A 62,088-nucleotide genomic window follows, 5' to 3' on the forward strand; every position below is an offset into this window, starting at 1 on the left:
CTCCACCCTTCCAACCTTCCAGCACCTGGAAGTATCAGCAAAACAGCCAGCCTTTGCCCCCTGCATCCTACCACCTGCTTAAAACACCTAGTTTTAAGCTGTTCATACTATCAAGGGGCATGAGGGAGCCCTGAAAGAACCTGACTTAAGGCAATGGCACTAAATTCCAGCAAGACTTTCCTCATCCAAGAGGCTTGGGAAACATTCCAGGCAGCAGGTTGCTCACCTTTACTTTAGAACGGGATTAATTCAATCCTTGATTTGCCAAGTACTTTTTTCCCCAGTGGGAACTTGGCGGAGATCCTCCTGTGAGTTTACCCTGGTGTAACTACGCAGTAAGAGCTATGAAAGCAGGAGTTTCTTCAAGGAAGTGGCGCTTCTATAGAACTCATTGACCAGAACTGTGCACTTGACAAATAGTGGCTGCTTGCGTTATGAAAGAGAGTTTGTTTAAGAAAACAAGTGAATATGTGTCCAGCTGCCTTTCTCTTCCACTTTGCTGGCTGAGGGACAGAATTCAGCAGAGGCCAAAGACTGCTTCGCTAACTGAAGTGGTGACAGACTTGTTCCAAGCTGAGACCATGCTCACACAGGGCAGCGGTGCTCGTTCAGGGCAGACATTTCAGAACTAGCCATGTTTCCTAGAGCCATGCCCAGGGGATGTGTAAAAAAAAAAACAAACAAAAAAATCTACAAAAATAATTTTTTCTATTAAGTTTCTCTGCCTGGTAAAAATTATTTTTAAAAAGTTACAGATTTGCTTTTAAACAATGCTCTCATTTGCCACCAGATTTGAATAGGCACCATTTGGATGCTTTGAACTGTTTTTTCAGAGAAGACAGACAAGCTGGCCTCCTTGCACTTGCAAGTACACGGCTTTTCAAAAGCTTCCAAGAGCAAAACGAAGTATGCTGTTCCTGCTCCCTCAAGCACCAAAACCACACAGGTGCAACTGGTTCCAGCTGCACAGTAACTGGCTCTAGAAGTTAGCAAGTTACATCATCTTCATTTCAACAGCCATCCATACCTGTCCTCCTAGCCACCTCCTGCCACCTGAAACACTCAGCATCGGGTCTCAGTTCAGCTGAGGAAGTTACACGGCACTTGTAGTGAGGAAGCAGTGGAAGTAGTGATCATCCTCAAGGAACAGCAACAGGACAGAGGGGTCTAGGTCAAAAATTCTGCATTTCTCATGATGGGCACCAGCTACACTCACTACACTGCAATATACAAAGAAAAAAGTCTATGCAAGGTGCTCACTGCACCACAGGTACGCAAAGGGTTTGAAATTCCAATCTACTGTGGACTTACACCACTAATTTCCTCCGATGGTCCCTATAACACAGGTGATTTATGAAACCTCCACAGCAACTGGGCAGTACAAATAAAGACAACAGAATAAACTTCGTTGGTTTTATTCCGCAAAGCAATATGCACATCTTACAAACACAAAATTAATCTAGGAGAGAAATGTCATTTCCAAATCAGCTATTAATCATCATGCAACAAGACAAGTGAAATGTCAGAACAAAATAAAAAAGCCATCTTCACCCTACAATCACCTGCAGAGGGTCGAAAACCAAGGCTCAGATTTTCTATGTAATGCCAAAGAAAAACGCAACAGAAAATGGCAGCTTTCTAAGAACAAGAAAACACGTACAAATAGAATCAAAACTGATTCAAGTCATAGTTAAAAAGAAAAAGAAAACAAAAAAGGAAAGATCAATATGATCTGAACTTTAATATTAAGTTTTTACTCTTCTGTTTGGCTGCATTTAACTTTTGTACATTGCGCCTAGGAACAATCCAGTACTCCTCAGTATTACAGCACTGCAACCCGATGGACCCCCTTACCTCTCTGCTGCAATACAGGGGTGCAAAGGGGTAAACTAAGGCCAAAAAATGCAACTCTTAACATTTTCCCTTTTGCCTTTGTGGGTCGTAGTCTTCTTATTTCTGGGTACTTCAATACAGCGGGTGGTAAGTTGCAAAGCAGGCTCCTTTTATTATCAAATAGCAAAACCAGATAAAAATATTTCTTTCCCCCCCCAACAGACCAAATCCCAGTTCAGATTGATATTTAATTTGCTTAAACCAGAAGGGACTCGGCTTTACTTTTTTTAAAGAAGTTGTGTTATGTTGGGTGGTTTCTAGCTATTTCCAGACCATGCAACACCACCCCAACCCATTTCCTATTCCTGCCTTTGGTCCCCAGATCAAGCCACCCTCACAGGCAACCCTAAAGTCAGTATTAATGCAGAGGGCTGGGTATGCATGAATTAGGAACAGCTCAGACAGTTTTCATGAGAAGCCATCTACCTGTTTTGACTTTACTGATTCTTCTCAGTGGAGCAGTATTAGCCCATAGCAGCATCAGGAGAAAACTGGAAGCTTCGTTTTATCCCTAGAATTCAAACTAGGCCATCTCTTAAAGCTTTGCCTTAACATCCCTGGAGAAAAACGCATGTTAGTTAACACCATTTAAATAACTGAAATTCTATAAAGGAAACATGTTCCGAAGAAAAATGTGACTATTTTGCTTGAAACACTCCGAAGACTCATGAGCTTACTGAAGTCTAATGCATTACAAACCGGTAGGGTACCATTCAATAGTGTCTATAGGTAATAAAGTAAGAATCTTATGCCAGCATAACTGAGACAAAATTGGGAGATTTTGACTTGTATTTCTTCTTTTGTGTAGGGTAAAGCAAAAGGAAGAGCAGGAAAAAAACCATTGTGTGGATGTATGCAGACCTACAGTTATACTACCTGGCAAGAAAGCTGAAAGACAAGATGAAAGGTCAATTAAGGCAACCAGTGAGATTTTTAAAAGCAGTGGTGGCAACGTCTGCAGGAAAACCCTGACTCCTGAAAATGAAGGAGGCTAACTCAGTAAGAAGCCAGAAAGAAACAGCAAAAGCCAGAATGGGAAAGGGAGAAACGCACAGAACAAACCCTCCGATTTAAGAATGGACAACAAGAACAGTATGTTTTACTGGGTAGTTTCTTTGACCTTAATCACAACAGCCCTAGTTTTATCCTTGTCATTTTCCCCTGAGTAGACCGCATTAAATGGAAATGGGACAAAGCTAATAAAAGTGTCATTTTCAGCTGCCCTTCAGAGATGGATGCAGAGTCCCAAAGTGAAGCTCTATAACAGACTATGGGATTTCTTTTCCTTTCATTATTTGCACTTGCCCAAGGCTGTGCGGAGCCCCAATAGACTGTTAATACAATACATCTTTTTATTAAGTTTCACTTTCTAGAAAAAAAAAAAAAAGTTTACAGAAAGCTGCTCTGCAGCAGAGACGCACAATCCTGGTTTGAGGGCTGTGGATGGGAGGCCAAGTGGAAAGCTTTCCAGATAGTCTCTATGCTGACTGGTTCTCTGGCATTCAGCAAGCCAAATGAAAATTAAAAAAAAAAACAACCAAACCACACCAGGAAAAAAACCCCAACAAACCAAACAGTCCTCTTCAGCAAGAAATATTTTTAAATGGGACTTCACTTCTTAACTTTTTTTACTATGAATAAAAGCACAAGTTTATCCTAAATACAGCAATATTAAAATGTGAATATGTATTTCTTTAAAAAAAAAAATCTAAAATGTTGATATCTTTTCTGGCAAGCAAGGAGCAAATGGAAGAAAGTATTAGGCCACACAAATACACATTTAATTCATGTAGTAGATTGGTGGCTTTGGAAATGCAGTATTATATCAAAGGTGCATACTGTTTCAAACACACTGTACATATCATTGGGCAAAAAACAAAGATCTGTTGGTTTGTTTGAGACACTTGCAAAGGCATCTTAACCTGCCCAGATGCAGCTAGACAAAAATATCTTGCTCTGACTATATGTAGCCATATCACTAAACATATCTACACAAACATTCGGCTATGTCCACAGGTAAAGACTGAAAATTTCTGGCCGCACTACAATGCGGAACAAGTGCGTCATCTGACCTATTCTGAATATACCTTTATAAATATGTACAAATCAATTACAGGCACTTGAAATGTCTTTGGTTGGAATAAACCAACATTGCAAGATAATGTATTCACAGAGTGTTAAGACCCATTCTGGGTTCAGCAGGCAATGATTACGGTTCTCAGTCATTCTCGGTAAAAGGAGACAATGGATTATGCTTCTGACAAAGCAACCTAAACAAAAGAAAAAGAAAACATTTAATTAGAAGTCAAATTCTTAATCCCGTAACAGTGATATTACTTATCTCCATGCAGCTGGCATATCTGTCCTTGCCTTTTCAAAGAACCTGGAAGAGTCTAACTTGGAAAGGAAATCAAAGTAAGTCTGAAGGTCTTTTTTGTACTTAGCATAATCAATTAAAAAAAGCCAAAAACAACCTGCCCCAAAACCAGCTTATACTACAAAATATCATTAAGATCAAAAGCTGCCATTAGCTTTCTCCTTCACAATTAAATATATTGATATTTAATCCTTCAAAAAGTGCAGGTCTCCAATGCAGTATGAATAGTGACCATTTCAATACCTTGTCATTGGTTTTAATTTAATTCTGATTAACCACCATTAGAATTACGTATCATGTTTTATTCAAACAGTTTTCAGTTTGTTCTGATAAAAGATAAATAAAACCACTCAATGCCATCTATTCAATCCTTCATACAAAACGGTGTAAGCAACATCAGAATTATAGCAGAGGAGCTGCACTACAGCATGTACTGAACTGCAATAATCCATTTCTGTAGGAGATAAATAAACTCCGAGGACCTACAAAGCACATATATATATTTTGTAGCATTCGTCTGTACTCTCCACAATTAAACACCCATGTCTGTCTAAGAAGGAATTAAATCTATATCTCCAGAGATAACAAAAACCAGTCTGTACTATGTAAGAAAGGAGGTTTACTGTGTTTTCTTATCAGAGTCAATATTTTGTTATTACACACTTACCTTTTCAGAGCAGAATTCTGTATTGCTTTGCCTCAGTTTGCTTGGTCTGCCTTTAATAACTGCATAGCAGAACATTGTAATCACCATCACAAAAAGGAAGTAACTGGTATGCATGAGGTGCAGGTTTATTAGAGAGCGATCGTCCTGCACAGAGAATTAAAACCATTTACTGACAATGCACCAATAGCTGGCACTTTATATTAAAGCAATAATTATCATATCAACATGGAAATTACTTCATGAATCAACTTTCTCCCCTTTACGCAGCTGGTGTAGTGAAGAAAGTGACTCCTAATTGTGGCACAAAGAGCCAAAATGTTCCTTGTGTTAAAAATCTGTACTAGAAATCTCTTCCTATATATGGGCAGTGTCTTTTGTCAAACGATTTCAAAATATAAATTGTAGTTCTGAAAAGCTGCGAGGCACACGGGACACGTGCCCGTGTGACCACATGAAGCCCATCACACTCACCAGGGGTAAAGCACACCCAACTCAGCCCTTGCACTACATAGCCAACCAGCACCAAACATGACTATTTTATGAACAGAACCATATTCAATCAAAACAGAGCTAAGCATTTATTCAACATAACATATAAAACCACCACGGCACTTACATCTGGAACTATAACAGTTAGTTTGGGATTTAAAGCATGATACACTTTTCCGATTGCTCCTTTGTAACACCAGAAGGGGTTATAATCCTGTGCATATTTTGTATTAGAGTCCCTTGCTGTGGTGAAGATCTTGTACCAAAGTGTAGCATTGCTGTATGTTTCAGGAACACAATGTGGTGGCTGACTGCAGAAAAACAGAAATAATTAGCACCCCAATTACCATTCTCCATGTTCAGTACGGCTAACTTCAGTCTTCTCAATGGCAGCGTAAAACATGGTTTTAGTTTGGACCTTCCAAAACCACAACAAAACCCAAAGCTTAACCAAAAGTGTCTAAACCCCCCCTGTGATTCCTATACTAAGATCAGAATTTAACTGCACATTGTTCCAGTAAGTCGACATCCCACAGCTTCATTAGAAAACCAGCGGTTTTCCTAAATCATGTGAATCCACCTGGTGGCTCTCCAAGTTGTATTGAATAGTGTCAGGGAGCCTAGAGAAAACCAAGGGAAACTGTTTTGATGCGAGGTCTGGACCTGCCGGGGTATGGTAGCAAAGCAGCACTCGGCTTACGCTGATCTCGGCAGGGAAGAGGGTAAGAATCTTAGTGTCAAGCCTTAACTCTCACACAAGGTAGTGAAACTAAATTATAGGGTATCTTGCTCAAATATTCCTGGATTCTTTTGTTCCCAGTGAAGTTTAAATCACAGGCAGCACAGGGGCTATAGTTCAAAATACACACTGAAAAAAATCTAGTGTTGCTAAACAACAGCAAAAGTCCCAAGACAAGTTTTTTACTGTGGGGAAAGGAAGGTTGGTACATCATTTCCACAGCCAACAGTGATGTTCATCAGGAAGTAACAACCTCAGAGACCCGGGTGAGGAATTAATCAGTAACCAGTCTATAATGGAGCGTTTGAAATGCACTTACACTGTGACAGGGAATACATTGCTGGCTGCTGTCACCGTCATGCAGGTTGTGAACACAACCTGTTCGCAGTGGCCGTGAAGAACACAGTCATCTGAATTCCAGGCAGCCGGCAGGGTGAACGTAATATTTATTTCCTCATGGGATTCTCTGCCTTTGAGAAAGAGAGAAGGAAAGCTTGTTTTCGTTCACAAAAGTATCTGAGCAACGATTGCTAGGCTAAGGCCAACACGCAAATGACTAAGGCAGCAACCACCACCATCACCTTTGAAGTCATCCAGGATCTTCACTATCAAAGAGAGCAAAAAGAAAGTTAAAAAACAAAACAAACCGAACTACAAAACCCCCAGCTGCTGGTCTTTCTACTCTGTCCTGCCCCCAGAAGAAATGGGGTCATTACACTCCTTTCAGAAATGAAAAACTCACTACTTGTACGTGAATTCACGCATGTTCAGAGAACTTTATTAGAAAGTAAAATCACAGATCTTTGGCCTTTCTCCTCCCAAAGACTTTGTTCCCCATTTCCTTTTTCTGGTGCTTACTTTTCAAATTGGAGATATCCTTGTAGACAAAAAGGTGCCAGCAGACATTGAACTGCAGATCAAGTAATGTACATTAACTCCATGTGGACATATTCACACTGGAAATAAATCCAGGCTACTGGAAATGGAACTTGCATTTGATAGCTCTTAAAGCAGTAACAAAACAACAGCAACATAAAATACAGTAATACAGATTTAGAGCTGTGTTAAATGTCTCTTCACAGGTCTCTGAGGTTCAAGGCACCTTCAGGCATTAGAATAAAATGCAACCCTGGCTAAAAGCTAAAATTCAATGACGTTCTATTATCAGTTTCTACAATCTCCTATCAAAACTTACTGGCAGGGCAGCCACACAGCAGATCAGTCTCTTCACACCACAGAAACTGTAACCACTTTTTTGTTGCTGTTTTCGATATTAAAGCTTTTTCACATGCATTTTATATAAGCTATTTTTTTTAGACAACGTGCTACTTGATCTCTAATGTATATGTATTAATGCCTTTAAAAGGCGAGTTGAGGAATTGAAGATTTATCAAGATAGAAGTGAAGATAGTCAACGCAGAAGCTTTTGCTGCTTGGAACTTTGTTGGCTTAAAAATGACCTTCCAGTCATTAGGTTAATCATTTAAAACTGCAAAGCCTAATTGTGGCAGACCTGCAGGTTCTTTTCCATTCTGCATGCAGGGAAAAGCTTTTTCTGCCAAACAAGTGAAGGGCTCTATATAGGAGTACACTCACAACAAATCTGGAAACACATCTATGTTCTAAACAAAAGATATATCCCACCAATAATAAGCTGGAGAATTTTTATTTGATTATAGAATTACCATTCTAATTTATAAAGGTCAAGCTTTGCATACCTGACAGTCCAATTTGGTGTCCAAAGATTGTGGAACTTAGATGTGTGACGTTGCGAGAATATCCGCCAAACGGTCTAAGCGGGTCCAGCGTCAACGTGACCGTAACAGAGATGTTTATCGGACCAGAGTCCTCAAGAGTCTGTGGAGACTGCGTAGAAGATCTCGCCTGCCCACTCGTCACGGTACTTTCCGGAGTTGTGGTATCATTGATGAGATGCTTTAAGGTTTCGTTCTCAGATATACAGAAGTCCAAATCATTAAACCTCAGGAGGAAAGTATTCCAGTCCTTAAAACAAACACGAAGATTTCAACCAGATTAGCAAGTTTCCCGTTGGCTGCCCCGTCTCCCGGCAGGGCGGCACAGCCCTTGATGTGTACCATCCTGCCCCCAGTTCCGAGCCATTTAACATTTAAGACATCGCTCACAAAGCAAGCCCAAATACCACCATGGCTATCTCAACAATGGGGCAAGCTGTTTAAAGAAGTTAGATGTGTTCAATCCCAGCCCCCGCCTGACTGCCGCCCAGCGCAGCAGCAGAACATCCTCCTTTAAACTGCAAAAAAATCCTAGTAACTTGCTCTGTTCTCACCACGCTCGCGGGATGAGCAGTTTCTAGCAAGGTCTCCCTCATTACAGGACAGTACTACTAGAGAAGAAGTTTCACAAACAAGCTAGCTGACACAACAGATCAAGAAAAAGAAACGCCTCTAGGCATAGCAGGGAAGATCAATGTCAGATGATTTAGCCTCATCCTCGAAATAAAACAAGGCTATTCAAACATTCAGCCCAATAGCCTCCTTCCTTGTGAAATTAGAGGCAAGTATAAATGAAGACAACTCCCATAAGACACCACACACTCCCACGAGAGGGTTATCAGGGGGCGGGGGGAACAAACAACTCATGAGCTTTGGGCATGTTTTTCAAATTAGTATTCCCACTGTTCAGCTCAGGAACTTTTTGTACCTACCTCTGTCATTTCTGGTGACTTGATCTCCTTGATTTTGAAGAAATAACCCAGTGTCAGAAAAGCTATTGCCATAGCGCTTACACTGATCATAAAGACCACAAGTGGTGGTCGACTGCTGATGTAAACCTTCAGGTTCTCCAACAGGTTTATGTTGAACATTATTCTGATTGTTCGCCTGAAAACAAAGAACATTACAACAGAGTGACTGGGCTGTGTGTATTACAGGGTGGGGGCTGGTAGTTCACCTAAGAGAAACACTTGACAAAGAAAAATGGAATCCTATAGTAAAAGGAGATTCAATTTTATGACTTTGTACTTTCCATTGCCATCAGACTCAGTATGCCTTCGAAAGCACAAATCAAAACATGCTCGACATCACCTTCTCAGCACCTGAAACTGCCACCTGGGAACAGATTTTAAGAAACGAGGACAACTTCTAGCACAGCCAAGTATCACTGATAAGCAATAAAACCAGTTCTTTTCATTCCCCACACACCTAGGCAGGATATATGCTGCTACACTTTAATTCCAGTAATATTTTAGTTCATCAAATTACAGTGCAGACGGAGCTGTAAGGCAGCTCATGGATCAAACTTTGCACATCTTTGCACATACTTTAAAAACTGTGGCTGAAGCCTTAAAGTTCCCCTTTACCCCTTTCCTAGCCCCAAATGCCTCTACCTTCAAAACGGGACCTGAGAAGCTGTCTACGTCAATTAGGCTTCTGCATCAAGAATCCTGTGGTCAGAAACACCTCACAACTGCATTAGGGTGGAGGCTGGAAGCCTCCTTCCTTTATTTGCTTCTTGCAGGATCTAGAGAACTTTTGCTAGACTCTGTAAACAAAGAGAGGGCCTTACCCATGCTGAAGAAATGTACTCTATCTGTAATTTTTGTCCAAAATATAATCTCTTGTCCGATTCCCCTTTTGAATCTTCTTTTCTTGTGCAGAGCAGAAAGACCCAAACTAAGTTGACTGTATCAGCTTCCCCATCTCTACTCACAACGAAAAGTCAACAGCCCAGTGTTAAAGGGCAGCTCTGCAGCACCTGCTTCAGCAGCTCTGCAAAGAAGAGCTTCGAGCAAACCTCTTATCTTTGTCTTACCTCAAATCCTGGCTGAAAAGGCTTTTAACCCCAACTGAACAAGAAAGGCAGTAACTGTTCCCAACAATGTGTTGCTTATCCCCAAAATTCATAGGAAAAGGCAAATGTTCAGAACTAGCATCTACAGAATTCAGCACTGCAATGGTTAACGCGTGAGCATTCATACAGATCTGATAACATTTAATTAAGGCAGGGACTCTGCTCCCTGCAGGTCTGGGTGATTCTCTTTGACTCTTATTAGAAGCCTGCGTCATTTACAAGCCAGATGTAGACAGCAGCGAGTGTAAAGTCTGAGGATGAGAGGGGGACAGGTCTCCAGAGAGAGGGCAAGGGAGAGTGATCTTTGATTTGATCTTTTGCTGTAAAAGAAAGCAGGAGAAAGGGAGAGAACAAGCTTTCAGACAGTCTTTTTCAGATCCCACAACGTACAACGATCACAGCTTCCTTGTGTATACTCGAGACTTTACTGGCAGAAATGCTTCTATTATACTTAACGGAAGGAATATTGACAAAACCTGCAAAAGTGCCCCAGAGAGGGGAAAATTCAACTCACGGAGAAGAGACCCGAGGTCCTGCGGCAACAGCACAGCACCAAGTTGTGCATGTTGACTATCCCCGTCTCCTCCACACACACCTACTTGCTCTCCTCAGGGAAATGTGCTGAAACAGTGCTCACTACAGAGCACAAGATCACATCCCGGGTTTACTATTTTGCACCATCAACCCGTTTTTATCCACTCTGCAAAAAACAGGAAAGCCTGCAACTTTTTTGATCTGCAAGAACAACTGGGTGCTGCAAACATCTCTTTACAGAAATACTGAATGTGTCCGAGAGCGAAAAGAGCAGTGCAGAGAAAGGGTGGAGAGAAGAAGAGAGGAAAGAAAAAAAAAAAAGAAGAGAGGAAAAAAAAAGTCATGATAAATGTGCACCTTACCAGAACTTGTACCTGTGTCCAAGACCAGCTGTGCTACGGCCAAACAGGCCAGCGAAGCTGTCAGAAGAAGGCAGGAGTGAGAGAGAAAGGGAGAGCTGGTGTTGGAAAGGATCATGCTGGGTACGAGCCGCACTTCTGTACGTTCTGCCTCCTATCTTGCCACTGGCAGCAAATTTCTTAAATGAGCCCTATTAAAAATCCCAAACGCTCCATCTAGAAACATTGGAGACACATGTTGAGATGGAAAAAGATCAAAAGATAAACCAAAAGCAGAGTTGTATTCAGTGTTCCCTTCTGAATTTCCTTTTGAAAATAACACCGCAGATGCAGGGCTTTATTACAGCATTTAATCAAAGCTGAATGTCACCCACAGCATCCACAGCACTGTGATTCCTTTTTAAAGGGGCTTCCAACAGCTCCATTAGCATGCTTGTTTACCACAGGGTCTAAAATCAGCCATAAAACTGGATGTGCTGAAAAGCAGACATATAAAAATATTTGGGCTAATATTTTTATGTAAGAGATCACCAGCTTTTAAGCGCCGGTCGCTTAATATGCTCCCATAACTCAGCGGCTTTGAAAGCAATTAGAAAATGCTTTAAGCTGCCGTTTCCGAAGCCTAATATACATTTTGAGCATTTGTGAGAGAAAAGGGAACAACTGTGGATTTCAATATGAGAGCTGACATGAAAACAGCAATTGGACACAGCGCAAGCCAGAACGAAGACTGTTTCCACACCGCTGCCTAAAGAACTACTGATTTTGTAACGAAATGAAGTGCTTAAATAACACTAATTATCAAAGAACTCGTGAAACGGATCAGGGCACGTAACCATATTCCCGCTAGATTTTAGGGGCTCAGTAACTGTCCACACCTTTAAGACGCCTCCTTTCTGTTGGGACCGGTCAGAAACACAACACAAATCCCTTCTTCAGCCAGCTCCGCTTGTAACTAACAGCCTCCTCAGCGTAAGTGAACAACTGAAAGAAAAGAATTTAAACTTTTCTTTCTTTTTCGCCAAGTCAAAAAAAGAAACCAAATGCTATTCCCTCCTGGCAGGTCAGGCAAGCGAGATCAGATTTCACTTTTTAGCTAAATAAATAATTTAGAAAGCGGCTCTAATAACTGCTGCCTGCCTCCCTCTGCTCCGGCTAAGCCTTTTAATACTTGTGCAATAAAAATCTCCACAGTCAGCCTAGCAAGTAGCTCAAGCGCAACGGGAAGAATGAAAACTGCCAGCCTGGAACATTGGCCACCAGCTCCAAAGTAATTGCTCGGTATTGAGGTGTACACATCAAACCCAAATGCCACGCTCAGGCAGAGGTACAGCTGACAGTACTCATCGGGAAACACTCCACAAGCACTGGAGACATAGCGTGCTCTTAAATCAGGCCCTACAAACCCTGGAAATTCTGTTATATAGTTCAAAAGATAAAAATGGTAAAGGATGGAAATACACAACAATTAATAATAGTCCCAGGCAGACACAGAATTAGGCAGCTGTCTAAAAAAGCAAGGAAATAGTCACTTACTCTACAGTTTTGGGAGTCTTCCTCCAGTACAGTTCAAGAGCATACACAGCAACCTCCAAGAAGTAATATTTTAAATGCCTCCTTATTTGTATATGAAAGAATATAGAAGAGGTACCTTCTGAAATAGACGTATGAGTTTTTCAAGAATAAATTATAAATAAAGAAAATCTTGAAGTCTATTGTAAAGACCAGTAAGTCAATTAAATGAGTCACAGAAGAAGTATTAAATTCCCATTTTGGGGCTGAATCAAAGGAATTGAACTCCTAACAATTAAAAAACCAAACCAAACCAAACAACAACAAAAAAAAGCATGCCGTTTTAAAGCAGGTATTCAAAGTCAAATTCAGCTGCCAAAAGGAAAAAAAAACACCTCAAAACATGAATTTTACAAATATCAGAGTAAGCTTCTGACAACTTTTACATATCTTGCCATAATGTCAGCTACCATCTTTCCACTAGAAAGCTTAAAATCATGTAATTTTCCTTACAAGTGTTTCCCCTTCTTGCTGTGCATGTAAGATAGTCAGTTTAGAGGAGAAAAATATTGGGAGGGGTTTAAATAATAAAAAACCACCACTGAACTATCTTAAGGAGGACAACTGAGTGGAGGAGAAGGGCAGCAGGCCAGCACTAACCCATCCCAATTGCACTCCATGAAGACCTCGCATGTTTTCTAAGCCTGAACATCTTATTGCACATAACAGCGCTTTTAATCTTCACTGTTCAGTTTATTTATAAATCAATTATGTTTTCAAAGATGCCCCACTACTAGTATACAATGGGGGTTAGGAAATGGGTCACATCAGGGTTAACTACTTTAATGAAAATAATGTTGTGTGCCAGAAAACCACTCATAAACACAAACCAACCGAGCTGTGATCTTCCTAGCAAACCATCCATAAATAACACGCGAACAAAGAAACTGTGTGGATCCCAAACGAAAGTGCCTGTCATTTAAGAACAGTAAACAGTAGCAGGTACCAAAAATAACTTCAGTTTGGTTTTCTTCTCTTCAAACCGAACTTGATGTCTAACCCCTAAATCACTAAAACAGTAAAGCAAAATATATTGGAGTTGTGTTAGCTGTGAAGCTGGGGTCAGCATCGGGACCAGCGCTGCTTAACGTCTTTGTTGGCAACATCAACAGTGGGATTGTGCACACCCTCAGCAAGTTTGCCAACGAGACCAGGCTGGTGTGGTCAGCACGCTGGAGGGAAGGGATGCCACCCAGAGGGACTGGGACAGGCTGGAGAGGTGGGTCCCTGTGAACCTCATGAAGTTCAGCAAGGCCAAGGGCAAGGTCTTGCACCTGGGTTGGGGCAGCCCCAAGCACAAATACAGGCTGGGTGGAGAATGGACCGAGAGCAGCCCGCAGGAGGAAGACTTGGGGGTGTTGGTTGATGAGAAGCTCAACATGGCCCAGCAATGTGCACCTGCAGCCCAGCAAGCCGGCTGTGTGCTGTGTGCCCTGGGCTGCGTCACCAGCAGCGTGACCAGAGGGGCGAGGGAGGGGATTGTCCCCCTCTGCTCTGCTCTGGTGAGACCCTCCCTGCTGCCCTGCGTTCAGCTCTGGGGCCCCCAACACAAAAAGGACATGGACCTCTTGGAGTGGGTCCAGAGGAGGCCACAAAGATGCTCGGAGGGCTGGAGCACCTCTCCTGGGAAGACAGGCTGAGACAGGTCAGCCCGGAGAAGGCTCCAGGGAGACCTTAGAGCAGCCTCCCAGTACCTAAAGGGGCCAACAAGAAAGCTGGGGAGGGGCTTTTTATGAGGGGCTTTAGCGACAGGACAAGGAGCGATGGCTTTAAACTGACAGAGGGCAGATTTAAATTCGATATTAGAAAGAAATTCTTTACTGTGACGGTGGTGAGGCACTGGCACAGGTTGCTCAGAGCAGCTGTGGATACCCCATCCCTGGAATTGTTCAAGGCCAGGCTGGACCTGTTCTAAATGGTCTGTCAAAGCTTTATAAATACTAATTAATAAGAACGCCTGGATCTCTAACCTAACATCACCAGCCTATCTAACAGTACTAGCAAAAGTAACCTCAGCTGAACTTACAACTGAAAATAAAACCCCTGCTGGCTCTCAAAGCAGCAGCAATTATTATCCCCTCCTTTTTTTAAGGGAAAGGAAACAGAATACAAATTAAAATTAAACAGAAGCTTCTAAACTTACCAGAAGTCTGCCTTTTTATGCCCTGAAACAAACTACTAATTTCTACTACATAAACTATCTAGAACTTTTACAGTCAGTTTCTTCCAGGAATTGGGGAAGGCTAATCTAGATTTTTTACATAGTATTTTTATCATAAAACATGCAGTTGGGAGGAAAAAGAGCGGTTTCCCACTAATCTGATAGGAAGACTTACTTTACCATACCAGTATCTGTGGGGAAAAAAAAAGAGGTGCCAGTATCTGCAGCTGTTTCAGTTAATCTTTCTAGGAAGTGTATCAAGACCCTGTGGGATGAAATTGTACAGCCTAAAACCTAAAACAGCAGCAGAAGGGCACGCAGGGCTAACTCCTGGAGGAATGAAGGGAGGGCAATCCTCCAGAGTAGAGCACTTTTTCTGTCCAGCTGATCCTCTTCCCCCTTCTCCTGTCCTTCAGTGTTAAAAAAATAAAGCAAAGTAAACAGACTCATAGTAAATGCCATCAGTCTCCTTCACAAAGTAGAGGAAGAAAAGCAATCAGGACATGCAGAGGAAGAAAGCCGATGAAAACATCACCCGAGATCTTTCAGTCCACTGCAACCAAATATAAGCAGAAGCTCAGCAACCCGCTGTGCACAAACACCCCGATTCCCCCAAGACTGCTCCAGGAGAAGGCACCCAAGTGAGAGAGAACAGTGAATTGGCTCAAACCAGTCAGTGGCTCATCACAGTCTTCTCAGCTATTTTATCCTATAAATATGTTTACTGATTAAATAGAAACCACATTCTCCTAGTGCCTGGAAGCAAAAAGCATGACAGGAAAAAATGGCCTGGCTCTTTGCACATACAAAGAGCACAGTCAGAAGACGCTGGGCAGCACAGGAGGAGAGTGACATCACCACCTGTTGAAAAGGAGATTCCTCGTGTTAATTCTGATAACAGAGTCAGTCCGGAGGCAGATTATTAACAAAAGCCTGAGAGCCCGCAGACTTGGAACAACAGAACGAAGCAAAACACTTCATAATTGCAAGAAATGTTTCTTTTCACCTCTCAAAACACTTTTCAAAGCGTAATTAAGCATTTCAACATCCCCAAGAGCTACATAAACAGCAAACATTTCAGTTCTACCCATAAAACAAAGCTAAGGGAAGTAATTTGTTCAGAGTTACAGAAAATTTTAAGGATCAAATTGATACTGAATTTCAAACACCAAAGTTCCTGACTACGATTCTCATATAAAAAAGAAAACTTACAATAAAAAGAAAACGAGTTTAAAAATAAAAGCTAAAATAGGTGGATCAAACATTATTCAATCTGTGTATGCAACATCTCCAGATACTTAACTGCCCCTTCCAACAAACACATGTTGTAGTTCAAAATGCCGGTGCTGGATTTAACACAAACACCAGCACAGCGTGTCAGCTGATGCTCCTGGGACAGCCAAGTTGATTTTAATTTACCACTTAAAAAGAAAAATGTATGCAGAACCAGACAAATGCAAACAAGTTCCAAATACCTTTTTCAAATGCTGAGTTAAAAAAAAAAAAAAAAAAAAAAAGAGAGAACCACCAGAAAAGGGTAGAAAAGTTCTAAGCCAGGAAATACAAATGATGGGAGGAAAGCTTTTTTTCCCTGGTTCAATGAACCCCAAATTCTGACTTTTGTTGAAAGTGAAAAAACACGATTTAAAAATATAACCAGCTGTAAAATAAAAGTAAACTTAACCGCTGGTTGAAAATAGACATTTTGCTGCCAAACTTTAAAAAGGCAACACTGTTTGCCAAGGGAGCCCTGCCATGGGAAAGAGCGCACTTTCATATACAAGAGTTCTGGCTTGGGCATTTTTAGAACCTTCCAACTTTTGCAAGTCAAAGTCATACATATCATACATAATCATACAGACTAAAATAAAACATATGATATTAGACTTGAGGACTTTGAGTTTGTATTAAAAAATGCTGTTCTGGTTACTGCTGCTTAGCATGAGAACCTGGGAGAGGAAGGCAAAAGCAGAACGATTCCGTTTTATAGGATCTGTTGAAAGTTCCATGAGAAATCAAATCCTGCATATATCGTGCTGAAAATTGCCAAACAAATGCAGTTCACGGAAGGGCTTTACTCAGTAAGTATGAAAAGTGAAACAGTTTAATAACCAGAAACTGGTTTAGTGACCAGTTTAAGGGGGTTAATCGTTGACTTCATTAACGCTACCCATGCAGGAGTGCAGTACAGAATTCAGCAGCCTAAGTACAGAAAAATGCCAGAAAAAGGCTCTTCAGACTGTTTGTAATGAGAACTGTAAGGAGACAGAGACACAGACAGATACACAGCTTGAATTACAAGCAGAAAATGACTGACAAGTTGAGGAAATGGCAGCTTTAGTGGAAATGGCAAAATAAAGAGTTCTGGAAGTAGAAAGAAGGTAACACTGGCTGTGTAAGAGAAGTAGGAAAAGAGCCAGCAGCCACTATTGAAGAAGAAAATACAAACAGCAGCAAAAATGACCGAAATAAGAGATTTAGGCAACAGCTGAAATATCAAGGATATGGCAGTAATACTGCCCGTGTCTGTGTACTTCACCCTTACTGGTCAAAAAATGCCAGGACTTTAATTTGTTTAGCCCAAACTGACACAGGTAAGTACAATCCCCGTTTTACAGACAGGTAATTAAAAAAATCCAACATGCCAGGCCACACACAAGTTTTCTTCCAAAACAAACGCCAGGAGTTCTGAGTACCAGCTTAATTCACAGGTCGGAATGGTCTTCTTAAAAAAATGAAGCTCCCAACACCAGCATGCTTTCGGCAAGGGGAGACCTGGGAAAAGCAACAAAATTCTGCCCCCGAGGAGTTTTGTTCATATTTGGTTTAGGGCTTATTTGATACAACAGTTCCATTCCTACAAAAAAAAAATGTTATGCTATTTAATTAAATTAAAAAAAAAAAAAAAAGGGGGTGATCCCAGCTAACAGACCTGCAGGAAGAGTGTCCGGGAGGGTTTCAGGAGGGAGTCGCACCCCTGTGGTACGCCGCCCAGCCAGGGGTGATGGACGTACCAGCCTCCCGTCTCTTGCCGGATGCATCCAGCTCACACAAAGGCCGCCGAGGTCTGTTTGTTCATGCCCTCGGATGCTCTGCCCCCCTGACAGAGCACAGTGTTTATTTTGTATTATTAGGCGGCATTTCAAGTTCTTGTCTTTCACATCGGAAAGAAGAATCACATTCCACCGGCCTTGAGCCACTCCTCGAATCACGGGAGGTAACAAAGCTACTAAGGTCTTAATCCTCTCTGATGGGACTAACTCTGGGGTCAGAGAGCGTTCCGGCTTGCAGGCATAATTCAATATTAATTATCTCTGCTCAGCCTGCCTACAAAAGTTATCCCCTGCCCTGCGGACACCTGCCGACCAGGAACTGGATTGTAGCCATTCCCGGAGACCAGAGGGAGGGAAGGGAGATGGAAGTGGCAGTAGACCAACCTAGAACCATTTTGTACATCCAACCTCGAAGCAAAAGGCTCGGAATGTATTTCCTGTAACTCAACCATTTACAAAAACACATTAATGAAGTATCATGAAAGATGGACCCTGCCACAACAGGCTTTCATCCTGTGACATACTTCCAATTGCAAAACTTCTCAGAAGTTTATAAGGATATGGAGAGTAATCATTAATTAGTCGTTACCTAGACTCAAGGTTTGTTTTAACAGGGCAAATTTACCTATATAATTACACCGACAGAGCTAATCATGCCAATAAATTTCCCCAGAGACGACAACCTCTTCGAAAGCAAACAAAGAGAAAGGGGGGGGGGGGGGGAGCTGTGCTGTAATCTGCTTTTTCCCTTGTCAGGCTGAAATGTTTCCCAGTGTCCGGATCTGCGATTACGATACATGGTTCGGATTGCACGGTCGGTATCTAGCAGCCATGTTCTAGGCATGATGCACCAGAAATTTTATCCTTAAAAATATGGTGACACCTTTAGAGTGAAATCCAGAAAGTAGAGGTGAATAAAACGTGGGTAATGGAGCAAGCAGTAAAACACCACCCGAGGGATCGCTATTCTGGAGCTGTTTTGAAAGGGATATATTTTTAGTACTACCAGAATTACTTGTTCTTACTGTTTTTCCCCGATACGACGCCACCACCCCAAGCCCACCCCCTTATTAAACCAAAACGTAAAGTCGGGAAGAGAAGTAAAACTGAGGTTAAAACGGATCGGCGCGGCCCAGGCTCCCCCTGACCGCCCGGCCCGGCAGGTGCGGCCCCCAGCCACCCGCACAGCGCCCCGCCGTGCCCCCCCCCCCCCCCCCCCCGCCGACACGGAGCGGCCCAGCGCCGGGCCCCGCGCCGAGGCCCGCAGGACTTCCCGGGCCCAGCAGCACGTAGGCGACCCCCGAGCCGCCGCGCCCGGGCCCACCGCGGGGGGATGGACCGGCCCCCCCTCAGCCCGCGCCGCCCCGTCCCCTCCTTACCGGCGCCCCGAGGGGAAGAGGCCCCCGGGCCGGGCGGGTCCAGGCCCGGCGGCAGCGGCGGGCTCAGAGGCGGCGGGGCTGCCGTGCGGGCGGGCTCTGCACCATCCTCCTGCCCTGGCGGGGGCTATGGGGAGGGAGCCGGACCGGGGCGGGGGAGGGGGGAGGCCACTGCCGGCGCCGCCGCCCGGACACCCGCCTCCTCCGCCGCCACCGCCTCCCGCCGCTTCCGGGGACGCAGCCGTGACCCCTGACCCCGGCCGGCCGCGCGGACGGTGGCGCGGGGGGGACAAGCTGCGGCGGCGCCGGCAGCGCGCGGGAGGAGCCCGGTGGCGGGCGGGGCCACGCAGCTCCCCGGCACCCCCGGCCCGGGGCGGCACCGCCGACCGCGCTCCGCCCGCTGCCGCACCGGGCTCAGCGCTCGGCCCCGCTAGCTCCCCTCTGCCCTGCCCGGGGCGGGGAGGGGGGTACGGCCCCGGCCGGGCCCCCGCTCCGCGCCCCCCGCCCGCACTCCCCCGCCGCTCCCGGTGTTTAGAGGCGCCCAGCACCTGCCGAGGCTCAGGATGCAACCCTGCCCCCGCGGGGTCATGGCGCAGCCCGGCGGAACGGCTGGGCTGGAGCGGTGGTGGCGAGGAGCCAGCCCCGCACCGGGACCGCACCGCACCGAGCCCAGCCACGCCGGTGCACGGGGAGGGGGGGAGGCAGCGCCCGGCTCTGCGGGACGGGGCAGCGCCGTGCTGCGGGGCAGGGGAGCAGCCCCCCTGGCTGCTCTGGCCAGTTACCCCCCCCGCAGCGCCGGTGCTCAGGGCAAGGGCCGCTGCGGCCCCCCCGGCTGGCAGCCAGGGCCCCCCCGGCTCCCGCAGCAGCGGCTGGACAAGCTGGGGGGTGTGGGGGGTGTCTGCCAAGTTGGGGTGGGGGGGGTCCTGACAAGCTGCGTTACCTTGGAAAGGTGAAACTACAGCATTTTCCCGAAGATCAGAAAGGTGAGAAGTGACCCTGCCTCCGAGGCAGTCCAAGGACTGTAGGGAATTACTCTTCCTTAACAACTCTTCTGGGCTGAGGCTTTTGGGAGGCAGGAGGTAGCGCTGCCAACGCACATTTGGCAAGCCTCCGAGTCGATTTTTTTTTTTTTTTTTTTTTTAAATCGTATACACTAGCCCTGCACACATCTCTGACAAAGGGAGGGTGGCTGTAGATAAAGGCAAACGGCACGTTAATCTCCTCCGGGATACCCACATGAACTATCAAACCCTTTCGCGCTGCAGCACGTGAGCTTCCAACGTTCAACTCTTTATCCGATGGAACACTGCTGCTCTCCCCCCAAACCCCTTCACCCCCCCCCCCTTTTTTTTTTTTTTTAAACTCCTGTTAAAGAGCACCGGCTATATGCATCAGCACCTATCAGCATCAGATCTACCTTCAGCACGAGACACCCAGCCACAACAGAATACGCGCTAGAGAATTTGTAAACGTTGGTAACTGGGCAGAAGGATCAATATAATTTTCTATTTCAGTTATGTGAAACCCAAGACATACAGTTTAATTAACCAACACCTCCTGTCAAATATCTTCTTTACTACAGCAAAATAAATAGTGAATACACATGCAAAGAAGTAGTTTATAATGTAAGCTCCAACTCCTAGTAATGAGCCGCAGTCTTCATTTTCATTAATACTGAGCTAGTAGTGGGCTGCTGAAAAAAACAAGTAATTTTGATACTTGCACAGCTGCCTGTATTCCAATTTACTTTTAAGACAGTATTGCAATTAAATTCTTTGGTTCACAATAACTTGTTCATAGGTACTATTTCATACTGCTCCTGTGGGAGCAGTACCAACCCTCTGGTACTGCTTGCTCGAGGGTTTGTCGAGCCCAGAACTGATGCAGCATCGTCCCGGCGCGCTCAGCAAGCAGCACCTCACAGCACCCTGTGTGTGATGGCCTGGCCACTCTGAATTTTTTAAAAATTTAAATAATTAATAACTTTCCAGAGTATCTGGAAAGATATTCTGCAGTTATTACTAGGGCAACTGAACTACCTCACTTTTAAGCAAGAGAGAAGTATTTACCTGTTTTACCTACAGACAGGTCATTCACTTAATAAAATACTGACCAGGTCTTAATGAGCATAGTTACTCAAACACTGGAACGCGAGCTCCTGTCAGAGCTGCTCCCAGCGTTGTTATTATCCAGGCTACACTACGGCTAGGAGCAAACCACTCCTACTTGCTAACTTTTAGATGAGCTATGGAAATCCATCTTACCTGCCCCACCAGGCTTTGGAGGGTATGTCTGCTGAAAATACTCACGCTTTAGCAGCTTGATAACAAGATCGCATATGAGTAAGAGATACTTCAGTTACAAATGTACCAGCAAGTCATTCTTAACTATTTAATGACTACAATGATCCTTCTGCAAAGAAAAAGACATTGTTACCTAAGACTTGCGCTTGAATGGCTAAGAAATGTCTCTCTCAAAACACAGAGAATGCAGAAGCAGCACTGTATATGCACATTAATCATTAACGGCACAACAAAACCCAGTGACGAGATTTTTAGAAACTCATTAACAAGGGTATAATGTACACACTTTTATTTAAACATGGCAATTATCACAAAAGCTAAAAGTTTGCTTTCCCCCCACCCCTCCTCAGGAAAACCTGTGTACCTGGACATCAGAATTAGCACCTACTGTTTATAGAGAGAGAAGAAAAAAAAAAAAAAAAAAAAAGACTTTACAGTGTTATTTACTGCAAGCACTGGTCAGATCCTAAGCAACTTGGGCACTGTGAGACATGGATACATTAAATAATTTCTTATGATCATCTGATTAGCTCATTGCTTCACTTCAGCAGTGGAATTTTGGGTAGCTGGTTATCTCTGAAACACTGGGAATAATGCATAGTTCATAAGGCTAAATACATTTGACAAAAAAAGGGACAAATCACAGTTGTGGTCTGAAATTATTGCAGTGCAAATTTAAAACAACAGTGTTTTTAAAGCAGTGGAACATAATAAAGAGGTAGGTACTTTCCTCCTTGATAGTAAGATTTTAACATTGCTTAAAAGTGGTTCAAGCTAAGTAGCTTTATGTTAGATATCTCAGGTACACAAACAAATAATGGCAGACTGGATTAACTGGAAGATATTTCAAATGATATATAAAATGTTTCACTGGCATAAAAAAGTTATATTGCAAGAGGTTACTTTTTGCAGAATGAGCTAGTATACTTAACTTGAAATACACTGATCTAAACTCCTAGTGACAAAGCGACATTTACCTTGATGCTCAATGCTTGAGAGCAAGGGAAGCCCCTTTGCTAAAGAGGGTTGCTGAAGATCAGACAACTGGTGTTCTGTGAAAACAGAGTGCACTTTTCTGCTCAGAGCAACGACTCATGCTTCTAAAAAGCAGCCTCTAATTATATCAACTTATTTATCTACCAGGATTGTCAAAAAAGCGATCAAGACCTAGCCCACTGATGGAAATTACTAGGCAATGCCAGAAAAGAAAGCCACTTCTGGTGCATCTCTTGCAGTGGCCCCTCCCCACCCCTTTTTTGTTCCACATTATGCAATTTTTAAACCTAAAATTTCTTCCCATTTCTGAAGCCTGATTCAACACTCTCTTCAAAAGCAGTAGTATCAGCACTTACGTGCACCACTGAAAGCTATCAGGTGTACTGACAAAGCAGAAAGAACATTTACATGAAGAAATGTCATATTTAAATAACTTTTTTCTTTTTTTTAACAAAGTAGATTGAGATGGGTGTCAAGTTTTCAAATCATTACAACAATATCCTCCTCTGACTGGAATTCATCAGTTATACCATCTAGCTTACTGAAACACTAACAGTGTGCTTGCCTTTATACTGCAATATGATTTAACTGAAAGGTGCTAAAATGAATACTTTTATATCATTTTCACACACACACAAGATGTCATGCACAGCTGAAACATTAGATTTTTAAATCTATTTACAATTTTACATATTTTACAATATATATTTAATCTTTACAGCTACAGAATAAATTCAGACTAACATTGGTACCTTTTGAGTTTCTGCTGGAACTCAAATTCAAGTTAAACTAATTATTAAAAAGAAGTAAGTGCATGCCTAGAAGGAAGCTTTCAGGAAAGATGTCAATGGACTAGTGTTGCTTAAAAATTACATTGGTTTGTGTAGAAAATTTAAATTCAGTTCAAAAACCCACAAAAGCCTAATAGAAATCTACTTGACTAAAATAAATACAAGTCATTACACTTAACAAAAAAAATGTACCTTTAAAAATGTACTGATTTAAGCTCATCTGATTTTTTTAGCCTTAAATTTACTTCCCTTCCCAAGTAGCAGATAGCACTAGGTGAAGATAATAATGCTTTTCAATGTTAACACTGATAATTACCCTGCATAAACCTGAGGCTGCAGTGGTGGGGGCAGCTTGTCATTCTCCACATTTTCAGAGTCAATCGCTGCTAAGGCTTGATTTTTTGGTTTTATGTCTAAAGGATATTTCTCAACAATATCTTGGACTTCCTTTGTAATTCCATCAGTCCAATCTATCAGGTCTTTCTCAAGCTTCTTGGCTTCATTGACAATTCTTTCCTGTCTCTCATTCAGCTGAGATAGGAGGTCTAAGTTTTTATACATTTGCTTAACACCCAGGCACACATCAGGTGAAAAACTGTCAGATTCTTGCTTCTTTGGGGATGTCTGCCCAGTCATAAACCGATCAAAATCTTCTTGGCTTAGATTTAAAGACTGAGCATCCAGTTTTTCAATGAAGGCCACAGCACAGCACTACAAAGAAAAGAGAAAGTATCACTGCGCATTGCAGATTGGAATGTATGTGTTCCATTTTATTTTATCCTGCTGTTAAATCAGTAACTCTTTTATTTAATGTCTCAACAGATTGCTCCTAAAGAGCTTTTCCAGAAGCTAAATACATCAGACAGTTCATATGCCTCTTTCCTCTCCCCAAAGTCTAAAGAAGCTGAAAACTCTGAGAACAATACAGGAAGGACACCACTTCAGTACTGACCCACCGGATAACGTACGTTACAAACCTCAGGGTCACGGCATTTTGGAGGTGAGAGAACAGAAAGAACATGACAACTAGACAAAAGCACTGTATAAATATTTAATAATGTGCTCAGCAGAGATCTGCTATGTTCTCTATTCCTCTTCTGAAGGAAGGAATGTGAAAGCCCATCTTACCTTGTAGATGCTCTCCTCCTACTGAAAGGAATTTCTAACATTTTAAGTATTTCATTCAACTACGTATTTTCCCTCAAAAATTGCTTTACAATGAAGTGCAGAGAAGCCAAGTTCTTAATCGTAATTCCTTCTAAGGTACACAATCACACCAACAAATGCCTCCTGCAGAAGCTTTAAAAAGCCCATTTACCTCCACAGGTTAAAGTCCCTTGAAGAGACAAAACTCTGATGGGCTTACATGGGGAACTTTGCATCCATAACATCTGCGCAGTCCAAACTTGGGATTTTATGAACAAATAGTACTTATCTACTCACAGAATAAAAATATACCCAAGTCTTAGCATCAGACTGTTCAAATAAAAGAGTTTAATATTACAAAGAATGCAAAGCACTGTCTGGTTTGGAAAGCAGAGAAGGAAAAGTGAGGAAATACAAAGCAAAAGAACTTGCTGTACTCTAACTAACCTCAACCACTGTTTGTAAGATTAGTTTTAATTTTCCTTCTGTGTTATGCTGTGTTTGCCTTTACTGGGAATTCCTACATCCAAATAAAAGACAGTTTTATACAAAATGTCAACACTATTCCTGCACTTACCAGATTGGTAAAATAGTAGCCGTCTTCTCCTGTCATTAACCTGCTTGGATTACAGAAGCGTGTTATATACTGGATATTAGACTGCAGACGGGGCGGGTTTCCCTTCAAAACAATGTATATAAGTGTTGGAAGAAAGTCATCAGCAGAAGCTGGTTCATTTTTTGTGATTTTAATAGCGTTAAATATATGCTTGCTGCACTTGGTGATGCATGCTAATTTATCACGAGGGACACGCTTTGAATCCATTTCAATAATATCTGTAAGATAAAAAGGTTCTCAAATCATTAAAACCATAGTAATCAAGACACCTGAATGAGTAGAACACTTACTGGACAAAACTAATATTGCATCATCTTTATCCCTGGTGCTTGCTGTTCCACAAAAGTATCTGTTTATTCAACCACTTCTTGGTTCAGTCCAAGTATTTCAAATAGATCAGATAAGCCTAAACACTTCTGTAGTAGAAAAGTTATTCCTGCTTCACAGGTAACATACTAGTCCAATACCACAAAGGTTCCTGCAAATCTAAAAGCCTGGACCCCTTCTGATGACAGCAGAAAACAACGTCTATGAGCAAGACATAAGAAATTTAAAGTTGTAATTGTAAACTTCATCATTCACAAACCTGTAATTGCTTTTACGACCATATCAGAAACTTCTGGAATTTCTTCATTGACAGGAACACACAGCATTTGTGGAGTTACCCAATGCAAAGCCCTATGACAAGAAAAAAAAAAAAATTAAACTGTTCTGTGCCAGTAACATTCAGGTGTTTGAAACCAGCTGGTTCTTGAATTCAAGGCACAAGGAGTGCTTTGTGTAAATGAGGCACCAATCCAGTCATAAGCTAGTTTATTCCACTGAAGTAATTTATTTCCAGAAAAAACACTTCTTTCTTTGCTATAATTTAACAAAAGCAAACCAATTAGTTTTCCTAATTTAGTCGCTTTCATTACTCATTCTCTTCATTCTGTTTCTTAAATAAAGTGCTTTTAACACTTTTGGTTAAAAAGCTTGCCATTTTTATGTGCACAGCAAAAGATTTTTAACATGCTTGATCCAGAGCTCGTTTACAGGACTGCAGATTACTCAGCCATTTTTGAAAGACTCACCTGATTCTCTTTTGGACAGCAAGATCTTTCTTCTCATCATCAGTCGTTTCAGGGCAAAAGACATATTTATACTGTCGAGTCATAATGTATTTTTCAATCTGATCCATTGCTTTCTCAACCTTTTCAGGGGACACTGAAAGGTACAAATCCCAGCCCCAATACATTAAATAAAATATTCTGTGGCTCTTGTGAAGATTTATTACAAGTTGGTCCTAACAGCACTGAATCAGTGCTACTAACTTGAGCTAACCTGAGTTAATGAAGAATGGATATATTGGGAGTATTTTCACTCTCTACAGCAGAAGTAAAACTACAGTGGTGAGAACAGCACAGTGACATGCCAAAGTCAGTACATGCACAGGTTCACAACGAAGCACATTCAACACACAAATCAGGTTCAGCTCCTTGTAGCTTACAAGAACATTGCTTGAAAATACAGTCTTTGAGAATAAATCCAGTCAAGTCTTCCAAGTCCTCCGTTCCTGTTTAGGTCTAACAAAATCCCCAGGTATGTTTAAGCTGTGCCACTTACATACCAGGCACATAAAAGCAGTCCACAACAGAAAGACTCCCCCTCACTGGCTTCTTATGCATTACAGTGTAATGTAAGGCTCACAGTCTGTTAATTGGGTAGAGACTACACATTCAACTTCAGTTTTAAACAAATGGTGTTGAATTTAGAACAAGAAATGAAAACAACTGGACCCCATTTAATTGAGAGTTTAAGAAAAACCTGTAAAACCAAGTAATTCAGACTGCAAAACTTTATAGAACTGGTGCTGCTGGGAATTGTTCTATGGTACTAGAATTCTTTAATAGCATTTCTGAAAGCTGGTTAGGAACGCTTTCTTTTTACTTGAAAATGCAAGAGGCTTTATGCTCAAATCATTACTTTTTCAACAGAAGATATGAGGAAGAGGAGCACGGTACCTTTCCAACGTGTCTGTAATTTCTCTGCTACATTTTGATAGAAGTCCTGGGCACATTCAGATTGCTCCTCAATACTTAAGTCCTGTAACAGAAAACGGATTAAGTGTGCATATGTGGAAGAAATGGCAGCAATGCCTCTGATGTTTTGTTTTTGTTTAAGGAAAGCGTCCAGCTGCAGTAACAGTCTGAGAATGCAAATGTATTGTCAGTGGTGTTTATGTTGGCTAAATCATATTCAAAAATTATAAGAAACCAAGACGTACTTGGCTCTAACATGTGAAAGACTCATGTTTCTTTGCTGAACAGATTTATAGCAGCAATGGAATTGGACAAGTGCAATGCTGTTTCCCCCTGCCCCCCATCCCTGAGTAACAGCAACAAAATAATGCAGACTATTAAGCAGAATCCTTGCTCCCAGTTTTGTCTCTAACTTTTTAGAAGATTACAGTATATCAAAAAACTGAGAACATAAACCATAATTTGAAAGAATATCAATACAATAGACACCTCTAACAATGAAGTTATTATGAAATAGCTTCACAATGTTATTTGTGAAAACAACACCTTCTTTTGGACATTAACTAACTGAGCTACTGAAGAACACCACAGAGGTTTGAAGAGTTAAAGTTAACTTTACCGATCAAGTCACTTTTCACCACTAAATGGCAACATAAAACCATACATTAAAAAAAAAAAAAAATGGAGAAAGAACTTAGTTCTGAATTCTCTAAGGCCAAAAACTAGACAGTTATCCTGCACACAAAGTCTCAGCAATGATGGCAATGCTGCATTTTAGGCCTGGTTTACACGTAGTAGCAAACAGGATGTTTTGACAAAGACTTCTTTTTGACTAGCACGAACTGCCAAGGAATCAGGAAGTAAGAGTACCTTCAGTGTTTTTAACCAATAACAACTACACACTATTTTCACAAACTCTATGCTCAGAATGAATCAGTTCTAAAAGAAAAAACACCTCCAAGATGTTTTCAAAGTGAACGGCATGCAAGATTCCATCAGAACTCCCTTTAATTTACAGTCAAATTTGAGGATGTAATTTCAGCGACTACATAATAAATAAGAAAGGTAGGGGAAGAAAAAGAGGTGTGCTGAACACTGACTCATTTCAACCATAGGTGGCACTACACACACATTAATTCATCTTTTTAATTTTAAATTTTCATTTTTATTTTTTTTAATGGAGAATTAAGATGTAACTCTTATTCCATATTAAAAAACCCCACCACAGTCAAGTTCCCTTTCCTCAAAGAAAAGGAGATATGTGGGTTGATTCTGTAATTTTTAGTAACTTTTTAGACTTAAGATATCTAAAAACTCATTATGTAATACACCATAATTTCCACAAGTCATATTGAACTAGAAAACTGTTTGTTCAACAGACTATGTGGGATTTATTCCGAACTAATTTATTTGGGATGCAAAGGAAAGTTCGTTCAGGATACCCGAGATACCGGGGCTGGAGGGTTTCTTTTGTCACATACCACATCAAAAAGCAAGGCATTCCAAATTTAAGACTGCCACTAGATCATTTGGCTAAGTTTATCAGCTCGATTCCTGTGTACAATATATAAAGAACAAACTGCTGGAAGAAATGCAGCATTTTTTTCTTTCTCTCCCTAATTTCCCTATTTTATATGAAAGGCATGTAAAACTTACCCTTTTATGATTCATTGTGTCCAAAAATAGTTTACATTGCTTATAGATATCTTGTCCAGGCTTATGATATGTCTTGAGAAATTCTATGAATTCCTTGGATACTCGGTCTGTCTCGATGCTAGCCTGCCGGTTTATAGAAGGGCTGGGAGCCTTGGCTTCTTGGATCTCTGCTGAGAAAATTTGGGCACATCAGATTAGCTTTTTTTACACTGATGGATGAATTCAGGAAGCATTTAACATGTCTTAGAACTTCAAGTTGTTTTTTTTTCAACTGTGCAGATGAACGAGCATTTATTTCTCCAGCTTTACTAGGGAAAAGCTGGATATTATGGAACAGAACTCTAGGAAAATGAGTATTCCACTGAAGTGAAACATTTATAGCCACATACCCATTTACACGAATGGCCTTTTTATTGTATTAGGAGATTACTGTAACACGGGCTTGCTTTTGGATTTCTTACATTTTCATTCCCAGGTAAGATATCTCCATAAAATCAAGGCTTCCAGATGGAATTCTGTAGCAGTTAAAGATAATGGAGTGGTCCCTTTTCCATTCTCCCTCACTTTTACATTCCTGCTCCTCTGCTTGCACCAACACAAGTACTCATTCAGCTGGCTCATGAAGTAGCTCAGGGAGTACTAGTTTGGGGCAGTCCTAGTCAGAAATTAGCGTCTCTTTCTGGGGGTACTTTTCAGCTTGATCAGCTCCCCAGGCTGGCTTCCCACCAGTTCCCAGGAGCAGGAGCAGCGCAAGAGAAGGAATAGGGAGCACAAGGTTGGTGCAAACGCAGCAGCCCTTCCTTGCTAGGCTGCAGATGCCACAGAATCACGCCTGCAGTGCAAATGAGAACTTGGCCATTTGTGTTTCAGCAAGAGCAGAAGCACCGCGTCTGTTCAAGGAAGAACTTCCTTGGCACTCAGGAAGGAGGCAGGAACACAGACTGCACACAGCACTGGATGCAAGTTTATATAGCTGCAACCACAGAATTTCTCCACACAAACACATCTGATTTTCCAAGGCATGTTGCAAGTTAATTGGACTGATCCAACACCTTCGCTACCCAAGTTTAGTTCACCCACCTTTCAACTTGCCAGCCAACACTGTTCAAAATGAAGGATTGAATAGAGATGATGTAAATGAATATGATGAAAAGCAAGCAGCAGAGAGACAGAAAACATGAAAATATTCATGGTCAACACGATACAAACATACCTTTAAATCTGAAAATATTAACATGCACAACACAACAGTCCTTGTTTCAATAAGCATACATGCAGAACTCCAAAGTAAAAGGAAATAAATGGGATTGGGGTATTTAACTCGGTGTGTTTAATTTGGACTTGAGGTAGCTCATCTGTTTGTTTGTTACTTGCTTTTAAAGAGATGCAGCACTTTAGTAAATTCAAAGCTGTACAATCCAGTGACTAACAAGCACCGATCATCTGACCAAAGCACAAGACTTGTTAGGACCTCTACACTTCAGCATAAGCTTCTCTGGATAATAACGTGGTCAGGTACCATTACAACGTCTATGGCATTTAACTCATAAGAATGGAAAATGGTTTTGCAAAGATTTAAATTTCAACTGTAGCAATCAAGATAGAAAATACGATTCAATCACCTTTCTAGTTACACAAGAGCACTTTTCCAGAGGGATTTCCTCCAGTCTTCTTTATACCCAAGATCCAAAGTAGAATGCTTGTATAGTATTCAAGCTGAACAGCAACCATTACTATAGGTTGATCTAAATTTATCACATTTAGTACTACATAACCAGTTAAGCAGAAAGCATAGTTTGGAAATAATAAAGAAAAAAAAAATGCTACCACTTCTGAAAGGGCAGAATTATAAAATGTTTTTTCCAAGATCAATTACTGAGTTCAAAGAACAGTTGAAGATTTATTTACTTACTTCAGCGTTGAGTTCACTATATTATAAAAATAATGAACTTCATTCTGCTATTTGACCTTAAGGAACATGAATATGATTTTTTCAGTCACAAATTTAAAATAGATTATTTTTTAGTTACTAGAGAGATGTAGTCAACTGAGGCAAATTACTGTTGAGGTAGGCATGATGTTAAAAATTGAATGTTAGAATGAACTGTCTTTTTAATGAGTCCCACCAAAACTTACATGTAGTCACTCAGAAATGTTGCAACTTCAGTAATCTCTATGTTAAAATCCTGATTTAAGGAAAATGAACATGCACTGATTACTAAGGACTGCAGGAACAAACGTACTTTCGGTAACAAAATATTTTCACCTTTGCCATGTACTTTGAAAGAATTAAGTCTAACTAAAAAGAAGCTGATTATCAGAACAGAAATTCCATTTGAATAAGTTAAAGAGAACCTAGTAGAGGAGATATGCCAAAATGAAAAGAGCGAGCATGGGAAGAGTTAAGAAAGGATCACCTTTACAAAGAATAAACACTATTAATATTAAAATCTTTCTCAAGGCATTCTACAAAAATGCTAGTTGTCACAGCAGAACATTAGCACTCCAGTGATTCACTATGGTTGTGCCATGGTCGTGGATCTGAGTCCAAGCCAAGAATATAAAAAAAAGGGTTTGTCATTAGCTCTACTATACACACCCATTCATCATCTTCATCTAATTTGCAAAATAAAGAATTGTACATCTTCACAATTTCTTTAGTCAGGAGAACATATCAGAATTCCAACCAAATAGCATAGGACAAGATCCTAAAGCTGTTTGCATCCAGAGTTTCGGTATCCTTTTGGTTTAAATGAAACTAGTATGTCTTCTCTTGCTATGAAATTGTCTTCTTGATTAATATAACAAACATCTGGAGATGTTTTGAGAATGCAAGAGTTCTTGAAGTGTGAACTACTAAATTGAACTAGTTTCAGCTTATAATCAGATTTATAATGGCAACCTGGCATTATTTTTTGATAAAAATATGAAGTAGCTACTTCTTACAAAATTCTTATTTTACTGAAACTGCATAATCCTTCAAATGCCATCCTAAAGTAAAACTCAAAAGAAGCTTCACCTTTATTCCTTCCTATATTCTCCCTGCCAAAAAGCACAGAATTGGTTTAGAGATTCAAGTTTACCTCAAGATGCTGGACTTGCTTCTTTTGCCATCTTCATATTCAACAGCACATGTTATAACTGGCACAACCCTAGTTTGTACTTTGCAAAGCCCAACCAAGAAGTAAGCTTGCTAAAATCAAGCAGACAGCTTGCTCAAGCTGTGCTGCATTACCTTCAGTAGGGGAAGCCAGTTCCCAGGAGGGAGTAAAAATCTCCTTCAAATCCCTGAGAATGTTATCAGCATTTCGCTCCCTCCCAAGCTGTCCTTGCTTAACGATTTTCTCTTGAGCCACTGAAATAAATGCAAAAGCAAGCAAGACACCAAGAGTGGGAGCATGTCAGAAGAGACAGTGAAGGGGATAAATAAAGAAAATATGGAAAGTGAGAAGAATGAACATAAAAAAAAAAAGTTTTTACTACACAGCTGAATGCCTCATTTAGCCAAATGCTGCCCATGCACCAAGACAAATTCTAAGATGAAATTCAGACATATTTAGAATTTCTTATTACGGAAATCCATCGCCTATAAGGCTAAGATAAATTAATGTTGCTTTTTCTTCTGAAATGGCTACTCCACAGCCTAGCATTTTTCAGGTTTTGCCCATATAAGTTATTGCTATGCAAAGACTTCAGTGCCATGAACCATTCTTACTTGTACCACATGCTGTAGAATAAACATTCAGCCAACCACAAACTTGACAATCACAACCCACATACACATAAACACAACTAAGTTCCCTTTCTCATTTATTTTCATTTAAAGGCACCCTTGCTTACACATTTCCTTTTTTCCATTAAAGCTGTCAAAATGATCCATTATGGCAGCATCATCTCATATTTTATATCAGCATTTCTATCACATTTAGAGATAGCAGTTTGTTAGAGGTGACTGACACCCAGTACCTTTTCTCCTGCGTTCTTCAGGAAGAGTTCCCCTTCAAGAACGAAACCACAGCATCACACTATGGTTGACTCACAAATCTAGCAAGAATGTGCATCATATGAACAAGATACTTCCACTCAGCAGTGCAGCGGTAGACCCCCACCAAGAACACATTTATACTACACTTGAATGAAAGAACTCCTGTATAACACAAACACGGCCACAGGTTTAGAAGTGCAATGGTCTATTTAAAATACATCTGGCATCACCCAAACGCTCACGTCTTTCTGGGTTTTCAGTAAGACTTCACATACAGCAATCGCTCTCCAGAAGCATCATTATTCCAACTTTTTAACAACTCACAGAGCGCTACTCTGCTTTTTAGCACAATACATCCATCAAAAACACTTTCTAACTTAATTTGTTGAACAGAACCATTAGAAACAAAGGAGAGTTACCCTTCTTAGCTCCTGTTCTGGAAGAAGCAGTGAAGAACTTCTTCACAGTAGTGACCTTTCGTGTTTTCTCATTGGTTTTCTTTTCTTCAAATTTTGAAAAGGTCAGTGACTGTGCTCCTTGGGTACTCTGGCTGCTGGCATATGCTTCTTCCTCCTCACGCTGAAGCCTGGAATTAGAAAAAGTTAAGTCTAATTTAAGTGCTTAAAACCAGCACAAATAAGCTGATTTCCTGTGTAATAAATTAATTACTCATTTGACATGCTAATTCTCCTCTGTGTCCATCTTAATTTCTTGCTTCCTAGCAAAGCTTCACTACATTACGTCCGCTCTTTCCATGTTGCAATGGCAAAAATGAGGGAAAGCTCAAGATGACTAGGGAAGATTAAGTAGTACGGTCAAAAGAGAGAGGACTGAAGTATAATCATGGTCACCTTCCCCTCATGCCACAAAGGTAGAGGTGAGGGGAAAGACTATGGAAGAACTTCCAATAACCGGTTCATTTGCCTTCCTCCCTGCCATCATGTTCCGAGTTTCACAACCTATTACCCACAGGCAACCCCTTACCATCTTACTGAAGATAAAAACTGCGGCTCACAGCTGAGCAAGTGAAATACCCTGCCACAATCTCGGAAATATTCTGGGAACTAGATCATTGTCGTCATAATTTGTTTTCAAAGTCTTGGTAATACGAATGTTTGAATGAATGAATGAAGCAAACCACTTCACTACAACACTGATGGGTGGTTTGCAAAGACCAAGCCCATCTTTTAACATACATGCACAAAGTAGGGGAGGGCAAACATACTGATCCTTCAACAGCTACTTTTCTTCCTATGCAGGAGGATTAAAATAGGTTAAATTACATTGCTCAACCTTTTAGCATCTTGAAGGGCAATTTTCTTTGAACATCCATCCAGCTCAGGATGGACCATAAATGGTCATGCATCTGCAGTCTCTTGAGGTAGGAACTGTGTCTTATCTGTGCTGACAAGCCTGTCTGTTCACTACAACAATCACAGCTTATCTGTGCCTTTAGCATCTCCCTACTGAACAGCTACTTATTAAAGAAGTCCTTAAATGACCCACTTCATTGTCCACAGACGTTGTAAGACTGACAGTGTAACTATCGACTCAATACTTAGATTTTTACTGTTTAAGCCAAATTTATGGCATAGGAAAAAAAAATTACACGTCCTCTGTACTGTACTCAACTGCTTACCTGGCACCTTCTGGTTAGGCTAGAAAAGGTTTCAAGCACTTCCTTCTACCTTTCCTTGCAGTTCATCTGTTCCAGTGCCAGACAGTAAAGAGAACTTTAAAAGCAAACAAACTACTTCGAGGCCTAAGGTAAGAAGGTCTAGGGTATTTAGGTATCGGAAAACTTAGGGCTTCCAAACTATAACCAACAGTATGGACCCAGCTCAAGTTCACAGAGCTTCCAAAGATGTCACCTGCTTCAGGCAGGCTGACGTCAACAGTGAACTTAACGCCTTTTTTTTTTTTCTTTCCCCCACAACGACCTTGGTTAACATACCACTAGGTAGCTCAAGTTCACCAAAGGGTTCCAAACTCAAGTGCAGTCAGGTCTCTCTGGCATTTGTACTTCTTCCTAGAGCTCTGGCATACACCACTAACACATTAAGGTAAGTGTATGTAGAGAATCTGTGTCAATATGAACAAACATCTTGGCCAGCTCGTGTCAACTGCCCATCAACTCCATAAACAGCTAGATGCTCTTCTATCTCAAGAAATCCACATAGCCCTGAAACAATTAATTCTGAGTGGATGTCATGTAACTCACACCTGGAAGTGACAAAAAGGACTGCCGTAGTACAAAGAGGATGTTTTGCCGTATTTCAGGCAGTGGATAATGCTTGTGCTTTGACCCAAATCCAACAAAAAGCAGTTGTAGCTGCTCTTGTTTTTTCATGCAAGCATGAGAAGCATGCAAGCGTTTCTCACGCAAGCATAGATTTCCTTGAACACCTATTTTCACAGTCAAGCATTTATCACACCTGGAAAACTAGACTGCTTTGCAGAAAATACACGCTTAGAAAAATTACCTAAATTATTAATGCTAAAGCTTTGATGCTTTTGGGTTTAACCCTTAACCATAACTTTGAATGAGTGACCACAGACAAGACTAAACCCCATTTTTGAATCAGTAGCTGAAATGTAAAACCATTGCAATGACTATATTCAAGACAATAACTGCAATCTCCAGAGGCAGAGGTGTTTTAATCAAAATTGTCACTTTCACCCTTCCAACTGCTAGTCAGAATTACAGATTTCACTATGCAAATTAGGTCAAAGTATTTGTTGAGATGTTGGAGGGTGTTTACAGTTGTTACTTCGCAGACTTTCTTTTGAAACCTCTTAAATTAGAATGTCATAAATATTCATCTTTGCATCAAAGGGAAGATTTTTATTCCTGCTGGAAAGGTCAAATTTGAGAACTTATGATGAAACTGAGCCAGAGCACATAGGACTAGAAAATAGGAGACAGGAATAGTCTTCAGTGAAGTCACTCTACTGTAAAAGATGAACCAATGAAGAGGGCTCTTTACCGCTCTGCCAGCTCCCAATCCTCTTGAATCTGTTTCTGCCTGGCCTTATGGTATTCCTCTCTCCAGCACTTGGAGCAAAATCCCTGCCAAGCAGGATTGCCATAGTAACCACATCCCTTCTTGCACAGTAGCTCCGACTGATCAACATGAATTCCTCTGCGTTCAGATTTCAGGTTCATTTTCTTCCTGTTTAAAGAGAGAAGGGTTACAAGACAGAAACATGATAATGGCCTGCCAGAAATAATTTCTTTTGAAGGCTTGCCTTTTAGAGAGAAGTCACCTGTTTTAATTATTTAACAGTCCCATAGCAACAAAATAAAGGCTACAGGAGGAAGGGCACAGTTATATAACCACACAGCCCCCAAAGCCAACTGCAGCATTGGGATGTGTTTGCATAGCTCTGACCTGCAAACAGCACGAGACAGCTGGCCCAGGGCAGGCCAGCAGTACCAGTCGCGCAGCTACGTACACATGTGGAAAAAGGCACAAGTCTCTGATCTCACCAGCACATTATTCCAACAGTCGCAGAGGCACAAATCAATGGAGGAAAAAGAAACGGAGAAAGTTACAGTCACCAACTAAGGAAGCAAACTGAGTAAGGGGCAAAACGTAAACAGGTTTGTATTGAGGCTGAGACTGTCTTTGCAAAGAATCACACGGGTGAGGCTTCAGGTAACGTATCTTTGGCCTCAAAGAGTATGTCTTCACAGCACAGTCAGGTATCACAGCTAACCCAGCAGGGGACATTAACATAGATGAGGCACATCTCCATTTCCTTCAGTACTCGAGTTACTTCAGAGTCAAGTTGGGTGTCTATAATACAGCACAGCTCTATAGAATTTCTATATAGAAACTGCACAAAAAGATTTATTCTCATGCCTACACCACCACTGTGCAGAGCCTGTCTTCCAATGTTCCACCCCTCCTCTTTCTTTTCTTGCTTGACAGAAACCATCCCACATGCCAGCTTGCTCCCAAGGGCATTTCTACTAATCTGTTCTAATTGTAAATGCTGGATTCATTTTAGGAGAAAAGCAGCACAGGATCACCTGCATTTGCAAGTTTAAGGTCTGTATATTAAAACATTAACATTCGGTTTGCAATATTGACACACACAGACACCAGAAATATCACAGCAAGGCACTGGAACGCAGGTCTTTGTCAGCAAATCCAGCCCCTTTTTCTTCCTGCAATCCTCAGCAGAAAGTGCTTTGCATAAGCCGAGCAAGCCCTTTGGCAATTCAGTTTCTTGCTCTCACATTCATAACCAAAAGTGTCCCTAGGACATCCTTCCTCCAACAGGAAAACCAGAATATTTTTAAACCAACACTGTCCCACAGTTTGAAGACCCTGCCCTCGCCTCCGGCACATTACTTAACATCACACAAGGAAAACAGAACACACGTTGGGATGCAATGTACGGAAAGCAAGATGAAAAGTGATTTTCTTAAACTGAAGAACATCAGTAATTGTCAAGAGTAATCTTGTTTTCCTCTGAGATCCATAATGACCCCTACATTCATATGTTTGAGGAATGTGGACCTCTGGTTGCTCATGTTTCTGCCCAGCAGAGGTTACTCACCCCTGGAAGCTCCTGCACGCAACAGTCTCAGGAGGAGCCCCACACTCTTCTCTGGGTCATCCAGTGGAACAGACATGATATGCACAGCTGTCAGTACCACAGGTAGTTTTTTCTGCTATAGGAAGTAACAGCTATTTTGTTCCAAGCAGAATTACATAAGATCAACCATTTTAAAAGACTGATAATGATTAACATTTCCCATTAATCTAAACAAGTTATTTTAAGTAAAGTAACAGGAAACACATATGATTTTCTCTGAGGGGTGAACAAATTAAATATTCCATCTTATGTAAGTATTAAGACTCCTTCCACTAACATCTTTTCTATCTTTGAAAGAAACGAGTTCCTAAAAATAATCTAAAATAGTTTCACTGTAGAGACCTGTATATTGAGGGAATCAGTTTCTTAATGGCATATTTTATAGACACACATTTTCTCATTTATATAGATGGAAAGCAGCTGAATATTCTCTTTCCCACAGAAAAGTCTGACAGCTAAACAGACATTAATGCGCTTTTGCAAAGCAAAATAGAACAACTAGATTTTAAATACTTGAGAGCGCTTTACTTCATTCCCATATGGACAATTAACAGAGGAAAATAAGCTATCACAAAAATAATTTGGTTTTTGTACTACCTTCATTTTCTGATTCCTCAAGTAAGGTCTTTATGCTGACTATAATGGCACACAGATCTGCTGACTGACAATCTATCTACCAGACCAGAAATTAAACGTCAAGTGTTTGTCAACTGCACAGCCTGGGACAGAAACTGCATGTTGGCAGTATTTGCAAACACAGCCCATTCTCAGAGCATTACACATGCCCTTTATCACCAATTCTGAAAAGAATGGGGAAGCAAAAGCTTGAAACTCTCCAATTGCTTCTGATCCAGTTTAAAGACCACTTCCTAAAAACAGAGGCTGCAGCAGCATTTTGATTAGAGACTTCTATTGCAGGTGCCTGTACTGGAAAAAACCACCATGCATAAAAGTTTCAATACTGCCATTAATGGTAAAGCTGATCAGTCTGAATGCTTTTGTTGTAAACTACAGGGAGCTAGCTATACAGACACAACAGATCAAAAAATTTTCATAACAAACACTTCAGAGAAATTTTACACCGATCCCTATCACCCAAGGAAATAACATCCCTGATCCTATCACCCACTACAGCGGAGTAAGTTACAACAGTTTGGCAATTGCAGTCTGTAAGCCAATTTCACAAGTTCAAGTGTTTGCTGTTCTTATTCAAAAGCACCGTGCTTCAGATACTCAAGATTTTTCAAAAACTAAAGGAGCAGAATTAAAGAGATGACCTTGCTTCTACCTCACATCAACGTCTTGCTTTCTGAGAGCGTAACAGCATACTGTTTCTGCACCAGCTGCGCACTTTCACTATCTCTATACAGACGCACAAACATTAGCTTTCTGTATCCACAGAGTAGCCACACACTAGTGCCACAAGTGCCTTGGCATCCCACTAGCCTTTGTGTACATCAGAACTAAAAATAAGGTTCTGTTTAGTGTCACAGTTCAGCAGGTTTCCCTGGAGTAAGCAAAGCAGTCTCTTAGTAGCCAGATTCTTTTTTTTTTTTTTTTTTGCACGCTTTCAGGAGATGTTCGTAAACAGCTGCACTAGAAATCAAATTGTTCTGTCTCCTCCCCTTCAAGCATTTTCGATTGCAGTTACATCGGTTTCAGATCCAGGGACGAAAGAGGTCACCCTGAATCAGTATGAAGAAATCCCATGCTGCACTTTGAAGGAAGCAGAATGCCTCTGCTGTAAGACATACAGCCACTACAAAAAAAGTTTCAGAGCCAATTTTTGCAGGTCAACATTTATATTTTAACAAACAGAATAACTCAACAAGTTTTAATAAATTGAATATGAAAAATCCATCTCAAGTCAACTTTCTGCAACTAAATCTCTGTGTACTTTATGATCTTCCATTCCTAAAAATGTTTTGTTGGAACTTTTGAGTGTCCAAAATGCGTTTTTTCTTTCTCTACTTCCTTCTCTCCCACTCCAGCTAAGGGTGTATCACTCTTTATTCAAAGATCAACTCCTCAGTGTATTTGCACAGTCACACCACTTATTTTGCATGGTCAGACCTCTTATTTTCATTCACGACCTGAGCTCACTTCTGAGTAACATAATCTAAAAAGAAAGAGCAAATTTGTTGTTCTCCTGGAGTCAGAGAGGTTGGCAGGCAACTCTGAACAGCTTTCACACTGCCTCACCAGTGAGAAGCCAGGAAAACAATAGTAAGGAAGGTAACAAACTTCCACATTAAAAAAAAAAAAAAAAAAAAGATTAAAAAGTCATCTAATCAAGAAGGGTAACAAAGTACCAGAAGATCAGATCTCAAATAAAATTAACTAGTACAATTTGGAGAGGTGCACTGCACCAAACATCCTTTTCACATGTGCTGTATCCCAAATAAAACACTACTCAACAACTTCAAGAAGCACCATGTCTCCCTCCCAGGAGCAAACACCTGTAATTAATTTAAAGTATACTCATACCTGCTTTGCTCAACAAAGTCCTTCAAGTAGTTCTGCTGTGTATATCATCAGGGAAAGCAGAAAATACACTTCCTTACACATCTCACAAACACCATGATACAGAATCTTCTTTTCAGCTTTTCTGTACCGGTACTAGATCTCATCAAAGGTTAGTATCTATGTTAATTAGCAGCACCCCTTTAAAAAGTTCAGAAAAAAGCCAGGCTCTTAAACTTTGTTACATCATGACTGCAACAGGGGATTTATTCTGGACAACTGCAACAGGGGATTTATTCTGGACAACTGCAGCACAGAAAGCTGTCCCATTGCTGGCAATCAGCGTATTTGTACCACAGCTAACAGTGGACTAGACTGTAAGGACACCAAAGAGCTCCTTGTCTTACTGCCACATGCATTCCCAGGCCAGTACCCACTGGCCTGCCAGCATACCCGCTACGAGCTGCAGCGGCTGCCCACAGCTGCAGCTTTCCATGCTGTTCTAGACACCAAGCTTTATTTTTGCAAACTGCAGAGGTATCAAGAGCAGGTGAATACTTGTGCACTGTTGGTAGATGAAGCAGACGACGCGTATTATGTTAGATATAATGGAAGGGTTGCACACCAAACGTCTCTAATGACAGATCAGTTCTCCTTCTGTAGCTTTTTCATAAGCATTTTAGAATATTTAGTTCTGTTATGATGCCTAGCATATGAAAAAACCCATCCCACTGTGGTTTAATTCAAAATTCGCTTTATACTTGCTTTAATGCAGTTCATTCTGAAGATCTAATATATCTTCCTATCCACACATTTTTCCTGTTGTACCTAGATTTCTCTAATTTTCAGTTTATTCAGTAGTATTTTGAGCACCTGTTCACTTAGAGCAAATACTTTTTTGAAAAAGTGCAATTACCAGCTCAGAGGTTTCTTGTCTCTTGCTCACACCCCTAGATTTTTCCTGTCAAGTCTGTCATCCAAGAAGAATATCTAATAAACCATAGCGCTTACTTGAGAAAATGGAAATTCACATAAATTTTCTCGGAAGGATAAACCAGCTGTCTGCCCAACAGTTCCTCTGTGACTCTGTCAAAGCTGCAACTGAAAACATACGTGCAAACAGCACAGGGTTTCGGTTACCACAGTCATAGAAGCAGACATCTGAGCCAAAACCAGAAAAACCAACTTTTCTGCAAAATACCGCTGGCTGACAGCCACATCACTTTCCCTGAGTCACATATTTCAATCTGCCTTTGAAAATTTACTAAAGAAAACACAGAAAGAGTTAAGACATAGGAAACATGCATTTTGTTGCAAGTATTATCAAAGAAAAAGAACCATAAGCATTAAGGCCAGCCAGGGGTGGAGTTGAGGGGAAGAGCAGAGGAAAGAAGAAACGGTTTTTCTAAGCAATGTTTTACACTGACCTCAAGTACAACACTATTCATTGAATGCGGGTGCTTAAAAAACCCTATGGTCTAGTTTTCAAGGATCTTCAGTTTCAGGTCTTAGGAGCCCACATTTCTCATGGGAAGCAATAGGGATACACTGAAATCAAAGGGATTCCATCTAAGCATTTAGTCTTCAGACAACGTTGGCAGACTGCAATCTACAACCTTAATTCCCTACACACCGCTGCAACAGCTACAAACACCAGAACACAATCTACCACAGTCACCAAACACTGGCAGCAACACCCCGCTTCCATCCAACTTAGATGCCTACATTCCTGTACGGGTCTAGTCCCCAGCATATCAGGCTGGCTGTCCAGTCTCTGGCATCTGGACCGCTCATATAAAAAGACACCCAAGTTCACCAAGAACAGTGCAGAACTAACCAGGTTGCACTGACACAGAATTAGGCAACCAGATCTCATTTTACTTCTTTTTTCTCTAATGATCTTCCATTACATTCCCACAGGACTAAAGACAAAATCTTCATGATCAGTACTATTTCACAATTAAAAACTATGGGATAAGAGGGCTCAAAAGTTTGCCAACACCTGATGATCACATGTAATCTCTTGATAGGCAGGCCACTTACATAAAGCACAAAACTAGCTGTAAGTTTCCAAGAGCTGCTCCCTCCTCCAGTTGTAAGTCCACAAATCCTTAGGCCATTTTGGTCAGTATCCCGTAATGGGGACTGAAGTAACAGCAATTACTGCTTCAGGACGTTGTACCTTTTGTATCAGACTCAAAAGCTCTCAACAGCAACAAAATTCTATATTCTAGTTTTCCCACAAACCAGATTAAAAAGTATCAGGAAAAATTCACAGTGAACTTATTAAAGCAGGTATCACAGTCACAGTAAAGAGCAAATGCATTCTTAGCTTTTATGTGGTATGAAAAAGGGGCTCCTTTCATCAAAATAGGATCTGTCGCTAAGGGCTGATTTAACACACACATGAAAGAGACTACACTTACATAACACATTCTTTTCAGCAATAAACCTAAGATCATTTTCATAATGCATCAGGGCTTCCAAAGACTGCAGACACAGCTTTGGCTTCAAGAAAAGCACTGTGTGTGAAATAAGCTTTGGGAGTAGTACAGATTTATCAAGAGTTCAGACACCACCAGCTTGTTTTTCTTGTTCCTTTCTACCACGTACCTGCCTCGCTTGCCAGGGACTGAGTAGGCAGATACCTTTACCTTCGATGCAGACTGCACCACTGCCACGACAGGCTGTTGACTCTTTCATCAACTATTTATCAGTTCTGGATTGCTTAGGTCACCTCTGACGGAAGAGCTGGTTGGAAAAGTTCACATATCAAAGTGGATTAGAAAGGGGTCTCATTTAACCAATCTATAGACACCTTTAGTAACAGGCAATTACAAGCCAATTTATAATTATTACAAACTATGAAAAACAGTTTCTAAATAACTCTGCATATTAAAGCAGTGACTTTGTAAGACTGTTCTGTAAATAAGTTTCAATACCAGTATCGAAGTTCATTAAACGTACCTAAAAAAAGGAAAAGACTTCACATAACAGACTTAACACAGGCAAGCTGGCACAAGGGTATGAAACTGTCTTTGACACCTGGGAAGCCTATTTCAGTCTTCTACACTTCTGACCACAAACAAAACAAAACAAAGGTTCCTAACTTCAGAATCCCTCCTTTTGCATTTGGTTTGGTTTATGTTTTGTGTGTTGCTTTTCCCCCCCTCATTCTCTTTACCTTACTCCCTGAAATCAACAGATTTCTCAAAAAAAAACCTTGGCACAACTATTAGCAACAACCTACACCAGTCTTTCCACTGGACCGAAGCGAACGTGGCTTGATTCTTCAAGTTTAAATATTCACACCACTCAATGAACAACTGATTCTTCTCAAAAAAAACCCGCAAAAAACAAGACAAAAAAACAACAACAACAACAAAAAAACACAAAAAAAACCCAACCAAAAAAAAAAAGGATGTGCTCCAAAGAGTGTTCACTATGTCTCACACAGTATCACTCACTGCAGCTGCCTGGTCACGAATGGCTATCCCCCAGGCATGGGATTTTAAAGCAGGAAAAGAAGAAAAACTGGGAAGTCTCCAAACACACAATTCTTACAGTAACAGGTTGCTGGTTTACATCTCACTAGTGCCTGAATAGTACACCATATTTCACATCAGATCAAGAGAGTTGTGAGTCCCACCTAAAAGCACAGGCAACTTCAGTTACTGAAAACACATTTATGAGGTAAGTTAGAAAGTACATCAAAACCGAGCAGGTGGAAGGATGGGATCGAGTTAAGATCTCCAAAGAGCAACCACTGACCCAAATGTCACAAAATTAAGAGCCACCCAAGTGTTGAAAGAGTCGTGATTCATGTGTAACCCTAAACATTCAGGCATGTAATTAGCAGAAGGATAATTACACATGAGCTAATTTCCTCTAAAGGAAAGGGTGGGGCAATATGATCTAGGAGACTCATGAACAGAAATACAAAAGCCATTAGATAACTTAGGAATTGGGAAACACCGTTGCTATCTTTGCAAAATACGTGGTATGAGTCTTCACAGTTCTAATGTGCATCTTTCTCGCAATCAAGAAATTTCAGCTGTAGCAGTTGTTTCCTCGTATAAACAGGGCAGGCTGCTAACTAATGATCCTGATCACCCACCTGAAAATAACCGCACTGTTTGGTACTGTAATTTGATGGGAAATTGCAGCCACTACTTCAAACCTCTGAAACCTAATGGCCACGAGGCTCCAACACCCTACCCACAGAGCTCACCAGTCACTTCCATGTGAAGACATGCTTCCCCTCTCCAACATCAGTACAGACCTTAAGTTACAGTTTTGTTTGTCCACATCAAATTCTTAATTTGCCCACAGCAATGACCACTCAGCCAGGAGCAGCATGCACTCATGAACCAAGAGATTGTGTCTCACCATCTGCATGTGACACATAACTGCACTTTTAAATGAAATCACAAGAAACATCTAAAAACCGCTTTGTACTGCTTGACTGGGAATTCAAGAATATGAAGACGATTAGCTAAAACTTCTAAAATCTCCTCAGAACCAGCAGCGATTGGCTTCTTCATGCTCTGTGGTTTTGCCAAAATGTCAACCACACTCACCTGGATACAGATGAAAGCTAAGTTTGCTCAGAGAAAAACTTCAAAACATCTTTTGCACTTCATACCTGACTTGTTACTGACAGCACTTTAATAGGACTTCACAAGCATGACTTTTAGGTTTCGTTTTAGGTCACAAGGGGGGGACGATAGCAATAACTGGGGATTATACAGCAAACATCAGGAGGGGAAGGCAGGAGTTAAGAGACTGTTCTAGCTTAGGTAACACTGCAAAACACAATTAAATTCCAGAATCATGAACCATCTTCAAGCTTATTACCATAGATTGTTCTGTAAAGTGATCTTATGAATTGGCATAATTTCCTTTATGTCCTATTCTTCACTTTTATTGTGTGTTGGTTTGGGTTTTTGTCAGCAGAGCACTCCATAGAGTTACAATGCTCTTCCTAAGCCTCCTCCTTGCAAAACGCTTGTGTAACCATGTCCAGAAGGCCACATATCCAATTCCAAGTAAAGTACTGTTCCTGGAAAACTCTATGTCCTTCTATGCCGATCGGTCATTAGTCCCAAAGGAGTCTCAGGTAACTGACGGACCAGGAGCTGCTCAGTACACATCCCAGGGCACTGCACTAGGAACTGCCAACACAAAGCGCAGCTTCCAAAACAGTTCTGTGACCATGAGATCAAAGAAGGAAAGTACGCCAAGTCTTACCAAACAACACATTCAAATCACAACCTCCAAAATGCCACCCTTTCTCCAGAACTGTGCAGTGCCACCAACTCCCAGCACCGGGCCAGACCAGGGCCCCACTCAGCCCAAAAAAACTTTTTATTCCCAAGAACCCCCTCAGTCAATCCATCACACCAGCGATGGTGCCCCTGCCACAGACCAAGTCACCGCAGCCCGCTAGGATTTAAAAGGGTGCGGAACCACGCCTGAGGAGAATTTTTTTTGTTGCTTCAAGCGCGTCATCCATCAGTTGGTGCCTGCCGCCCTCTGAAAATGCTGCCACTCCCTGCTTCAAGGGAGCAGCCCGAACACCGCACAGGGTGCGCGGTGACAAACGCTCACAAAGGCACTCGAAAGGTGTTGCTCAGCACCTCCGACACCCTCCAAGCTTTGAGTTTCAAGGCCTCCAACCCCCAGGCTGACAAGGAGAAGCCATGCTGCCGTAATACTTACAAGCAAAGGGGCAAAACCCCCTCGGCCCTCAAGGAACGCGGCGGGCGGGCAGGCGGAGGGGCTGTATTAGAACGTTATCGGTGACACCTTCACCTTGATTGACCACTGAAACACGCCCAGAGAATTAAGAAATTATTAATAATTAAAAAAGCCTTTCACCTTAGGAAGTGCACACGGAGGAAGCTGGTTTAATAAGTCTCTCCGTATGGCAAGCCCCGGGCCGCCGGGGGCCGGCCTGCCCCTTCCCTGAGGAGAGTGGCCGGGAGCGGGGCCTGAGGCGGCGGGGCCCGGGTTCAGCCGCCCCTGCCACCGAGAGTCACACAATTATAACGACCGGCGGCGGAGAGGAGGAGGGGACGCACAGACGACAGACTGGCAGCCACCGAGCTGTCATCGTCACAGCTGCCGCGGCGGGGTAGCCGAGCCCACAGCCGGGCCCAGCGGCACAGTCCCCGGGCAGCCCCCCGGCAGGGAAAACCTACCCGTAGCCGGGCACAGCCCCCACGGTGGGGAAGCCGAGCCCGCAGCCGGGCCCAGCGGCACAACCCCCGGGCAGCCCCCGGTGGGGAAGCCGAGCCCACAGCCGGGCCGAGCCCAGCCCCCGGGCGGCCCCCCCGGCCCCTCAGCGAGAAGCGAAGCGGCCCGGAGCCGCGGCTCACCGGCTGCCCCGGGCGGCAGGGGGGACCCGCCGCTCCCGCTCCGCGCTCCTCCCGCGGCGGCGCTCCCCTCACAGCGGCGCGGCGCTGCTGCCCTCGGCGGCGGCGGGTGTGTCCTCACTTCCGGGGGCCGGGCCGCTTCCCGGAAGGCAGCGAGGGGCGGCCGCGGGGCCCGGCAGGCCTCGGGGCGGGGGGGGCGCGGTACCGTCACACACCGCCTGGAACCGGGCTCAGACCCGCGGCCCTGCGCGTCTCCCCCCAGGTCCTCGCTGCCTGCCCCCCCAGCCCCCCCGCCTCCCGCAGCCGCTGGGGCCTTCAGGGCTGAGCCCTGCCCGGAGGGGACAGCCCGGCAGCCTCTGTAGACAGAAATAGCTACTCCTATTTAAAACTTACTCCTTTTCTCGTTCACGCGGCGCTGTTGTGTGCTGGGTTTGGTGGTGGTTGGGTTTTTTCCTTCCCCCCCGCCCCCCCCCCCCCCCCAGCAGGGCCTAAGGCAGCTGCCCAGCTGGGACAGCAGCAATCGCTTTAGCAGGACTAGTGGACAGCAAGGGAAAGTGGCATCCCAGTTACCTCAGAAACACGGGGGAGACGCTGCTGAACACAGCCAGCTATGCAAATCCAGAAACAACTTTCTGTTCAAGCGCCGCACGAGCAGGGAGGGCTGCTGGGGTCTTCTTGCTGCTCCATGCGGAGGGGTGGGCAGGGAGGAGGACGCAGAACCAACACCCTGTGGTACCGGTACTGCCACGCAGGTAGAAACTGATGGAGGAGGTTGTGGTTGGTGCCATCAAACGAAGCCGGAGGCTGGTGTCTGATTGTCTTTGGCAGTCACGCAAAGCCAACGCAAACCACAGGGGAGGTGAGGAGGGGGAGGGCAGCTGCTGCCGATCAGATCAGCCAGATGCCAACGATTTTCAGTATAACTCATTTTATTGCACAACACAAACTTTATATCCACATTTTTTCTACATATTTTAAATAAAAAACATAGACTATATATTACCTGAAACAAAAAGTCAAACATAGTAAGAAATGATATGCTACAATACCCACAGTATTAAACATCACACATCAGCTTACTTAAAAACAAAACACATTTGGAGATAATTCCAAACCCTGATCATTAGCCTCCAGGCTGGATTTTCAAAGGCATTACAGGTTACAATGCATAGACACATACAAGTTATAATTCAGCAAAACAAAATCCATTTATAAAAAGTCACAGTGAAAGTGGAGGTAAACTTATACTAAGCTCGTGTAAGTAAAATGACTAAGAACTGCTGTTCTGGAAAGCAATTTCCAGTTAGAGGACTATATGCAGAAGATAATAACAACACAATTACCCTCTGAAATCTTAGCTTATTTGCAGAAAGATAATGAAAGACTGGAGGTTTTCTCTGTTTGTTACATGAAATTATGTTTCCATAGCCCAAATCTCTGAACTACCCTGGGTCCTCTCTACTGTGTGTGAACAACCTGAAAACAATTTACAATTGTTCACCTACAAATAATTAAAGAACAAACAAAGGGTTCAGTAATACCAATCATAATTTACAAGCCAGCAGGGTCTATAAATTGTCCAGATTAAAGTAGTTATTAAATGAAGAAAGTGAAAGAAGTATAATCTCCCAGAGGTTTATGAGGTGTTAAGAGATCGTTTTTCTACAGTATTTGCTGTGAAGTCTTCTCTTACCTGTCAGGGGTTGCATCCCTAACTTGATTACTTGGCTTTGCCATGCAAAGAAAGATCAGTGCGTAAGCTGTGGCATATAAAGGTCTTCAGACCTCCAAATACCAATGCCAAAATTCAGCTAGTGTGACCCCACAGCCACCTCGCCTGTCACTGCTGTACTTCCCAGGGTAATCCACAGACACTGGATTTTCCGACCCACTTAATACATCACAGTACAATAAACTTACACAGAAAATGGATGGACACAGTGGAGGTTAGCTGGGCTTCCAGACAGGGCTGGATCCTCTGCCTGATCTCACACATAAATGCTGCTGAATGTTCCTCACAGCACAAGAGTTGAAACAAAATGGAAAGAACACTCTGCAATGCAAACAATCAGCTCTGACAAGAGATTTTCCCTGTTGGCACTTCCATCGTCTTCCTCATCATGTCACCTGTCCCAGGTCATCTATAAACAAGAATGAGCAGTGAGAATAAAGTTGGGAAGGCACATTCCCAGGGGTTGCAAACGCCAAATGAAGCTAGAAAATCACGACCTTTAATTTTATTGCTATTTAAAAAAAAAAAAAAGAAAAAAGCAAACAAATGAGAGATCACGGGCTTATCCTTCAGCTCAGAGCAAGCAATAAACAAGGCCCTTAAACCCCAAAATACAGGCAATTAGGCTGAATACATATTACTATGAAACAGATGTAAGCCCTTAAAAGAAGAGTTTACATTTCTTAACAGTCTTCAGAAAAAAATAAAGCAGAAGAGTGAAATTAAAGTGATTATCTATACATAAGGTTTCTTAATTCATTTATTCAGGTAGTTTTGTCAGTAATAAGATTTTCTCTGATTCTTTAGTAACTATCAGTCACCATATTGTAATATTAGGAGAATCTCTTTAGTTTGAAACAGATTAAGTATTCACCTTGCAAACAAATTTGAGGGTACAGCAGAAAGAAGAAATAGGTTTCCTGCACATAAAGTTGTACATCTGAAAGATCAGAGAACGGGGCAAGGACCAAGGGGGAATCCAGGCAGAGTCATTATCACACTGTGAATCTTCAGGCTGGACACCTCATCTCCTCATGCCTCTTACACTTCATCTAACAGACTGAGATGTGGGGGAGTGTGGATGGGGATCTCACCAAAATCTTCCTTCAGAGCTTACGAGGACTGTCCCTGGGAAATACACTGCAGAACTAATTCCCTCCCACTTTTTCATATTTGCAAAAACCAGCACAGGCTGAATGCACAGGATACATTTTAAACAGGCTGTATTCGCTTCTGGGGGGCAGTGAGCAGCAACCTCTGCTGGCTTTAGATTTCGCTAGGAAAACACAGACATACCGAGAACCTTCAATAAAAGAACTGGCCAACCTGTCTTTCCCAATACATATATTGGAACAATCTGGCTCAAAACAGATTAGGGCTTAGCAAAGCTATTGTTTAAAGCAGTTTAAAATATCAATATCCTTCAGAGTTTGCTGGAATTTTAACCGTCGCTTCAGTAAAGGCCAGATTACGTGCTTGTGGCAAAGAGTACATTTCTCATACGAAAGAAGACTTCTGCCTTCAAGGACGTGTGGTAGCCAAACCCAACCCTGTGACTACTTCGTTTGGCTATTGAAGCCACAGGCATCTACACAGAGCAGAAGAACAGAGACTGCAACTGAATTGACAAGTGCTGGTTCTCTTAATGGACTCACTGTTGAGAATCAAGATTCTTCATTTTCCTGTTACTGTAACAGCCTCCACTCTTTCAGACATTGAACACCTCTGGGATGAGCGATTTTACAAAATGAGGGCAGGGGATATCTAAGGCATAAGCAGGCTTATCCGAAAACCAATGTTTAACTCAACCCTTAACTATCCTGCTAGTCTCAGGAAAGAGTATTACACAACTGAACAACAACAAAACCTCAAAAATATTCACATTAACAAATTCAGGTCCTTTCATATATTTTACATCATGAAGTGTCTCCCAGGCAGACTTCCTAAAACTTAAAAAAAAAAAAAAATCCATCAAAAGGGGGGGTAGACAGAACTTCCTGCTGCAGTAACTCACGGCTTTTACTGTTCAGATAACGAAGTCCTGAAAACCCCCAACACAAACCAAAGAACCCACATTCTCCTCAATGCAGAAACTGATCCTTCCTTATAGGTTTTGGTTAAAATCAGTTGTTTTTTTTTTTTTTAAAAAAAGAAACAAATCCAGCAGTCTCGGAAGAAAACATGCACTACGAGGACAAAAAGAATCTGCTTATGGCTCAAAGACTTCCCAGATCAAAGATGCTAGCACCTTCACTTTCCTCCAAGGAGGACAGAAGTCCAGCAATGAGTATTTCAGGTTACTACATAGAGTATTGTGGTACTCAAGTTAAGAAGCACGCACCAAGTTGAAAAGTTATGCGATTTTAAAATTTGTCTTAAACTCTTGAAATCAACATCAAGTGGATGCTGCACAAATATCTTTATCATGTCATTTCTGAGGGCTTTACAGATGAGCAGGTATCCTTCCTATTTTACAAGCATAAAACAGATGCAGAAACTTTTAATGTGCTATGAAATTGGCCAAGTCACTTAATATGAGACCTGATAGTATGATCTCCCTTTGCTCCCCGTTAAATACCACCAGACAACCCACATATAGATGGGAAGTTAATATGATGAGTCATGTTTTTGTTCAGACACGCAGCAATCTTAAAAAAAAAAAGCTAACAATTCTACTTTTTAAATAACTATCCCTCAACTCTCCCACCATTACCCCCAGTATTCATAAAAAACAGAGTAATCACTACAATCCAGGTATGTAATCAGTGCTTTGAAAATATTTGAGAGTTCTTATTTGGGGAGGGGAGTTTATTCTGACACGTATTCCTTTATGTCAATTTGGGACCAAAAATGGCATGTATCCTGCCTCAGAACATGAAATAAAAAGTGTCTTTCCCTCTAACTACATGAACTAAATGGACTGACATGTACTGTCCTTTTAATGATCTGCAAACATGATATACATAGCAACATCATATTGATGACATGAGACTGTTTACTGTATGACCGATTTGTCTATGGTGTCAATTCACAAACACAGGGTATTTGGGAGCATGGGGTGGAAAAGTAGCAGTGTAGATGATAAAGTGGCAAAAAGCTAAGTAGGAGAAGCACAGAGAAATAGGTAAATGTGTTCTAGCAATCCTCTAGCCTAGCTAGGTATGAAGAAAAGTCCTAAAGAAAAAAAAAAAAGCAGTATTACATAGGTATTTAGTTTAATTAGACAATTATAAAGCACTCACGATATACAAAACCATCTATCATCTTAAACATGGATTTAGTAGATCAGCTACTCACATTTTTGCTGCAAACGCAGATTTCAAAAATTACGCTATATGCCAAGAAAAGTCAATAATGTTATATAAACCAGTTACTAGATTATACTCCCTCAACATCCACCTGCACAACTCTTCTGTTTCTGCCAAAAAATGAACACATATTAGGTAATATCTTCTAAATAATTGTAAACAAAGACTGCTTAGAAGAAGTGTGTCATTGCTAACAATATTGTTAACCTGCACAAATCACAACACAGAATGTATGTATTTAATGAAAGCATGTCAGCTCAAATCCATGTTTTCTATATTGCACTTATGCTGTCTTCTGGAGGATCTGAAGGATGAAAGCTTCAATTAAGATGTACATGGTACAGACCAAGATTTTAATCTTATCTTTTTGGTTAGGTAGTCTTCCTTCCTTATTTAAGCACTAAACAGGAGAAAGTTATAAAATATTGGGGGTGTGTGCACATTAAGAAATAACAAACATGATCAAAACAGGGATTTTGTTATTATAGCTTCTCTAGAACAACAGCAGAAAAATTCTTAAAGCCAAACTAAAAACCATACTGTTAAATCAGACTTCCATTTCTGCAAGTAGTGCTGAAATTCAAACCAGAGACACGTGCCACATAAATACATGTATGGGAAGCGGCAAAACCCACTGAATAACCCAGTAAAACTGCAATCCTCATTGTAGTCTCCAATTAAACAGATACTGAAAATCTTGAACTTCAATGTCTCAAGTGTACAAGCAGCCAAAACTTTGTAAGCCTCACCTTTAAGTTCGTCCGTCATTTTATCAGAAATTGTGGTTTACAGTTTAAGATTCTCGGGGAGGGGGGAGAAAAATGAACCCAGCAGAGTAGCAAAGAAACCATGCAAGCTTCCTCACCTTTTAGGGAAACTTCACTACTCTCAGCTTGACTTTTAATTTTGGGGTGTCAAACAACAACTTGTAACACAAAGGCCAATCAATATCTTGGAAAACCATTTAAACAAACTTAAAATTAAGATTCAAATGCATAAACTTCCTCCTTCCCTCCATTTCAAAATTTAAGCTCTGAACTTGAAACTCAGCACTTGACAAAGACCCTCTGCAAGTAAACTTTGCAAGTAACTCTGCAAGTAAAAAAATAAAAAACCAGAGATCATTAGAACTATATGCCCCCACCTCAGAGAGACAATTTACTAAGAATTCCTAAATTAAATACATAAAAGCATGACAATGCAAATAATTTGCCTCTGTTTTGCAAGACACTTTGATCATAAAGTTCTTAGAATTATTCTGAGAATTACCTCAGGTAACTGAGAATATTAATCATTGTAATTAACATGTTTCCTAAGTGTTTTGGTCAAAAGTTTAAGTAATATTCTTGGATTAACTAATCCAATGGAATGCAATATGCAAACACTTTCCCTCTCCCCTCACGATTATTTTGAGGCCACTTCAAGTGGGGTCTTCTAGAAAAATACTCAAGCTTTCTGTACCTCACAAAACAGTAGTATTTTCAGATGTTTGGATCAATCTTTCAGGTTTAGACATAAAGTAAATTCAGCTTTGAGATGTGATTAACGTCAGAAACGCAACAATTACCTTCTGAAAAGAATATGATTCTGCAATGGCTGCCTCTTTCAGTGTGGAAAGAAATTTCCTCCTCAGATATACCCATTTATAATTGGAGAAACATTTGAATATGAAGATTGACCTTTTTTCCCCTGATATCACACCAGGAAGGGTCAACAAATACATTAAAAATGAGACTTAATTGTCTGAAGAAGGTGTGGTGAAGGAAGCACTTGTCTAGTATCATCACTTGACCAACTCTAGAACAGTTATTCTCACAGAATGTAAAAAGAGTCAGTAACAAAATAATATACATTAAATATTCCTCTAACTTCTGCTAATAGGAACATACATACAGGGTTTTCTCATTTACCAAAAGCCTTTGTAAATGACCTGATTCTATTAGAGCTTCTTTTTTGTAAATACTGTAAACATTTAGAATTTCTAAGGCTAAAAACAGGCACAAGTCTTCCATGAACAGTTATTATTCCTAAAAGCATTAAGGAATATATTCCAAATCTGCTATTCCTTTTTCTAACAAAGAAAATAACTGAAATATCATATTATAATTCACAATGCAGATTCTTAATTAAAAAATGAATATAGCTTCATCGTGACGACAATTAATAATATATAGGGAATACTCCTTGTTTTGTTTTGTTTTTTAAATGACCTATTACATGAAAATTACATTTCCAGAATCTCTGTGCTGGGTGTTACTCAGTTTTATAAAGTGGTAAGTTTAAGTGGTGATTAGAACATTTGTAAGTGGGTAAAATTGAACCATGTTATGTCAGCATTATTAGCACCCCAGCTTTATAATAATGCAGGTGAGACCTGCAATATCCATTTTGCAGACTATGATACTAAAGCCACGTGTCAGGTGGCACCTTTTAAAAGATGTTAAGATGCTCCTCTCCATAATTTCCATGAGGTGATTTTGTTTTGTGCCTCGTTAAGGTACCTGAGCCAACAGTCTTGTTTCAGGCTGGTTTTTCAAGATTTCAGAGGTTTTTCAACCTCAGTAACAGGTTCCCTTTTGCTGAGCAGCGAAGCGTTAGCCAACACTTCAGCAGACTGATTCCAATACGTGTTAGCAGCAATGCATTTCCAGAGACATGTTGCAAAAATATTAAAAGCAATTGTCGTCTAGAAGTCCTTTTATGCCTGCACCATTCTGGACAAAATAACTCACCACCAAGTAATCTTGAATTCATAGATAGGACGCTTGCAGTAATAGTGATTTATCAGGTGTTTATCACAGACACCAATACACTGATGATCCACAGTTATCCCTCTGTCAGACAGGTCTGTCACAATACAGTGCAGAAGATCATATACATCAGCCACAGCCTCCCAGGGGCCAAAAGATACATCTACTTCGCAGTGATGTTCAAATAGCTTTGTCTCGCTTTCACTCCTTTCAAAACGTAAAGAATTGAAATGTGGGCATTCATAGGGAGTGATGGGCATCTCTTCTTTGAAGACACAGACCTTCAATTTTGCAAATCTTGCTTTTCTTTGCATAGCTCTAAGCTTTGCTATTTCAATTATCCGCTCCAAATGATCTAAAAAAAAAAAGTTGAAAATAACAATGAAGCGCCTAGCAAAAGAAAACAAATACAATCATTTTGTGTGAAACATACTACTGCAGTGTTTAACAAGTTATTCTTACCATAATACTAGCAGCAACAGGAAGCTGCACATAGCTAGGTGTAGAGTAATTGATTCAATCTGCTATCTTTTGTCCTCACTATAAGCCCAAGTTTATTCAGTGGCAGGTCCTAACAGAACAAATGCAGAGGCAGAGAAACCTTCTCATTTAATAAGCCTTGCATGTTATGGCCTAGATCTTGCTCCCTTTTAAGATAGCAGAAAAATCCGCATCCTTGGATGCGGCAGGAACAGATCTGGCGTGGAAACCTCAAAGATCTAAAGAGCATGAAAAGTATATAATAAAACTTCTCAAATACAATGAAATTAGTTTGAAAGTTGAAAGCAGATCTGAAAGCACCATGTATACTATTCAATTCACGCTAGAAGAAACAGTCAATACCATTTTATTTACCTTTGTAATATGGCATTAGGCCCAGGAAAGCTTGTCTAACTTTTTCTCCTTTCAGAGGCTGAATATCCTCTAGATTGTCTAGCAATGGTCCTATGGAATAATACTGAGCTTCCTTGTAAACTGACCTCACTCGTTCTCTTGGTGGCAGGTCACCAGACCGCAAGAAGTTAAGTATGTCTCTAAGAAAAGGGCAAAAATATTATTAATTAACACAACGTAACTGTTGCAGGTGGGAAAGGAGAGGAAATACTGGATATTCATTGTTTATTCCTTTGAGACAGAAATCCTTACACTTAGACAGCAACTGAAATAGGCATCATATTTCCAGCTTTTGTTTTTAAAAGCATTTGCCACATTCAAGTTTCAAAGTCATCACTTCACATTTTGCCTCTATTAATGTCAAAACTCATTCAAAAAAATACCATCATATTTTAAACAAAAAGTTCAAGGTGGACTAAGCACTTAAAATAGAGGAGGACACAGCGTTTCATGGGAAAGAGATCATAGTTACTGTATTTCAAATTTAGGTTTGTGACAAAATAAGTCTTTTCCATTTTCCTGGTGAATCATATACATGGACATTTTATCCCACACAGAACCAGGATTCTAGCTAAATGGATGGTGCATTTGCAAAGGAGGTGTTCTTTTCACAGGATCAGGGCCATATATGCTTTGTTATTATAATAACAGAGACAACATTTCCTTGTAGTTCTGAAACAGTGTTAAGCTGCAGGATTTTTTAACAGGGAAATATATCACTTTATAAGCATGAACCAACAAAACTGTTACTGACCATATCAAACCAAACAAGTGTTGCTGCAATCTTCATTAGAATGCCAACAAACAGCACGTGCTAACTTGGCACTCTTTGCCAGCTGTGTTTTCAATTCAGATTGATAACATCACAAATGAATTGGTTTTCCAACAAAGCAGGAGGCACTTCCAAATTGCCAAATGTAAAGAAACAATTATTTTCAAATAAATATAGTGGCTTAATCTATTTCTGTCCCAGATTATGCTACAATCCGAATGTGCTTTGAAAATAATTCAGTACTGTTGAAGAGATTAAGGAAATGTCTACAAAGCAGGAAGAAGAAATGTAAGTTAAATTGCAAAATCTGCTTTGGGCTAAGACATTAACCCATGAACGCTGCTTATCTTTTATAGCAATCTCAGACCAGTTCAAACAGAGCATTAGTATGATCATGGTAGTTTAATTAAAAACAAAGCAAAAGCTAAACACATAAGAAGAAATCCTGAAGGTGAAGGAATATGGCACTACATAAAAAAAAATTCTACGAGGCTTGTTTTTTTACCAGTTATGTTATAACCTGTTTAAACACTGAAAGCATCAAACTTTCAACTGTTTAAGAAACCTAGATGCATTCCTTCCATTCCCACTCTATCATAAACACTGTAACATCAATCAAAAAACAGTGCTGTACAACAGAGCTTCCTATGAAAAGGACTGCCAAATACATTCTTTTTTAAAACATCAAAACAGCTTGATACCTTGGAAGGGGATACTCTAGAGGAGACAATGTACAAATTCAAGACATTACTTGTTTTTATTTTCCCGCTAAGTTCTTAAGAATAAAACAAATAGCTTTTTAATCGCAATATACTTGAGATGTTTTGAAGGTTTGGATGCCAGCCAGTCACATCTACCTACTACACAAATATGACTAACTAAAAGGAAAAAGTAGTGTTAAAAATTAATTTTTCTTTAAAAATAATTTTCTTCAGTAACAACTTTTAAATTATACTGCTGAGGACACTGTACATACCCAAAGTAGGTTCCATCTCTGTCAATAAAGTATCTGCCTTCAGCATCTGTTGGAATATAGTGTCTTCCACTAAACATAGCCGCCAACATTGTGTCCTCATAACGTCTCAGTGTTGACAGTCTTGTTGTAAAATACATGCCTCCTACGTTTAGTGGAACAACTTCTGGAAACTGCAAAAGCAATCACATCATCAGAAATGAGCCTCCAGTCCTCTGCAGACATGTTCAGGCCAAAAGGGGTACAACTTCCAGAAGACACAGCATGTGACCTTTGCCACTGTGCCATAACTTGGTGCAAAAATGCTTCTTTCCTGGCCTGTTGCCACAGAACAGTGAGGTTCAAGGGTTAACAACTTGAGTATGTTGGTTGGCTTCTGGGTGTAATCAGTGAATGTTTTAATTTTACTTGGACATCTGAAACAGCAGTAATCACTCATCAGCTTTAATACCAGATATTCATTAAAAGCATTTGTGTCTCCTCGTAACTCTTTTGGGGAAAAGGAAAAACAAAACAACATACACAACCCAACCCACCCCCCTTAAACACACACACACGCAAAAGGTAGGAAATCTCAGGCCAACCTCGGGACTTGCACTCAGCTGCTACTCCACCGGGTTCTTTTAGATTACGCTACTATATGCTGGAAAAAAACCAACCCAGTGATTCTGTATTTACATTAGGTTTACAGCAGGCCTGAAAGCCGAGTACCGCACCTTCAGATGCCTGGTACTAGGCTAAACACTTAGTTGTATCTGTCAAGTACAAATATGGATGGTAATTCTGAGTAACGCTGCCAAGCTATTGAATTTAGTAATTTTATTAGAATTCAAGAGACTTCGTTTTATTCAACCATTTTGTTACTAATGGAAAATGAACTGGCTATGCTTAAATGCTCCAGCAAAGATCTCCGGAATGCTTCGGCCGCTGGGCGGTACGTGCTGCAGGCAGAGGACCTTCCCAGCTGCACAGTGCCGGAGAGCCCTTACCTGCTGAGGCAGCAGAGGTAGCGCTTGTCCCGCCTGGGTTGCGGTAGGAGTGGCCGGCTCTTGGAAATCATCCTCCGCATCCGAGCTCGACATGGCATCATCCGGGTTCCCACTCACTTTGTTCTGCCCCGTAACTACCACCATCCCTCTGGCTCCCCTAAGCAGCTCTGCTGGGTGGGCAGCCGTGGCACTGCCAACTGGGAAACCGGACCCAAATGACCCCGGCGCGCTGCCCACCGGCTGCAGCTCACGGGGCAGGCAGGGCACGTCCCTCCCCGGCCTGACAGCGGCAGTTCACCGCGGCATTGCTACGCGGGGCAACGAGCGGCGGACGGGCTGTACGGCGCTACCCCCGCGGGAACGCCGCTCGCAGCGCCGTCCCCAGGTCCGACGGGCACCCAGCCCCGCCAGCGGCCGGCTGAGCCAGCGGCCGCCATTGGCTGCGCGGCGCGGTGCCTGATTGGCTCCGGCAGCCTTTGCAGCACAAATGGCAGCCGCTGGGTGGATCTGAGTGGCCGCTGCCCCACGCCGCCCACCGCCATTGGCCCAGCCGGGGGCCCCGCCCCGCCCCCGCAGCGCAGCGCAGCGCAGCCTGCGGGGCACGGCCGGCGGCGCGGCCCGGGCGCTGCTCGCTGCCCGCCTTCCCGGCGACGTGGGAAAAGGGATTTTCCGACCACACGGAGCGAACGGGCGGCCTCCAGCGCAGTGCACCGCCTGGCGCTGCGCACGGAGCGGCATACTCACGGCTTTAACGCTACGGATTACCCCGCGCCTCTGCAATGACAGTTTTCCTGCACAGCGACACCAGCTACGCGGCTGTCACAGGCCCTTTCAAACGGAGGGTGGGACGGACCAACCACAAACTGCATTAAAATCATGACTGAACAATCAGCACTGAAAAATCACCATTGAGCAATAAGCATTGAAAAAACACCTCTGAACAACAATCTTTGAACAACAACCATTGAAAGAGCAGAGGAGGAAAAGCTCGAAACCCTACTGTTCTCTTTAGGCTGCGCTATGTTAAAAAAAAAAACAAAAAAACAAGCACCTCCCGTTTCCAGGGTTGCTGTGGTGTCTCCGCTGGCGTAACAACATCCTAAGGAAGGTGCTGTACCGCTGGAGGCTTCGTCTGGCTCTCTGACCCTGCAAGCTCCTTCTCTCAAATCATTATAAAATGGAAAAAAAAAAAAAGGAGGAATATTTGCACAAGCACATCTACATGTATTTTTTGACTGTTTCATAAAAGTTGCTTCCAATCAAAATAAACAAGCAGGAATGACATACAATTTTTACAACCATTATTAATTATTTTGCCTTACTAATTCTGCTAATGCAATGCAGAGAGAAGTAGGATACTCCTGGTCAAAACATATTCCTTACAGAGTTTATCAGAGCAAAACCTCCATATTCAGTGGGACTGTACACAGCCAACTCTCACAAAAATTTGGAGATGAGTTCTAGATGCTGTTTAATGCCCTAATAAACCGAGATAAGTAGGTACCATTAAGTTTCAAAAATTTCTTTTTAAACTGCAGCTTATTAGAAGGTTTATCTCAGCTCAAGACAGTATTTAATTTCTCTACAGTTCAGAAGATGGGCTTTCACTTCATAATAATTTTTCCACCACAGTACAATGCATAGGCAGATAAATAAGGACGGAAGGGCTTCTCAATGTCCACAGCTTATTAACAATTTTAAAATTTGTCCTGAAACGTTTATCCTGACATCATCAATTATCAAAAGAGTTAACTATGCCTCACAGATAAAGAACATGGACAAAATAAATGAAAGATTATTTTGGTAGGACTCTTCTAAAAAGTAAACAAATTATCATCAAGAAACAGCTTACAGAAGCATGATTTACAAGATCCAAAATTGAGTGCAAGCCTGTATTTACTGTGAATGTATTATTTATAATGCTGTGACTTGACACCAGTGCTTTGATGCTACATTTCCAGTTCTCTTACCCTAAGACTACTGAAAAGAACTCAAGACTGACCAAAAATGTGATCTTTAATTGTCTACATTTTTCAAGAATGTCCAATAGATTTCAAGTAAATGGAGAGTACTCTGAATAAACAAATTCAGCTCCATTAAGCATATTGGAATCATAGACCACAGAATGTGTTTTGGGTAAATTCATCCATTTAGCACTTTACCACAAAGGTCCTCTACTCCCAACAGAAGCAGAGGCTTGAGAAAAAGGAATTCTTCTTCCTCCTTCATAATCCTCCTTCAACAGGACACAAAGGTTTAGGAAAAAAAACCATGAGAGAGCATATGTTAATTATGTTACACTCAGGAGTAATGACCTCCTTTGCCACTGGAACATTCACACAAAACAATCTCCTAAACAGTGAGGTTTAGCATGCAAGACATCAGCCCATAATTAGTCCAGGATTTCAAGACTAAGATTAGTGGCAGTAAAATGAAGAGATTGATCATTGACAAGTTTAACCTGTTTTTTAATGCTCATTAAAAGGCAAGCAAAGTTCCTCTCCAGATCTGCTTCACCTCCTGTTCATCCAAGGACACAGAGCAGCGGAACAGCAGTATGCTGATGGAGCAGAGTCTTCCTGAAAGAAAAACAGAAGCTAATCACTCGCCAGTTTTCCGACATACAATCTTCTGCATTTTGGTTCTTTACATTTCATTTCTCTTCCTTTCATGAGGAATATATCTCCATCTGAATATCCTCTTCTTGCCACTTAAAGTATGCACCATAATTATAAACTATGCACAAAAGTATTTCTTTGTTAAATCTCTCATTAAAGTCACAGCATTTGTTTTGTTTATTTAAACTAAGTAAATTGCATCCATTTCGCTTTCCAATTTGTCTAGGTCCAGATCAACAGATAATTAATGAGAAGACATCATCAATAAAAAAAATTATTACTAAATCAGATATTTAACTGAACCATATGGCAGCACCATCCAACTCTACCCGAAACACCTCCTTCCAGTTTACAAGCTACATGTCATTTAAATGGCAGAGGTTCGTTTCCGGAGCTTTGTTATTGACAGCTCAGATCCTCGCTCACATCCACACACCAAAGCAAGCTTACTAAATCACAGAACCACACAACCATTTAGCTGAACCGGACCTGCCAGTTTTGCTTCATTCCCTAGGGAGTGATAGCAACCCTACAGCTGCATTGAGTTTTACTTGGTGCTGTGTTTCAAAAAAGCCTTTCAAGGCTCTGGTGTTCCCTCAGCTTTTCCATATTGGTTTAAAAAACTTTCTCCTCAATTCCTTCTGAGGTGACATGACTGCTAGCAAAGTTACATACCTATAAGAAAACAACATCATGATTACAGGGTCAAAGTCTTTCTCATCAAGGTACTGATGTATGAGTCCATCATAGGAGACCAGCACAAACTGCTGTTCAAAGTGAACTCATTGGAAGGTGCTTCTTTTGGGGAGACACCAACCAGACTGTTAGGAAGTCTCTCCCTTTTCCAGGAGAAACTGGCTCCCTGTGAGGATGCAGAACGAGGCACCACTCCGCAGTCTCTCCGCAGCATTCTTGGACTCCGATGACCCGAGGTTTGTGTGAACAAAGTGGGAGAAAACATGACATGCAGTTCATGCTAATGAATCCACATCAGAACAGCAAAGAAACATCCTGAAACAGGGCAGGGATCCCTGAGCTGCAGTAAGCTGTATTATGCATTTGACTGTAAAATCCCGGATGTACTCAGCACCTCTAGTCACCAGCAAAAGACAATGAGGAGTATGATGAAGGGATGCCGCTTGACTGTAAAATCCTGGACATGCTCAGCATCTCTAGTCACCACAAAACACAACGAGGAGTATGACAAAGGGATGCTGCAACTTCTCCGTAAGAGAGGCTGTGTGGGACACGACACGACACCTCAGGGCCGGTGGCCTTCTTGGGTGGGCACGGGCCAGCAGGGAGGCCAAGCCACCAGCTGCTGAATGACTGGTGCAAAAATGCTACTACTGGTCGCAGCAACCACCACCTTACACAGGGCTCCACAGCACCGACAAGCTTTCATAAGCTTGACCCAAATTTCCAGTCACACCCTGAGCGTGGTGGCATCGTCCTGTCAGGGGATGGGGCAGCTCAGGCCCAGGGGAGGGCTCCGAAATGGAGCCAGATGCTAGGGAAGCCGGCTGCCCAGCAAATTAAGCGTTAATTAGGCACTTTAAACTGTGGCTTAGCGCCTTGCTCTAGGTCCTTTCGAAGAGCCTAAAGGTTACGGCGTTCACCGGCCCGCACCTGCGGGTGGGGGGGCCGCCTGCGTGTGCCCGGCCCGGCAGCAGCCGCCGCCTCAGCGCTGCCCGCCCAGCGCCCCCCGCCGGCCGCGTAGCGCCGCGCCCACGCCCCCTGGCGGTCCGCGGGGGCAGCGCCCGCCGCCACCTCTGCCGGCGAGCGGGAACGGCCGCGGCGGGGCGGGCCCGGCCAGGCCCGTGGGTGAGCCCAGGGGGGCGGCAGCGGGCCGGGCCGGGACTGCGCCGCCCTTGCGGCTCCTCGCCGAGGGGAACGGCCCGTCACCCACCGACCCGCGCCCCCTCACAGCCACCGAAGGCCGCGCACGGCGGCGGCGGCGGGGGGGGGGGGGGGGCGGGGAGAAAGGGTGGCGGGCACCGGCGCTGCCTGGGGCCGGCGCTGGGGGGCGCTCCGGCTTC

The 62,088-nt window shown here is 42.0% G+C and overlaps 3 protein-coding genes across 10 annotated transcripts; all 3 read right to left on the reverse strand.

The window, feature by feature from the left end:
- Nucleotides 1-1,399: 1,399 nt before the first annotated feature.
- TMEM248 (transmembrane protein 248) lies at nucleotides 1,400-20,117 on the reverse strand. 2 transcript variants are annotated; one of them, XM_056353595.1, is made up of 7 exons: nucleotides 19,992-20,117; nucleotides 8,852-9,026; nucleotides 7,884-8,169; nucleotides 6,485-6,635; nucleotides 5,554-5,737; nucleotides 4,938-5,081; nucleotides 1,400-4,163 (listed from the first exon to the last, which is right to left on the reverse strand). In XM_056353595.1, exons 2-7 carry the CDS (start codon nucleotides 9,008-9,010, stop codon nucleotides 4,143-4,145), a joined length of 945 nt encoding a protein of 314 aa, XP_056209570.1. In that variant the 5' UTR covers nucleotides 9,011-9,026; nucleotides 19,992-20,117; the 3' UTR covers nucleotides 1,400-4,142. The 2 variants fall into 2 exon arrangements, with proteins under 2 accessions (XP_056209570.1, XP_056209561.1); XM_056353586.1 differs by lacking the exon at nucleotides 19,992-20,117 and adding an exon at nucleotides 19,055-19,280.
- Nucleotides 20,118-21,628: 1,511 nt separating this feature from the next.
- Nucleotides 21,629-46,134, reverse strand: RABGEF1 (RAB guanine nucleotide exchange factor 1). Of its 6 annotated transcripts, none has more exons than XM_056353526.1 (11): nucleotides 46,017-46,134; nucleotides 35,553-35,738; nucleotides 32,985-33,151; nucleotides 31,816-31,935; nucleotides 29,661-29,681; nucleotides 28,581-28,747; nucleotides 26,907-26,988; nucleotides 25,977-26,109; nucleotides 25,490-25,581; nucleotides 24,865-25,121; nucleotides 21,629-23,852 (listed from the first exon to the last, which is right to left on the reverse strand). In XM_056353526.1, exons 2-11 carry the CDS (start codon nucleotides 35,729-35,731, stop codon nucleotides 23,454-23,456), a joined length of 1,617 nt encoding a protein of 538 aa, XP_056209501.1. In that variant the 5' UTR covers nucleotides 35,732-35,738; nucleotides 46,017-46,134; the 3' UTR covers nucleotides 21,629-23,453. The 6 variants fall into 6 exon arrangements, with proteins under 6 accessions (XP_056209501.1, XP_056209493.1, XP_056209518.1 ...); XM_056353518.1 differs by having other exon boundaries at nucleotides 28,581-28,750; XM_056353543.1 differs by lacking the exon at nucleotides 29,661-29,681.
- Nucleotides 46,135-46,492: 358 nt separating this feature from the next.
- On the reverse strand, nucleotides 46,493-57,864 carry KCTD7 (potassium channel tetramerization domain containing 7). Of its 2 annotated transcripts, XM_056357904.1 has the most exons (5): nucleotides 57,432-57,864; nucleotides 56,446-56,615; nucleotides 54,659-54,837; nucleotides 53,786-54,158; nucleotides 46,493-48,154 (listed from the first exon to the last, which is right to left on the reverse strand). In XM_056357904.1, coding segments are annotated over exons 1-5 (867 nt in total). In that variant the 5' UTR covers nucleotides 57,576-57,864; the 3' UTR covers nucleotides 46,493-48,153. The 2 variants fall into 2 exon arrangements, with proteins under 2 accessions (XP_056213879.1, XP_056213871.1); XM_056357896.1 differs by lacking the exon at nucleotides 46,493-48,154 and having other exon boundaries at nucleotides 50,944-54,158; nucleotides 57,432-57,863.
- Nucleotides 57,865-62,088: the final 4,224 nt, after the last annotated feature.

Source organism: Falco biarmicus, chromosome 1, assembly GCF_023638135.1.
Source record: "Falco biarmicus isolate bFalBia1 chromosome 1, bFalBia1.pri, whole genome shotgun sequence".
Taxonomy (NCBI): domain Eukaryota; kingdom Metazoa; phylum Chordata; class Aves; order Falconiformes; family Falconidae; genus Falco; species Falco biarmicus.

Coding starts and splice junctions, on each gene's coding strand:
- KCTD7 (XM_056357896.1), bottom strand. CDS start 57,575: ATGGTGGTAGTTACGGGGCAGAACAAAGTGAGTGGGAACCCGGATGAT. Junction 56,616..57,431: donor TACCTCTGCTGCCTCAGCAG/GTAAGGGCTCTC, acceptor TTGCTTTTGCAG/TTTCCAGAAGTTGTTCCACT. Junction 54,838..56,445: donor AGAGATGGAACCTACTTTGG/GTATGTACAGTG, acceptor CCCTTTTCTTAG/AGACATACTTAACTTCTTGC.
- RABGEF1 (XM_056353518.1), bottom strand. CDS start 35,731: ATGAACCTGAAATCTGAACGCAGAGGAATTCATGTTGATCAGTCGGAG. Junction 28,751..29,660: donor GTTGGCTGGCAAGTTGAAAG/GTGGGTGAACTA, acceptor AAATTTTCTCAG/CAGAGATCCAAGAAGCCAAG. Junction 23,853..24,864: donor GCTACTATTTTACCAATCTG/GTAAGTGCAGGA, acceptor TTTTCTTTGTAG/TGCTGTGCTGTGGCCTTCAT.
- TMEM248 (XM_056353595.1), bottom strand. CDS start 9,010: ATGTTCAACATAAACCTGTTGGAGAACCTGAAGGTTTACATCAGCAGT. Junction 6,636..7,883: donor ACACCAAATTGGACTGTCAG/GTATGCAAAGCT, acceptor TCTTTCTCAAAG/GCAGAGAATCCCATGAGGAA. Junction 4,164..4,937: donor CAGAATTCTGCTCTGAAAAG/GTAAGTGTGTAA, acceptor TCTTTTGTTTAG/GTTGCTTTGTCAGAAGCATA.